Genomic DNA, 72,089 nt, shown 5'->3' on the forward strand with positions numbered 1-72,089 from the left:
AGTGGCCAAATAGGAAAAGAGCATTTGTGTGCATTGTCTTTTATTGGCAAAGTTATTACTTATGTCTATTGCAGAAAAGAACTGGCCAGTAAATAAAAGGGAGTAGAGAGAGTTCAGAAATTGGAGTCTTGATGTGTCAGAAGATGCCAAATAGTTAAAGATATTACATGATATTGAAGAAAAGGCCTAATAAAATTTCTCAGTTGAAGAAAATGATCTGGGGCAAAGATCAAATGAAGAATGTGAGCCAGCCATGGTGGAGCACTCCTATATTCCCAGTTCCTACAGGCATGTTCTCACTCCTTATTAAAATGAGTTTTGGTGGATGGATTTAAACTGTAATTCATTTGGGGTAAATAGGTATCCTAAGCCCAGATTTTTTTGTGAACCAGCTAAATATATAACTGTCATTCCTCTGCCATAGCTCAGACTTTGAGCAGAAGCTAACATCATCTGAGCATCCTCTGCAAGTCAGCCCAGTGCTGACACCATTATAAAATAGCACTAAACAGTTGGGCACATTGGCACACACCTGTAATATCAGTCCTAGCCATGTTTGGTTTCTGTGTGAGATAGTAACTACAGCTTTGCTGATTAGATTGAAGTTCAGATCAAGGTGACAAGAAAGGACAGAGCAAAGAATAATGTAGCTTATCTTTTTCCCATTTTTACTTAAAAATAGGGTGAACACATTAATTTATATGAAAATAAACACACTGTGTTGTAGAATAGATTGCCACATTCAGAAGAATTTTTGAGATGCGATATGGAAATAAAAATAAATGTATCTTTGCAGCATTGACATACGTCAGCTTTGCTGGGCTGAATCACTTGGCAGGAACAAGTTGCATGCCTAAGTTAACTGAGAAACTGGGAGATGAAAAGGAACAGAAGGAGAGAAGTGGTGTAGGAGGCATTTTACAATTTAACAAGATGGCTAATGATATTTTTATATAAAATGTCACTGATCTAGGGACACTAAGTTGAGAAGCAAGACTGTGACCAGGACTTCTGTGGTAGATGCTCCAATTGTGATGGTGGAGTCTTGGCACAGCTATTCTCTATGTCCAATTTTATTACTTTCCTTTCTATTCACCCCTTTATTTCAATACAAATCAACTTAATTCAAAATACTAGAGCTTCCTACAAAGACTTATCTCTAGATAGGTACATGCTGGATGATAGATAGATAGATAGATAGAGATAGATAGATAGATAGATAGATAGATAGATAGATAAATGAAGAAAGACTCAGAGGAAGAAATCAATTCTAGGAGTTAATTAGAATTAACCTCCTCCCTCCTCCCACATCTCACCCTTACTCCTGCCATAATGATGATGCTATGCTACCTGGGGACATTGCATCATGGCTTGCAGGGCATGCTATGTTTTTCCTGCATCTGTTAGGTTGAAAGTTTAGTTTTTCAGGTGACCATCTTTCCCCTCATTTTCATCATAGGATGAGAATATGTAGAAAGGAGCTGTAATGGTTTTAGAATGTAAATATTTTAGAGTAGAATGTCCCCTGAAAGGTCTCATGTATTGCTGCTCAGTTGATCATGAGCACTATGATCTCATCAGGGGATAAGGCCATTGTAATGGATTTAGTGAGTGGTGACCTATGCAGGTGCATTGTGGCTGGAGGAGGTGGGTCACTGAGGGGGTGGTGTTGGGGACTATGCTTTTGCCCTTGAATACCCTTCCTTGCTTGTTCTCTTTTGCTTTTCAGCCTCCATGTTATGAAAGCAGATCTCTTTCTTTCCTTCTTTCTTTCTTTCTTTCTTTCTTTCTTTCTTTCTTTCTTTCTTTCTTTCCTCTCATTCTTTCTATCTCTCCCTCCATGATGTGAAAGCAGCTTAAAATTCTTTCTTTCTCTCTGCTTTCCACATCATGCTCTGACTTCCATAGACTTCACCTCACCTATAATTGACTGAACCTCTGAAATCTTCAGAACTGTGAGAAAATAAATATTCCTTTCTCTAATTTGTGGGGGCCAGGTATTTTCAGGTTACAGAAGTGAGAATGCTGACTGAATTGGAAGCCAGGCATGACTAAGAGTACAAAGAGCACAGAACCAACCCATTTAGGTTCCTGATTCAGATGTGCTATGATGCAGCTGGAGCCCTATGTTTTCTAGTTTTCATTCCTGCTTCAGTTAGTCTGAGCTGGGTTTCTGTCTCCTGTATTTTCTAAAAAAAAAAAAAAAAAATCCTGGGCTGAAGCAGTACTACACGAGAACTACCAACCTAAAAATGGTGGCACATGCTGGGCGTGGTGGCGCACACTTGTAATCCCTGCACTTGGGAGGCAGAGACAGGAAGATCACGCAGATTTGAAGCTAGCCGTGCTGGTTAAGAGACCCTGTTTGCAAATAAAAATGTATGAAAATAGGCCTAGGAGTGTAGTCCGGAGGTAGAAGGGTTTCCAGGAACCCTGGTACCACCAAAAAAAAAAAAAAAAAAAAAAAAAAATGGTGGCACAGAAGGAATGAGGAAACCATAACTTATGAAATTACATTTTTCTTAATTGAGCTGAGAGTGATTTAAAAATAAGATTTTGAGTCTTTCCCTAGGTATGAAAATTTTATTAGGGCTTAAAGAAATCCACAATAAGCAACTTAATGGTATTTAGGAATAACATGGAGACATAATTACATATATACCTACTTTATAACCATGATGGTTGTAGTGTCAAAGAATTTCACAGGGTCTTGTTATTAGAAATAGGTTCTCAAAGGTAAACATTTGGAAATTACAGAAGAGTTCTCGGAGATCTGAGATGGTAGGATGCAATGTTGATTGTGATCTTGAGTTGCACCTGTCCCCTTTTGCTTCAATAATTTAGACAGTAACTAAGGTTAAGAATCAAATCTCAGCTCTTTTGTGTCTTCCAAAACCAGAATTAGCAGCTCTTCACCTATGAATAATTTGCAGATACTACAGGAGACATTCCTACAACCAACTCTATTGACTTAGTGAATACTTTTTTGCCGCTGCCTGATTTTCACTAAAACTCATTACATCTGATTTTTATCATTCTCCCCAATTCTTAACTTTGAAGACTATTGACTATCCACATTAATCCCAGTTGCCCTCTGCTTGCTGTCCTTCCAATTTTGAAGCTCTTTCAATTCCTCTATCTTATTTTGGTTCCTAGAACCCCTAATAGACCACCATCGGTCTGTTGGATGAAGAAGTAAGTTTGAATTTTTCTCTCTACGCCGAATTTTATTTTATTTTATTTTTTGTTTCTTCAGTTCCATCTCTATTTGGTAACCATGTTCAGAATCTCAGAGACCGAAGTTTATAAACTACAATGTGTAGATGTTTTCTCCATTGGTTTCTGGTTGGGATCAGCCAGTGGGAAGCACCTGTAAGAGACAGAGGAAGAGTGGAGACTCGAGTGAGCTGGTGACCTCAGGGCGTCCGTCCTCGACTGGGAGCAAGTCATTTTCTCACTGCACAGGCAGTTCCTTTCAGATAGCTCTTGCACTGAGCTCTCTGCAGCGGTGGCAATCTGTCTCGTGCATTGGCTCCGCAGACTCTTGACACTCTACATAGTCATTATCCCTTGACGGTTTCCCTGGACTCTACTGCTTATACTTTTGTAAACAAAAAATTTTTTTCTTGCTTATTCTTTTTTTTTTCCCCCTGGGGATTAAACCCAGAGGCATTCTAACTCAGAGCTACACCCTCAGCTCAATTTTACTTTTTATTTTGAAACAGGGTCTTGCTAAGTTGCTGAAGGTCTCACTAAGTTCCTGAAGGTGGCCTTGAACCTGCTCTCCTCCTATCTCAGCTTCCCAAGCAATGTGATTAAAGGCAAGCTTTACCATGCCCCGCTACAGTTCCCCTTCTCTACTCTTCTTATTCACTTGCGCCATCTCTCTATCAGAATGCTGATTAAAATACTCCTAGCAAAGGAGACGAGGACACTTTGAGATACACTCCTGGATCTTCTATTTACATAGTAGTTATTAAGCAAACATGTATTGATTACTTTTTATATAAGGGCATTAGGAGGTGGAGACTTGGTGATGAGGTTACCGAGATTTATGTTTTTCTAGAACATATCTCAAAGAGCTCCTTCTCTCTTGTCCTTCTACCATGTGACAATGAGGAGTCAGCTAAGAACCAAGAAGCTGCCCCTCTCCATGATCAAGATAACTGAACCTGCAGACATCTTGATCATGAACTTCCCAGACTCCAAGAACTGTAAAAAAAAAAATACATTTCTCTTGTTGATAAGCCACCCAGCTCACAGATTTTTGTCATAGCAACTCAGACCAGCCAAGACAGAAAACGATGGGGGAACAATACCATAAAGCCAATATACACAGATCAGAGAGATAAACCTGCTGTGAAAACTGCTAGTACAAACATACAGAGATTTGAAAGTATGTAACTAGATGATGGTGGGGCTTTGAATGGCACAGCTGAAAATGTAGACACAGGCTGTGTTACAAAGAGTGCATGTTTATTCATCAACTATTTAGGTTTATCATATGCTGTGAAGTTGTGGCTTTATTCTGTCAGACTCTAAGGCTAAAGGATAGGATGGGAGGCAAGGTTGGCTGTGATTCTGCAAATGGAAAAGTGAGAAAATGATTGCTGTCATGGAGGGATTGAGCGCCGTTTCATTCTTAAAATTAACTGGAAGCAGCACATCCTGTTACATACATCACAGTAATAAGAGAGGAAGATAGGAGCCATTCTAAATGGATGAGAGTTATTTTTTTTTTAAGTCTGGGATAATATTTCTATAGCAGACGGACCAGAATGCTTTTAGAATCCCAAACAAAGGACCAGATATCCTCACACTGTGTCCTCATGAGACCATGCCTCCCCAAGAGACACATTCATAATGCCCTTTAAGAAACTCCTGTGCTCTCCCTCTACCATCTCTCTCTACCCAGGATCACAGAGCTCTAGCCCAGGGGGCCCCAATACATCATTTTCCCTATCCCTGGCAGAACATTTGCCTCTCAGGGTTCTTTTTAGGAACTTCATCATGTCTGACTTTAAGTGTTTTCAATCAGATCCCCCTGGAACACTCTATCTCTATTAGAATCATTTCCTTTATGTGAGGCCATATTTTTTCTTGCCTTCTGTGGGACAGAATAATAATTAAAAAAAGAATAGTCTTCAGAATTCTTGAAATCTCTATTTATTCCTTTTGAGGAATATATGGAATGTTTCATAGTTTCAAGCCTATTCATGATGGATGGGCATGTCATGTGAAATAGTATTGGTTTTGTATATTTTTTCATTTTCATGAATAGTCTTGTTGTACATACAGATAACAAGCTTAGAAAAATTGAGTTGTGAGAAGTCACATGGTAAGTGAGTAGTAAAGCCATTGCAGAGACTCTAAACCTTTCAAATATGCATTAGCCTAAGGTGAGACAGAGGAGTGTAGTGGTGAGCAACTCAAGCATGGGACTGGACCTTAGGAACGTTGCTTAGTGTGTGTGACTTGATTTCCTTACAGGTGAAATGAGATGCAATTGTAGGTGCTTCATAGGGTTGATCTGAAGATTAAACTAAAACCTCATGTAAAGTGCTTGGTGTAAAGCTCCCGTGTTTGTCACAGTTACAGTAGTTCTTCCTTATCTGCAGTTTAGCTTCCTGTCATTTCAGTTACCTTGAAGTCAACTGTGGTCCACAAATTTTAAACGAAAAAATTCCAGAAACAAATTATTCATGTCTTTTTGATTGCATGCCGTTCTGAGCAGTGGGATGGAATCTTGTGCTGTCCCACTCCCTCCCACGCAGGATGTGAATCATCCCTGTGTCCAGCGTGCTCACACTCCATGCTCATCCTCTTTACTTAGAAGCCCTGTTGGTTATCAGCTTAACTGTTGCAGTATTAGACCACTTGTGTTCAAGTAACCCTTATTTTACTTAAAAATGGCTCCAAAGCACAAGAATAGTGACACTGGCAAATCAGATATGACAAAGAAAAGCTGCTGTGTGCTTCTTTTAAGCCAAAAGGCTGTCCACTTCATAAGAAAAGATAAACAAGTGTATGCTGAGCTTGCTAGTCTATGGTAAGAATGACTCTTCTATCTGGGAACTTGCAAAAAAGGAAACAGAGTTTTGCTAGTTTTGTTGTTAATACTACATACTGCAAATGTTATAGCCACTGTGTATGGTAAGTACATGAAGAGGCTTGATAGGTGTTATATATGTAAGATTTGACACTATCTTTAGATCCAGGCATCTACGATTCTCAGATTTGGGCAGAAATATAACCTGACCATATAAGGGATGGAGTACTGCACTGTTTTCGGATTGACATGCCCAGCAAATCTCCCTTCCGCCCTTCCTTCCTCCCTCCCTCCCTCCCTCCCTTCCTTCCATTCTTCTTTGATTATTTTTCTAAGATAATTAATAAAAGGACATGCTGGTACCAGTTATGTTGATATTTTAATATAACAGCAAAAGTATTCTGGATTTTAAGGCCTTCTGTTTGTCGAAGTGTGTGTGTGTGTGTGTGTGTGTGTGTGTGTGTGTGTACATGCGTACATATACAAATATATTCTGTTATTAAATTGGTGCATTCTAAGTATACATCACAGTGAAATTCATAGTGATACATGCACTTGTGCACACAGCAGCACTTGCCAATGACCAATCTTGATCTTATTTTAATTTTTCTTCACAAATTTCTTGAACATATTTTTGTGTATATGTTTCAAATTATTGATGCTCATTTCTTTTTGTGTGTGTGTGTGTGGTACTAGGGGTGGAACCCAGAGGCTTTCTACCTCTGGGCTATACTCCCAGATCATTTTTTTATATTTTATTTGGAAACAGGGTCTCACTAAGTTGCTGAAAGCCTCACTAAGTAGCTGAGGCTGGCTTCAAACCCGTGCGATCCTCCTGTCTCAGCCTCCCAAGCACGTGGATTACAAGCGTGCGCCACCACGCCCGGCTGCTCATTTCTATAGCCCAACTTTACCTTGCCTTCTGCTTTTATCACTCTATTGAGAAGTCCCATAGATACATTTTAATCATTTAATTAAACTTTCAGAGGCATTGGACATGGTCAACCATTTTTTCCTCCTTGAAACATTTTTTTTAATCCATTACTACTTTTGTTTTTTGTGTCTGTGTGTGTGTCTATGTGTGTGTGTGTGTGTGTGTGTGTGTGTGTGTGTGTGTGTGTGTGTTCATGGGGATGGAACCCAGGGGCATTCTACCTCCAAGCTACACCCCAAAGTAAAGCTACCTTTATTTTGAAACGGTCTCACTGAATTGCAAAGGGCCTCACTAAGGAGTAGCTGAGGCTGTCCTCAAACTGTGATCCTCCTGTCTCAGCTTCTCAAATGCTGGGATTACAAGCTGCACCATGCCTGGCTATTCCATTACTACTTTTCTGACCTTTTTATAAGTCTTCTTTAAGAAATGCTCACCATGCATGGGAGCACATATATTTGAAAGGCAGGGACAGGAGGATCACAGGCTCAAGGCCAAGCATGCCTACCTTAGCAAAACCATGTTTTGAAACAAACAAAAAGTACTGGGAGTATATTTCTGTGATCAATGGCTCCAGGGTTTAATTTCCAGTACCATAAAAACAAATAGCAACAACAACACCACCACCACCACCAACAACAACAACAACAAAAATACTCCTGCGTCTTCTCAACATTTAATCTTAGAATAACTCAGACCTCAGTCTTAGGGTATCTACTATTCTCATATAACAGTTTATAAGCAACATTTATTCTGTAGCACCAAATCCCATTTCTGTGTCCATAAATACTTTGACATTCTGTAGCTAGGACTGCCCATGGAAAGGCCTAAAAGAACATAAAGTGTGTAGGCTTTATGACACAGCCTCAGATAATGCAGAATCACAAAGTTGCTGACATAGAGGGGTTCGAGTCCTGGAAATTGCTCTTTAAGTATATACGATGTGGGTTGTTGACTTGCAAAACTGTTGTCTTATGTGGTAGCATACATTTTTTTTCTGATGAGGCCTTTAAAGAAGAGGGAACTTTATTGCTCAGCGCGTCTCAGATATAGCACGCTTCTCATCTCCCATAGGGTTGTTCAGTATCACTGTCTTGAATGATTTTTAGTGAGTAATAGGAGGGAAACTTGCTCAGATATATAATTTGTTGGATATCGCTCTTGGTTAATTAATCAAGTGTCCATAAGTATTATTTCTTTGATCTTTGAGTTCATCCCTGATTTCTTTGACATAGTTCTAAGATAATTTTTTTTTTTTTTGGTGGTACTGGGGTTCCTGGAAACTCTTTTACTACTGGGCTACACTCCCAGACCCATTTTATATTTTTATTTGGAAACAGGGAAACTCTTTTTTTTTAAAGAGTTTTATTGGAAACTCTTAAGCCAGTGAGGGTGGCTTCCAACCTGCACAATCCTCCTGTTTCTGCCTCCCAAGCATGGGGATTACAAGTGTGCGCCACTACACTCGGCAGATAATTTTAGTATATGGTCTCAATGGTAAAAAATAACCTTATACTTATGTGAATGGGAAGGAAATAAGATAGTACAGTACTCTCTTGTGTCAGAGTGGGATAGTTCTAAGCTTGGTGCATGGTGGTAAAAGACACAAAGACTTAATGCATGAGGGGGAAAAGGAGGAATTTATTCTGATATATCTGGTATAAAGTAGGTTGGAAACTAGTTCCTTTTTACTACCCTAGAATAGTTGTAGAGAACCAGTTTAACAGAGAGGGTAATCACTGAAAAACTAAAAGTAGAAATGGAAAGCAAAGCCCATATTGTCCTCAAGTACATCAGTAAATCAAAGGGGCAGTAAAGGGAATTACCAGTCACCCAGATGAGAAAGTCATGGACCCACCATGCTTGAGAAAGATCTAGTTAACAAAATGTGAGATTTCTAAAGAAAGCCTTTCAAGGGCTGTAATACAAACGATGATCAAATGTGACAGAATCTCAAAGGTTTAACCCCCCAAGACTTCTAAAGTCTGGTTGGAATCAACATTCTTATTCTGTCTACCAGTGTATAGTGTGTTTTTCATGCTATCCTTCAATACATCCAGCATTTTCAACCAGAGGATTAGAAAGATCTGTCTTTTTCCAGGATAAATATCTTACTTACAGTGGGGCACCAGTTCAAAGCATTTGTTTGTCCAGTTTTGGTGAATTGGATTTTATTGAATTTGTTGAGAATAAGCTTACTTAATTCAATGACTGAACCAAAGATTCCTTAGAAGAAGAAGAAGAAGAAGAAGAAGAAGAAGAAGAAGAAGAAGAAGAAGAAGAAGAAGAAGAATTCAGTAGATAAACCTAAATACGATGGGTTAATTTCTAGTAATTGTTGTACATACTCCTTGCTCTTGGTCATTGGGTGTGAAAGGAAGAAGTTATGTCAAGAGTATAGGGCCGAGGGACTTCCGGGAAGATGGCAACTGAGAAAAGCAGCAAATACAAGTCCTGCTAACACTCAATCTCTCTTGCCACAAAATCAGTGCTTTTCATAGCCAGAAAACACTATCAACAGAGAAATAAAAAATGTAAACACAAAGGACAGAGAAAAAGAAGACTAGAAGAACAACCAGAGACCAGAAAAGAAACCAGCCCACATTGTGGCTGCAGAGCCACACCTGCGCCATCTTGCCTCACGGCACCAGGCTCCAAGGAGGAAAGGTAAACAAGGAGCTGAAGTGAGCAGCTGCAGATCATTCCAGTAAAATTCAGCTATTCTTTCAGCACAAAGAACATCTAAAACTCCCAGTGGCCAAGCTCATCACGCCTTCCAGGGACTCATAACGGAGCTCAAAACCAGAAAAGAAATATGCCAGCCTCACGGCCAAGGGCGTGACAGCGGTACCATATTGCCAGCAGCAGCGGTGAGTTCATCATGCCTGCGACAGCTCTAGATCAGCATGCACAATAACCGTAAGTAAAATGGTGTCCCCTAAAGGAGAAATCCCAGCACTGAACCCCCAGGGACTTGTGCAGCTTTGATAATCTCCCTGGGTCTGAGATTTTACAGTCCAACCCAGTGAAGGAATAGTGGTGGCAAAAATACCACACCCTAGTTGTAGCTCCCTATGGAAAAACGCCCAGCCCGGCACCCCCTACAGTCTCATACAGCCTTGATTAACTCCCTGGGTCTGAGACATTGTGATATGACCGAGTAAAGGAGTAGTGGCAGCTGAGATTACCACAAACTTGAGATCCAGAGCACCCTAAGTGAAGTCATGGTGACCCGAGAAAAAACCCAGAGAAGGTACAAATTTATGAAATCTTGGGAAAGAGGAAAAATAATAGAGGAATGAACACCCACAACCCCATAATATTAGAACCTGATAACACAGAAATTCAAAGAGCTTCAGAAGATCAAATCAGGAATATAACTGTAGAAATAATACAAGACTTTTGAAAAGAATTTAGAGAGTCTAAAAGAAATAAAGGATGCAATCATCAAAGTCAATTCAAACTATAAACAATCGATTACACCACATGAAGAATAGAGTCTTGCTCCTAGAAGAGGATCACTCCAAAAAAAAAATGCATAAATTATAACTTAGAAAAAAAATCAGACAGCAGGAATCTAACATTGAAGAAATATGGGCCCATTTTAAGAGAGCTAACCTTAGAATAATCGGAATCGAGGAGGGAAAAGAAGGTGAAACCAAAGGGATCAATAATCTCTTCAAAGAAATAATAGCAGAAAACTTTCCAAATATAGAGCAAGAGGTCAATACACAGGTCCAGGAAACTTATAGAACTCCCTTTAGACAGAATCAGAGAAAAGGTTCCCCAAGGCACATAATTGTCAAAATGACCAATGTAGAAGCCAAGCAGAGACTGTTAAAGGCAACAAAAACAAAAGGCCAAGTGACATTCAGAGGCAAACCAATTAGAATCACTCCCGACTTCCCAAACCAAGTCATGAAAGCCAGAAGGCTTGGAGTAACATATTCCAAACTCTGAAAGAAAACAACTTCCAGCCAAAAACTTCCTACCCAGAAAAACTATCTATCAAATTAGATGAGGAAATAAGAAGCTTCCATGACAAACAGAAACTGAAGGAATTTATGTCTCCAAAACCAGCACTAGAAAAAATACTCAAAGAGATTAACTACAAAGAAGAAATAGGTAATACACACCAGAACCAAAGAAACAAGATTTTCCATCCAGCAGAAAACTAAGCAAAATAAATAAATAAATAAACAGTATTTCGAACAGAACTAAAATCTTAACATGTTAGGAATTAAATTACCTCCCACCAAGTGTGGTGGTGCACGCTTGTAATCCCTGCACTTGGGAGGTGGAGACAGGAGGATCACACGGGTTCGAAGCCAGCCGCGCTGGCTAAGAGACCCTGTTTCCAAATAAAAATATAAAAAATAGGTCTGGGAGTGTATCCCAGAGGTAGAAGGGCTCCCAGGAACCCCAGTACCACACACACACAAAAAAAGTTACCTCTTAATAATCACACTGAATGTAAATGGCCTCAATTCCCCAATAAAAAGACATAAAGTGGCAAAATGGATTAAAAACCAGAATACATCCATCTGCTGCTTACAACACACTTTGCAAGTAAAGATAGTAACAAACTCAAGGTAAAGGGCCAGAGCAAGGTAATTCATGTTAAGTAGCCATCCTAACAAATGTGAAGTAGTATTTCACTATAGTTTTTATTTGTATTTCCTTAATGATTAGTTATATTATGAAAATGATGAGTGATATTCATGTCTTTATTGGTCATATAAAAATCTTTGGAGACTCATTATCTATTTTAGTCTTTTACCAATTTCTAAATTGCATTGTTTGCTTTTATTGTTGCTAAATTTTAGGATTTCTATTTGGAATAATAATATACCTTCAGATATAGCATTTGGAAATATTTTATCCCATTCTAACAGTAACTTTTAATTCTGTTTACATTGTCTTTGGATGTACAATATTTTTTTATTTTTTATGAAGTTTGTTTATTTTGTTTCCTGTACCTTTGGAATCATATCCACGAAATCACTGCCAATTTCAATGTTGTGAAGTTTTATGACCCAGGTTTTCTTCTAAAAGTTTATAGTCTTAAGATTTACATTTAGGTCTTTTATTTATTTTGAGTTAATAATTGTATCTGGTGTTAGGTAAGGGTTCAATTTTATTCTTTTTCATGTAATTATTATTTTTCAACAATATTTAGTGGAAAGATTATTTTTCCTTCACCAAATGTTCTTGGAAACCTTGTCAAAAATAACTTGGCCATATATGAAAGAATTTGTTTCTAGGCTTTTTAATTTACTCCACTGGTTTATATATCTGCCTTTATAGCAGTACTGTACTGTTTCGATTATTGTAGCTTTATAAGGTTTGAAATCAGAAAATGTACAACTTCTAGCCGTGTTCTTTTTAGAGACTGTTTTGAGTGTTTAGAGTTCATATTTCATGCCAGGATAGATTTTTTCTGAAAAAAATGTTTAAAAAAATTTAAAAAAGAGTAAAGGGCCAAAGAGTCTGTTATCTCAATAGGTGTGTGGTGATTATACTTCTGAGAAAGGTGATAATATTCTCCAGCCATATGGTTGGTAATATACAGGAATTAATGGGCCAGAAATATGTGAAATGCATGGTTGTTTCAGAATCCCGAACATGCAAATTATTAAAAAGAGCAAAAGGTTTGACACTTTGCAAAATATTCCCAAAGGTTTTGCATACTCAAGCCCATATGCTAAGTAATTTCTTCCCTTTTGGAACTGAATAGTTATTTTGTGGTGTTCAGAGACACAACTTTTGCTTCAGGTATAATTTCCTCATGATATTATCTTGGTAATTCATGGGGTCATAAATGGGTGAAGCCAGAATATTAGTGTATTTTGCACTACTGAATTTTATGAAATGTACTAATGAGAGAATTTTGTAATAAAATATTTTGAAAGAGAAGCAGTAGTATAATGCCCCACCCACCCCCAATGAGATGAATAATCTGAAGAAATACATACACATCTATTTTCTCTCTTACACTCTCAAATGTTGAGACACAAACAGGTATTCACTCCCTGCCTTATATGCAGGTGTTCTTAAGGTTATATAACCTAGAAGAAATATTTTCAAGCTCATTCATTAACTGCCCAACCTGAGTGGTTAACATGGTGATTAATTTGCCATCACTTTACTAAGAGTTTACTAAGTTACAAAATGGATGACTTGTTTCTCCTATCTCCCTCCTATCCTCTTCTTATTTCATGATGAAAGTGACAGTCTATAGCAAACCTGAGTTTCACTGAATGTCAGGTGTAGGTCACTAGAAAAAAACAAAGCAAAGAAACTCTGGCTACTTGTCATTGCTCATTCATGCAAAACCACAAGCACACAATCTATCTTGTGAAGAAATAGTGTGGGTGAGTATATGCATGGGAATGAGAACATATTGTTCACATCAAAATGGGTAAGCTGAAATAGGCATGTTAATATATATGAACAGATGCATCAATGCTACTTTTCAAGAAAGGGTGATGCAAGTACTCCTACCAAAAATTCTTTTTCCTAGTTTATTTTTGTATATCTTTGAAGAGTGGTTATGTTGTAACATAAGAGAGATATAAAAATAGAACACATTTATATAATCCCAACAATGCATCAAATCTTGAAGCCTTATGTTGTAGGCTTGAAGTAGAATAAGCCTAAGGTAGTCTGGTTTGTGATACTAGAGATCTGTTGTCTTCTCCAGTGTGTCTTTAATTATTATCACAGTGTTACCTTAAACATGTTGGATACTCCATCTCAATTTCTGATGAACGATTGAGTTAATGAGTTCTACTATTCATCTGTTTCAGTCAGCATTCTCATTGCTGTAATCTAAAACATCCGACCACCACAACTTAGAGGTAAGAAGGTTTATTTTCTCACAGTTCTTGAGATTTCAGTGGTTCAGTCCATGTTGGGCCAAGTGAAGTCTATGGAGCTCAGGGAATGGCACAGGGAGGAGAGAAAGGGGGGACAAGAGCAAGGGTTCTGTTCTTATATTAAAGAGGCTGGTAGCAAACAAGAAAGAAAAGGAAAACAAGAGGAGAAGGAATCACATATAATTTCCAATGCCACATGACATGGGACCCCTCCTTAGCAACTCAGTTTGTCTCTATGAGGTGTAGGGGGACATTTAAGATCCAAACCATAACATCACCTAAGTCACATTCTTCCCCATGTAGGCTTCAGGCACATAGACTCTGACATCATCCTTCACTGGCACTGGATACCTGTCCAGAACCCTCTTGATGGGCTTTACCAATTATCTGCCTCTTAGAAGCCTCCTTCTCAGGGGGGGTTAAATCCCATCCATAATGTACTGCTTCCTAATAAATAGGTTATTATTGGGTTATCCCACTTGACTTTGACCACTACTCAGATTCTACATCGGTATCTCATTATATGTATAACATGCCTTGCGGGGTTTGAGGGATGTCTGGTGCTGAATATGCACCATCTTATACAGTGACACTGTGAGGGCACTTCTTTTATTAAGGCCACCTATTGAAGCCCCATCTTATGTCTTTGCCAGGCTTCTCAGATATAAACTACAAAAGCAAAACAATGACAATGGGTGAAAATTAGAGAGGAATATATTTTAGGCTTTCAGAAGGAGAACATGTCCAAAAGGCTTACCAAATTACCAAACATACTTAAGTATTGATTTCACGACTGTTAGGGAAATGGGAAAATAAAGTCTTATATTTATAAAAAGATTTATGTATACAATATTCATGCCAAATGGTATCTTTAATCCCCATTTGAAAGGAAATGACAGATTACCCCACTCAAATTTTAAAGAATTTAGCCATATTATGAAGGCCTTTAAACCTCCAAGTAAGACGAATCAATTATTTCATGTTGAGGATTATAAAATAGTTAATTTTTATGTTATAATCCAAGATTCATGTGCTGCACCCTAGAAAAGGTATGGATGATGTTGGAATCAACCGTATCCAGTTAGGAATGTCAGCTCTAAGTCTAACAGGCACTGCAACCTCTGACAACGTGACAAATCGATTTCCTTGAAGGTAAGAATTTTACCTTAAAATAAGAATCAAAAGTTACCTTGCTGTATATTCCATGCACATATTTAATATGTACACATATATGCTGTATATATAGCATGTAAAATCTATTTATAGTACATATATGAGATGTATATATTAACAGTTACTTTTTATGTATCTTAAAATGCAGTTTCCTTTCAACATATAACCTGTAGTACATCCAGCTAGTAATAATGTCTACATTTTATTGTACACATATAACACATCTAGCTACCAGTCTACTGAATACTTCATTAGATCATGTCCTTTAATTGCCACAGTACCTTCTGGGAAGGAACCACATAGATTAGGGAAGCAACTCTTGGAGCATTCAAAGTAATCCTTTAATATGGCTAGTAAGTGATATGTAAACACTGGCATTCAGATGGTTGTGACACAAGATCTCGCTATTGAATTTTAAGTGATGCAGTCAAACTTGTGTTCCTCCTGTGGAATCACACCATCATCTTCTTATCACCTACAGAAATTCTATATTAATCTGTTGATCATGCTGTGAGCAATTCGGTTTATTTACCTTCCCTATTCCATGGATATCTTGTTGCCTCAAAGTATACAATCCAGAGAGCTAAAAATTCAATAGTAAATGACAATTGGGGCAACTCATCCTTGGGGAATACAATACGGGCATGACAGACTCATTTTTTAATGCCAGCAGTTTTTGTGAGTGAGTTGTACAAAGTACAATCAAGGTGTATTTTATCTCTTTTCACCATGTATATATATCAAAGATATATATCTTTTTATTGTGTTTGGACAATGACTCTAGATATAAGATAATTCTCCCAGCCTGGTAAAATAAGATGCTATTTTGAAAGACAGGGCTGGGAGGTTGTGAACAATTTATTTAAAATATCATATTCCTTTGAGATTTTATATACTCACTGGGAGCTACCCAGATATATCCCTGAAACATTTGCTATAAATTCAGCTTCTTGAGAGCAAAATTGATTTAAATGCTAGTCATTTAAGAGATTTTCTGGTGAATTACTTTATGGGAAAAATAGTTATCCAATCAAATTCATTTGGGGAAAATCTTAATTTTTTAAATATCTAATTTGATTTTTATATAGTTGTCTACAAAATTGTATTAAGGCTGTACTAAGTCACCTTCCCAACACCACCATCATATGTAGACAACTCTGAGTTTTCAAATAACCGAGAACCATCAAGCTTGTAAGGTGAAATTCTGAATCCCCCACATCTGTTAGCTAATTTACAACTTCCACTTTGGAATATAATACTGATGACTTGAGCCTTTGCTATCAGAGGACACTGTGGATGAACTTCCATTCAATATAAATGAAATACAGAGGCTGAATAGAAAGCACATTTGATTGGCAGTTTCAATCAGCAGATTGGAGGCCTGCTTTTATCTCAAATGAGTTACTTTTATTAAATTTCATTACATTCTTGGGCTTCAGTATTCTCATTGGGAAACTGGCAGTAAAAAATGCCCCTCATACTTCAGTCTTTACCATGATCAAATGAGCAGTGACTTTCAAAGGCATTTTATGAAGCACAAAGTGGCTTCTCAAATGTAAGTTTTCGTCGTAGCTCTAATTAAAAGCATGGTATCTTTGAAACTTCTTCCAGGCAATGTTGCAGGATGAATCTGACTCTTTGAAACTTTGTCATTTTGTCTCAGAAGCATCCGCAACACAGATGAGTCAGAAAGAGAACTGCTGTTAGTATTATAATACTCATAATAGAAATGGTAGCATCTGCAGTAGACATAATGCATATTCATACTTTGAGGGACATAGAACAAATCAGAACATTGATCCTAATAGAAGCCGCCCCTGGGCTAAGTTTGCTGTCTGCTCCTTCCTCCTAATTCCTTTCTTTTTCTCCTGTATTTCCAGGTGTTCCTGTGGCTCGTGATCTGGGTTGGCATCCTACCCAAGGACAGTGGCTTTGACGTGGTCTACTGCTTCATAATTGTTATTAAACTGCCCTGCCTTCAAAACATCCTGTGCCACATTCTCAAAAGAGACCAAGTACTATCTTAATAATTTGTTAAATGTCAAGCACTTAATGAATAGCTGTTATTAAGCTGAACTGAATCAGATATTAATGGGAGACTTTGACTTTAATGTCATCAGGTCTTGATGACTAGAATCCTATATGGTGAAAAGCTTCAGGACTTTTCCCTAGAGGCAACTTTTGGCTAGCTAACTTTTATATGACTTAAATTCTAGGTTAAAAATTGATTAGTTGTCAACATTTAAAAAGATAAAGACATGAAGTTTCAGCTTTCTGATTTCTCTTAAAATGTCAGGGCATGTAGCAACACTGGTCAGTCTGTAGCATCAGCAGCAGTCAGTGTCTGAGAAGCAGGTGGCTCCTTTAGAAGCATAGTCTGTGTTCACTATATCAAGGCCCTCACCTGCTCTGCCTTATCTAATTATGTTATCTGCCTGGTCCCCGCAGGATCCCAGTTTGTGACCCTTGTTGAACCCACAGAACTAACCTCATTAAATCCTATCTCATAACCAGTTAGTCACAGGAGGAATCGTGGCCAGATGGTTTAAGGAGAACATATGTTGTTGATCTGTTTCCCTTATTTCATTAACTGTTTTGCCAGCATTTTAAACAGTCTCATCATATGTCACAAACCAGAACTGAAGCATCCGTTTATAAAGGAATAATCTAGGGTTTCATTGGACTGCTTATTTTTAAATGCCAAGTGAAAGCTGCTTTGAGGTTTGATCTGCAGTTCAAGGCAGAATATTACCAACTCAGTAAATGTGAATTCTATGCATAATCCAAATTCCATGCCTGTCACATAACTATGATGTCAGGATAGTAGAAAGGGGACTTCTGATATTATGTTGAGTCGAATAAGGTATTATTAGGAGACTATAAACTTAATGGTATCATTTGAGTTTAGGTCCTGCAACATAAATTTATGGAGAGCAAAGGACCCCCCATGAAATGTCACCATGAGTGATATATTTAAAGGTTAAGAAGAGGGAAATCTGGAGACATAATGATGTAGAAAGTTGTAGCCTTCCTGCTTTTCTGAAGGTTTCATACCTCCCTTCCCTCATTCTCTATGCTTAAAGATAGGAAAGTCTATATAAAGAAACTTGTGAGAAAGAAGAATGGAGCCATGTCAATAGGACAGGGGCAATTTATCAGGTGGACAGTAAAACACACTGTTTGACAACACACTCTCTCTTTTCAACTTCTAGAGTTTCCTTTTTCTGAAATCAAAAGGCTAATGTCAGGGGCTTGAGTTGAAGGTGTGGGTCTGCTGGTATACTTTAGTGCAGGCCATGGATCAGCAGCACAGAAGGAGTCTTTATGATTTCATTTGGTCTAAAATAGAAATTCCTCAGCCACGTTTGGGCTAAGGCATTTCGAGGACTGTGAGAACATGGAGACATTTCAAGCCTGTCCACTGCTATAGTGGGTGACTGGTCACATAATGAGGTTCAAAGATAGGTAGTATCTTGACTTTTACCACAGAAGCTCTTCCTCTATGTCTGACTTTGAGCAAGGGTAGGTTGCCCTGATCATCACCAACCAACCTCATCATCTCCAATCAACTGTTCAATTATCCATAGTGGATAGGGCTATAGGGAGAGGTGGCAGAGAACATTCCAGAAGAACGTTTTATGTGACACACAGACAAATACCTCCTGCCCAAGTAGTGATTCAGACTCTCAGGATGCATGCCATCTGGTGAGCTACTGGGTCAATCATATATCATGCAAAAATGTCCTGTCAGGTGGGCGTGGTGATGGAGATTTTCAACCTGTGATTTAGTGTTTCCTATTTGTCTAGAGTCAGCAAATTCATTGTAATTAGGAAGACAAAGATGAGCAAAAATAAGAGTAATGCTAATCATGGTAAAATAACAAATGTGTAGCATAAAGGGGAAATTACTTTTTCTTCTTTGCAAACTCGCAGACGAAATACATGGTAATATGACACTCCGTGTCGTTCCATCTGCCTGAGCTCAGCATTTCCACGCAGTCCTCATGACCGTAGGGGTCGCTGGGTTCCCCCTCCTTCCAGTTGCTGTAATTCTGTAGTGGAGTGTTGTCTGTGAACACATACTGACCCTCCCTCTCCAGGTCGTTCACCCCAATGAACACCCTGAAGAAGCCACTCTTGGCAACATAGTCAGCAATCAGGGTGTTGACAGCTTCGTCCTTGGGCATAGCTAGCATTCCTCCCCGGATCTTGCAGTGGGTCAGAGATTCTCTGTAGTTCTTCTCTTCCTGCACGATGTAATAGAATTTCTCTTCAGTTTCCCTGATGCCTGCTATGACTATACAGGGAGAAAAAGAAGAGTATCGTTATACATCTCAAAAAGACAAGAATCAAGCACATAATAAAATATAGCCAGATTTAATTTGTTCAGCTTCATAATTCAAGAATTGTTTTACAAGGTCCTTTTATAAGGTAGTCATTGGTTTAATTTTTCCTTGACCTTTCTCGCTATCAAGTGGAGAACTCAGATCTACCAATTGTTCTCCCTTCCTTTCCTCTCAACGTCCCAAACAGCTGTCTAGCTGGGAGCACTGTCAACTGTTTCCTGAAATGCATACCAGATCATCACATACTATTTTCTCCAAACTATTTTATGTTTTATCTAAACTTGTCCTAGAAGCATGTTACTTCTGTGACTTTCATGCTTGGAAAGTCTTCATTCTGCTTTTCTATGTAGCAAATTCCAACTCATCTTTTCAATCTCAGTTGGGTATTCCTTCTATTAGAGGTCTTTCCAATGCCTTTCCTCAGACGTGGAGTTCTCATGTGTCCTGCTCTGGGTTTCTATCAGCCCTTGCATGTCCTCCTTTCTGGCACTCAGCACACTCTGCCTCTCACTTCTACTCAGCTGTGATCATCTTGAGGACAATGTCATGCCTTTGACACTGTGAAACCTCCTTGCTTGGAACATTACAGAGAATGATGGATAAGTGCTTATTGAGATTATCCAAGAATAATACAGAAGTTTGTGTGCCTTGGGCCAAATTCCTGGGCTCTGAACACGGACAGTGATGGAGACTTTCCATACTTTATTCCAGGCTCAAAAGGGTGGCTCAGCTTCTGTCTGAGCTTCAGATAGATCCAGGGATTCAGAATCATCCTAAGCTCATAATATGGTATGTAGGCTTTGGGTTTCAGGGACATCTACATATACATTTTAGGTTCCATAATTTTAATTTAAAAAATCTGTGACCACTAAAATAACAAGAAATAATGCTCTATGTTGTAACTTTGACATCTGGCTTATTAATGGCAGTCTCAGTTATATCAGGCACAGAATCTTCCATATGGGTTACAATCAGAGATATAATTAAGATGATTAGTAAAAATAAAGTATTTCTTCTGCCTCTAGTATTCTCAAATAAATATGAATGCAAGAGGGCATGTGAGATATATATATATATATATATATATATATATATATATATATTACAATTTCAAAAGCACCACAAAATGAAACCAATTGTAATAGTAACTACAATAGTCAATAACATTGTCTGAGAAAAAAATACATACACCTTTCCTGCTTTAAGAGTTTTACTGTTATTATAGGAAACTGGACAAGGGATAACAATGAAGTTGCAAAACTTAAAGAAACACATAAGATCTGTTGGGTTTTTTTTTTTGAGATACTAGGAATTGAATCCAGGTGTGTCTACCTCTAAGCTACATCCCCATCCCCCAGCCTTATTTTATTTTTTATTTTGAAACAGGGTTTTTCTAAGTTGCTGAGGGCCTCATTAACTTGTGGCCAGCCTCCAACCTGTAATCCTCCTGTTTCATCCTCCAAAATACTGGGATCGTAGGTGTAAGCCACCATGCCCAGGCCAGGTTTGTACTGATTTATACCATGGTTAAAGAAGTCAGGAAAACCTGTATTCCAATCATCACTACACTTCTTTTTAGGTCTGAATCTATGGGAAAGATTCTTTTTCTAAGCTTCAGTTTAATCATAACAGTTATTATAAAGTTTCAGTGAGATAATGCTAGTAGTTATGTACTATCCCAACTATTCCAGGTAGTAACTATTGTTATTTTTACTTCCACTTTTTTTTTTTAGATACAAGATAGCTGTCCTTTTTTTTAATTCTTAAAGCAAAGCTTGCCAACTCTTCTCTTTCTTCTATTCCCCTCTCTTAGGGAAGTTTCTTTTTCTACCAAGAGGCAAGGCACATATACAGGAATCTAGATAGTCGATTTGAAATGTTCTGGGTTCTGAGTGGATAATTAGCATTTGGAAAGGCCTTTGAATTGGTGACGCTCTCCCAGTAGGTCTTTGCCCAACCTGAGGTATCTCCTGCTAAAAAATATAGTGCTGAAAGAGACTGAATTGATAGATATATAGCACAGAGCAAAAAGAGCACGTTCACCGTTCTTGACAAACTTCATAGATGTTTTGAGCCGAGCGACGCTAATATCCAGCTGTCCAACAACTTTCCGGTATCTTCCACAATCACAAACAGTCCCTTGCAAATGACAGAAAGTGTGAATTTATGGTGAAGAACATACAGGACAGAGAAAAACATACAGGAAAAGAATACTGTCTTTTCCTAGCCCTGTTTTCTCTCTTTGAGTGGTTATCTATTTAACATTTTATTGAAAACAAGATTTCCAGTTTATATTATCCTGAGGAATTCAGATTTTTTTTAAATGTTAATGAGTTTTAAAAAATCTAAACTAGTTTTTTTTTTTTTTAAAAAAAAAGAAGAATCAATCAATTGCACACACATTATAGACCATTTGGCATTTCTGTAAAACACAGAACATGTCTTCTCAGTCTCAGAATAAAATTTTATAGCTTTCTTAAAACATATTTGCACCGGGTGAGGTGGTGCACGCTTGTAATCCCCACGCTTGGGAGGAGGAGACAGGAGGATCCCGCAGGTTCGAAGCCAGCCACGCTGGCTTAAGAGAACTTGTTTCCAAATAAAAAAGTATAAAATAGGTCTGGGAGTGTAGCCTGGAAGTAGAAAGGTTTCCAGGAACCCCAGTACCACCAATATATATATAGATAGATAGATAGATATAGATATAGATATAGATATATAGATACATATTTGCAACTAGGCATCTTTTCTGTTATTCATCGCATTATTCACTAGATCACACAGCTCTCCAAGATGGGGGGGTTATGATTAAATCAAATGCTAATGCTGATTATCCATTTGAAGTATAGCTTGCATGTTTCATAAACTAAGTTTAAATCCTATAAATAAGTTCAACTTACAATTTTAAGACCCAGCTATCTAGTTTGTGAGTTAACTATGATTTTTTTTTTTTGTTTGGTAGTACTAAGGCTTGAACTCAGGATCTTACCACCACTGAGCTACACCGCCCCCCCACCTGTTTCAATTTTTATTTTTGTTTTATTTTATTTTGAAACAGGGGCTTGCTAATTTGCCAAGTCTGGCCTCCAACTTGCAATCCTCCTGTCTCAACCTACCATGTATTGGGGGTACAGATATGTCTCACCACGCTCCGCTTTAACTATGATTTTAATTTGCCATTCATTTCCCTTCCCTTGCCGGTATTTCCAGCTACATACTGAAATTGTAGAGAGAGAAGCAATTTTAAGAAAAGCGATGTAAAATTCAAATGATTTCCTGTTTCTACTTAATGGCAGTTTCATGTAAACATTTCCATTGGCTTTTCTCCATGGCAGTGGGAAAAGTAAAAACAATTTTATTAGCCACAGGAACAACAACAGCGACAAAAATGTGTGGCTTAATTTATCCAAATGCACAGTTAAATATAAAGAATATAAAACATTTGCTTGAATTAGCTATTACTTTACTCTTGGGTTAGGGACAACTGAAATCCCCTGAGAATAATCTACCTACTTTCTCTTCATAAAATGAAAGAAATGAAACTCAATCATGGAGGAAGCTTCCTGGCCATGGAATGCACTTTCTTGTGTGTGTGTGTGTGTGTGTGTGCGGGGATGAAACCCAGGGGCATTCTACCTCTGAGCTATAACTCCAGCTCAATCTTATTCTTTATTTTGAAACAACTTCTCACTGAGTTGAAGAGGGCCTCACTAAGTAGCTGAGGCTGTCCACAAACCTTCTATCCTCCTGTCTCAGCCTCCCAAGTTCTGGGATTACAAGCCTGCGGCATAGCACTTTCAATAACCAACGGCCCTTTCTGGGTCTAGCCAGCCATGGACTAGTTCTTGGTTAAGATGGTAATGGAATGTAAGGCTAACAGGGGTTCTGTTGTAGATTTTCCTCTTGGTCCCTGAGAATGAGTGCGCCTTTCCCATGTGCTGGGTTTGATTCTCATAACAAGTACATCAGGGTTGGAACATAACCTCATCTCCCTCCCCAGGGTTTGAAAGTCACAGGTGGATAAAAAGAAAACATCCCTTTTCCCCTTCCTCTAGCCTGAGTAAAATAAGGTTAAGCACACTGAAAGTAGTCTTGCTTTTCTTTAAAAAAAACATTTACTTTTGGCCGGGCGTGGTGGCGCACGCTTGTAATCCCCACGCTTGGGAGGCGGAGACAGGAGGATCACGCAGGTTCGAAGCCAGCCGCGCTGGTTTAAGAGATCCTGTTTCCAAATAAAAATATAAAATAGGTCTGGGAGTGTAGCCCGAAGGTAGAAGGGCTTCCAGGAACCCCAGTACCACCAAAATAAAAATTATTTTTGAGATGAAGACGTTCAGACTTTGATATGTTTAAGTATCTGCTTAAGCACATACTTAAACATATCAAAGTCAATCACTAAGCCAAGCATGGGAAGGAGGGATGGGGAGGGAATGGGGTGGGGACTGGGTAAGGGCTAATTGGGTGATGTATGCATGTATGTCCACAAAATTTTATCCCATTAAAATGTATGACTACAATGCACCAATAAAATTTTTTTAAAAAGAATTAAAAAAAAAAAAGACATTCAGACATTAGAAATCAAAGGAAAAAACAAGCGTTCCATACCTGCCTTGCCTTTTCCTCCTGGGATCCCAAGCAAACCCTTTTCCCCTTTGTCACCTGAATAGAAGCAAAAGAAATGACAATAATAATAAAAAGCACAATGAAGAAAAAAGGTAAATTATTTCGAGCAGACAATATTTGATACCTCTGAAATCAGAAAAAAACTGTTTTTCACATTTCATTTGCAATATGTCCAACTAATATCCTTTGGTTTTATATAAATGATTTGCTTTTGGAATGGCTGCACAGGCACAAATAACCACATAGTCATAATTTATTTAGATTGAATGTAGAGTTCCAGTGGGATGTGTAAGGAACATTTGAATTTGTGGCACCTGTCCTGCCAGCATGTTTGTTATACTGTACCTTCTGAACAAAGCTAATACAATTCTCAGCGTGCTTTTAATTTTAAAATACCATTGCTTTGCAAATCCAGATAAGGTGGCTGGCACCTTGCAGTTTCTATATATTTATTATACCCCAAGTTATTCTATGTAGCTTCACCCTTGGATTTTTCAAAAATACGTATTGTGCTTTTTTATTTAATTCAATAAATTTACTATTGTCTTTATGCAAGGCAAAAGCTTAAGTACTAGGAGAAGATATATAGAGAGACAAGATTAAACCTCCAACTTGAGAAGAAATTTACCATTTTTATGAGAAGTGTGATGTATGCAAATATCTATGTTGTAAAGTTATGTCAAATATATTATAGTGAACTGTCAATCCTGATAATTTTTACTTTCTGCTTGCCATCATCTGTGACCATTTTCTTACTCAATCGGGGGCATCCAAAAACAATTCTTAAAGAATCAGAATTTTTAAAGCAGAGAGAAAGCAAAAAACGTTGATTTTTAAAATTTTATTGGTGCGATGTAATCATATATCATGATGAAGTTCAGAGCAATAGAGGCGCACATGCGCACGGCACTTGGTGAGCCTGCTGCGGTTCCCACTCCCTCCCTCCCTCCCCATGTACTACAGTATGACTGGCACTGATCACTTTATGTGTGCACATCATGTCCATTGAGTTGTTTCCCTCTTTGAGTCTTTGTTCCCCTCCTACCTCCCTCAGTTAGGTCCCCTCCCTCACTATGCTAAGGTTTCTCTTCTTCTGTCTTGAGTTCCTCCTGTGTCCCTAGCTTCCACATATGAGGGGAAATATTCAATATTTCACTTTTTAAAACACATGTATATCACCCAGCATCATATTCTCCTGGTCCATCCATTTCCCATAAACGGCGTAATTTTGCTCTTCTTTATGACTGAGTAGAATTTCATTGTGTGTGTATTCCATCATTTTGTAAGTCTTTCATCTGTTGAGGGATGTTGATTTTTTTTTTAAAAAATCTACAAAATAAGCTCATGAAGCTGACATTAGATACAGTACTTGAAAAGCTTTTGATTTACAAGAGAAAATGTTTGGGGGAAGTTCTTGAGGACTGAAAGAGAAGACTCTAAGAGCTCAATGGTGATCTGCAAGAAGAATAAGAAGAACTTATGTGGGATAAATATAGGCTGAAAGCTACCCAGGCTAGAAAGAGTTTAGGGTGTACCCACATAGGAGCTTAGTGGAGCTAGGCTACAAATAGGCTTACAACCCAGGACAGCAGTGTAAAGGGGATGGGTGAGCATAGATGTTAAGCCTGACTTCATTCTTAACCAGCCACAGAGAAGATGTGGAAGCCACTCAAACCTGTTGTGTGATGAGTATCACTAAGAGGATGTTGCTAAGAGGATGTCCCTCAGCTGTGCTTCTCAATTGCTGCCTGACAAGTGCTCTTCACTATGAGTCCTTTGCAGATGGAAGATAGTGTGCCGGTATTGGAAAACTGCTTTTGTATTAATTTCAATATGTAAAAAGTAGTCGGGCCTGGGTGCTGCACAGGCACTCAGACAGAGAGGGGAGGCAGCTGTTATAATACAGAGTTCCCCTCACCAAAAGTGATTACCAAGTATACAAAAGAGTTGCAGCACAGGGACTTCATATTTTATTGACAAATTTACATAATAAATAACTTCTAGCAGATAGGCTAAAACTCCCCAAGCATACAGGAGGATGGTACAAGCCTTTGTCAAAGAGGGCATATACCATGTGACTCCTGACCTTGTTAACCAAGGTCGTAACAAAGGCTTGCACTGGAGATAATGGACAGGCCTATACTTGCATCAGGTCAGGAGCAGAAAAAAAGACTTGGTCAAGCAGGATGGGAGATAGTAAATCTTATAATCATAACAAAGGCTTGCACTGAAGGTAAAAGGCGGGCCTACACCTGCATCAATTCAAGGGCAGGTAGAAAGACTATTGGTTAAGCAGGATGGGAGATAATGAATCCTTATAAAAACTGTTTTATGTTAGAAAACTTCAGTATTTTATTTTCAAGGCACCCCACTGTGTCCCTCTGATGCAGTGCTTTATTAAATATTCTGTCACTTCTTTCTATCATTGTAATAATAAAATTTGCTTAAGTTTATAGCAATATAGTTCTGGCTATTTTTTCTAAACTAGCTAAGAACAAGAACCCATGTCAACATCTCAAACTTGTTACAGTTGTGGCACTCCATAATAGATAGCATGCCTGTGGGGGTCCCAACAGTCCCCTGAAACTTTCTAAACTAATCCATATGGGCATCTTTTTTTATAGTGATGCCTGAAATCCAAGTGTTACCAAAACAGAAGGGGGGGATCCTTAAAATCCAGAATACAGTTTAAGTATGGAAGGTGAAGCCTCAGAACATGTATCTGGGTGAAATGACACCATGGTAATATCAGTGACGGCAGAATCTGATAAATTCTTTGAGAGAAACATTGAACAAAGATAATGTACTCTGAGAGGGTGCTGCTTCTGCTGGAAGGATGACAGAATGCTTAGCACTGAAACTTGGCTATAAAAAGTTTCCTTAGCAGAAAATAGGAGTGAGGACATGAACAGCATATCGTAGGGGTACGACTGGTTAAAGTGTGGAAAAATGTTGAATACCTCACTGATCTGTTCACATCTTAGCTGTTCCCTGAAAATTCCTTTATTTCCTTATATGTAAAATGGAAAAAATAGAAACCAATTTGGAGAAAGTATTAATGGAAGAAAGGGAATCTGTATTTACTAAGTAACAATCAGCTGCCAAATGGTACTGGATATTTTACACATTTTATCATATTAAATACTATGAGTGGGTACTATTATTATCTTTATTCAACAACTGAAGGAACAGGGTCAGAGAGGCAAATAGTTTTCTCGAGGAAATCCAGCAATTAAATTGAAGTGCTGCCTGGTATAGTGGCACATGCTTGTAATCATAGTACTTGGTAGGCTTGAGACAGGAAGATTGTAGGTGTGTGGCCAGCCTCAGCTACTTAGAGATGCCCTGTGCAATTATGTAAGACCCTGTTTCAAATAAAGAATAAAATAGGGCTGCGAATATAGTTTGAAGATAGAATGCCCCCAGCTTTTATCCCTAGTGACACACACAAACACACAAAAATTGAAGTGCTGGTGTTCACACTCAACCATTTCTGATCCTTCCCCAATTCATGACAGTCCCAAATGAATTGCCAGTGACATAATGAAAGAAATCAGAATATTCTAAAAATGGTACCAAATAGGCTTGGTGTCCATCAACAGATGAATAAATTATGAAATTATGGTATATAAACATGCTGAAATTATGCTCGACCATAAATAAGAACAAAATTATGTCATTTTCAGTAAATAGAGGATATTATGCTAAGTGACATTAGCCAGTCATGGAAAGTGGAAGGTCATATGTTTTCACTCATGTGTGGAAGCTAGAGAGGATTGGGAAGCAAAGAAGACTTCAGGTAAATAAAGGGAGATTCTAGTAGAACAGTGGAAAAGGATTTGAGGAGAGAAGTGGGGAGGTAAAAGGGAGATCTTATGATGAAACAGTTCAGATAATCTTATGTTCACATTTGAATTTATCACTAACCATGTTAATATTCCTTATGGGGCATGAGAAGGGGCAGGGTGGTATCTGGAGGGAAACACATGACAAGTGCTATGTGCATATATGTTTCTACCACTCTGAACCACACAATAATGTATAATTTTAATGCACCAATAAAAAAGCAAAAAAAATTATTAGAGTAAAACAAGCCAAGTACAGGTATAGAAAGATCCGCATGATCTCACCCACCCATATGTGAAATACAAAGGTCAACCTCATAGAAGTAGAGAGTAGAATAATGGTTAGTAGAGGCTGGAGAAAGTAGGAGTGAGAAGTTGGTCAATGGGTAGAAAGTTACAGTTACATTGGAGGAGTAAGTTCTGGTATTCTATTGCATGGTAATTAGAGTCAACAATAATGTCTTGTGTACTTCAAAATAGCTAGGAAAGAAGATTTTGAATGTTTTACCACAAAGAAACAATAAATCTTCAAGGTGATGGATATGCTAATTACCCTCATTTGATAACACAATGTATACACCTATCCAAACATCTCATTGTACCCCATAAGTTTTTGAAATTATTGTTTATCAATTCAAAATGAAATAAAACAATTTTTAAAGAAATGGATATTCTTATTAACAAACCCAATATAAATTTATTTTGGGGGGGCTTTTATATCTTTAAACTTATTTTATTTTTTATTTATTTATATTTTTTGGTGGTACTGGGGTTCTTAGAAGCCCTTCTACTTCTGGGCTACACTCCCAGCCCTATTTTATACTTTTTATTTGGAAGCAGGGTCTCTTAAGCCAGTGCAGCTGACTTCAAACCTGCACAATCCTCCTGTCTCCATCTCCCAAGCACGGGAATTACAAGTGTGCATCACCACGGCCAGTGTAAATTTATTTTTTAAATATATTTTTATTGGTGCATTGTAGTCAAAGATCTCAATGGAATACAATATTTGTGAGGCTATACAAGCACACATCACCCAATTAGCCTTTATCCAATCCCCATCCCATTCCCTCCCCTTCCTTAGATCCCATGCTTGATTTAGTGATTGACTTTGATATATTTGTTTAAGTATATTATGTGCTTTAAAGAGATTCCATCTTCCCCCTTCCCATCCCCTCTGATAGGTAACCTTAATTGCTCCTCCATAGGGCCCTTTCTTCAACTAGATTTCCTCCTATTACCCATTTCTTCCTAGTTTTTGCATATTGGGGAAGCATCTGATTTTTTATTTTCTGTGATATTTCCCTGTGGATGTCACATTGCAGGCTCTGATCCCACTCTCGAAGGCCGCAGCACCGGCCTTGCCTCACAGCAAATTCCATTCCCAGCCTTGCTGTCCCCAGCACTGGCCTCGCCACCTGGCAGGCTCCAAACCCATTCCTCAGAGGCCCCAGCACTGGCCTTACTTCACGGCAGGCTCCAATCCTGCTCACCACACAGCAGGCACTGATTCTGGCCTCAGAGGTCCTAGCACCAGCCTTGCCTGATGTCAGGCTCTTATCCTGGCCTTCCTGGCCCCACCACTGGTCTTGCCTCACAGCAGCCTCTGATTCAGGCCTCACTGGCTCCAGAACTGGTCTTGCTGCATGGCAGGCTCTGTTCCCAGCCTTGCTGGCCCCAGCACTGGCCTTGCCTTACGTCAGGCTCCTATCCTGGCCTTTCTGACCCCAGCACCAGCCTCATCGCATGGCAGATTCCAGTCCTGGCCTTGTCACATGGCAGGCTTTGATCCTGGTCTCACTGGCCCATCACCAGCTTTGCCACATGGCAGGCTTCGATCGCAGACTTGGAGGCCCCAACACCGGCCTTTCCTCACAGCAGGCTCCAATCCCACCCTCATTGGCCCCAGCACCGCCCTTACCGCATGGCAGGCTCTGACCCTGGCCTTGTTGGCCCCAGCACCAGCCTTGCTGCATGGCAGGATTCGATCCTGGCCTAGCTGGCCCCAGCACTGGCCATGCCTTATGGCAGGCTTCTATACCAGTCTTGCTGGCCCTGGCACTGGCCTCACCGCATGGCAGGCTCTGATCCCTTGCCTCATGGCAGGCTCCGATCCATGCCTCACTGGCCCCAGTGCCGGCCTTGTCGCATGGCAGGTTCCGATCCCAGCCTCACTGGCCCCAGCACCGGCCTTGCCGCATGGCTTACTCTAATCCCGTCCTCACTGGCTCCAGCACCAGCCTCAACCCATGGAAGGCTCCGATCCCAGCCTTGCTCACCCCAGCCTCAGCCTCACCACATGGCAGTATCCTATCCCGGCCTTAGAGGCCCCAGCACCGGCCTTGCGTTATGCCCGGCTCCTATCCTGGCCTCGCTGGCCCCAGCACCGGCCTTGCTGCACAGCAGGCTCTGATCTTGGTCTTGCTAGCCCTGGCACTAGTCTCGTCGCATGGCAGGCTCCGATCCCTGCCTCGCAGGCCTTGACCCCGGCCTCGCCGCCCAGCAGGCTCCATTCCTGGCCTCCTTGGCCCTGGCACTGGCCTTGCCACATGGCAGTCTCCTATCTGGCCTCTCTGGCCCCGGCACTGACCTTGCCTCCCAGCAGGCTTCTATCCTGGCCTCAAAGGCCCCAGCACCAGCTTTGCTGTGCTGCTGGCTCTGGGCTCTGTCACTGTGAGCAGGTCGTCTACAGATGTTCCCTTTTTTATTCCTTTTTAAATATATTATAAAGCAGTACATGTCTTTTGCAAAAGCTGGTAGCCTGAATACCTGGTGGCAATGAATTTTGTCTCCCCTCTGAAGGCAGTGGTCCACAGCTTCACTACAGAGAGCAGGCTCTGCTGCTCCTCATGCACCCTGGTGCATGGAGGACCACAGTGGCCCTGAGGGTTGATGTCTCCCAGAACATGCAGCATGGTGGCTCAACCTGGCTATGCAGAGCTCCTTTTGATATTCCCCAAACGCTTACCACTTAGCATGTTGTCCAGAATTCCCGAGCTTGTGGGGCAGGAACAGTCTACTTTTGGGGAGATTTCCTCAAACATTCAAGGTGGATTGGACTGGATCCTTCTGTCTCTCCAAACACTGGTCACCACCACCACCACCACCACCTATACTGCCATATTGGTTCTCTCCTGAACACCTTACCTACACAGCATGTTTTCCAGAATTCCCAAGCATGTGCAGGAGTAGCAGTCTACCTTTGGGGAGCTTTCTTCAAAAGTTTAAGGTGGATTGGATTGGAGATCTGCCTCTCCCAAATGCTGGCCACTGCTACTGCTGCCACTGCCATCTCGGTTCTCTTCCAAGCACCTTTTTCACACAGCATGTTGTCCCAAATTCCTGAGCATGTTCAGTGGTAGCATTCTACCTCTGGGGAGATTTCTTCAAAAGATCCAGGTGGATTGGATCAGATCTCTGTCTCTCCCAAATACTGGCCAGTGCTGCCACCGCCACCACTGCTACTACCATCTCAGTTCTCTTCCAAATACTTTTCCCACACAGCATGTTGTCCAGAATTCCTGCACATGCATATTGGTAGCAGTTTACTTTTGGGGAGATTTCTTCAAAAGATCAAGGTGGATTGGATCAAATCTCTGCCTCTCCCAATTACTGGCCACCACCACTGTTGCCGCTGCTGCTGCTGCCGCTGCTACCCCAACTCAGTTCTCTCCCACACACTTTTCTCACACAGCATGTTGTCCAGAATTCCTAAGCATGTGCGGTGGTAGCAGTCTAGCTTTGGAGAGATTTCTTGAAAAGATCAAGGTGGATAGGATCAGCTCTCTGCCTCTCCTAATTATTGGTGGCTGCCACTGCTATCACCATCTTGGTTCTCTCCCAAACACTTTTCCCATCAGCATGTTGTCCAGAACTCCTGAGCATGTGTAGAGGTAGCAGCCTACCTTTGTGGAGATTTCTTCCAAAATTCAAGGTGGATTGGATCAGATCTCTGCCTCTCCCAACTACTAGCTGCCGCCGCCATCTCAGTTCTCCCAAACAACTTTCCCACACAGCATATTGTCCAGAATTCCGGAGCATGCGCAGTGGTAGCAGTCTATCTTTGGGCACAATTTCTTAAAAAGTTCAAGGTGGTTTGGATCGGATCTCTGCCTCTCCCAAATACTGGCTGCTGCTGCAGCCCCTGCCACCATAGCCATCCTCCTGGTTCTCACCTGAACACCTTCCTTACATGGTATGATGTCCAGAATTCCTAAGCATGTGTGGCAGGAGCAGCCCCCCTTTGCAGAGATTTTTTTTCCAAAAGTTCAAGGTGGATTGAATAGGATTTTTCTGCATTTCCTGAACATTGGCTGCTGCTGCTGCCATCTTAGCCCCTCTCCAATATTTTTAATAAAAGAAGGCAGTATGTGTGTTTTGAAGATGTTGTGAGATCGAGCACTCAGCAGAAATGGATTTTATCTCCTCTCCAAGAGTGGAGGCCACAGCCTCACCACATAGAGCATGATCTGCTGTTCCAAGCACATCACAACCCTCAGCGCAAAATGAAGAGTGTGGCCGCCAGGCGCACTGAGTTCCCTGGGATGCGTGGCTGGGTTTCCCACCTGGCACAGCTGGGCTCCCTTCACCATGTCCGGATCATTTTTTTTTACAAGGTATGTTGTTAAGAGTTCCCCAGCATGCACGGCTGAATTGGTCTTTTCTCTAATCTCTTCTGGGATGTGCTTCCAAAAATCACTTCTCTTGCATGGCAGGCACGTTGTTGTCATCTTGCTTCTAATTCCACTATTATCTACTCTCTCTCCTGTATTCTAGATAGGAAGTCATGGCTGGAAATGCCTCTTTAACTTGTCCCAATAAAATATTAAATCAAAATCTGGTGTCCAGGGCTTCTCTGAGGAATGCATGTTCTATTCAGTGGCCACAGCCACTGCTATCTTGCCCCTCTCCATCCCAATATGGATTTATAAGTACATAAATATGTGTCAAATATTTTATTTTTTAATTTATATTTTATTTGCATGTGAATCTCTTTTAGATTCAACATGGATGGATTGAAGACTGATTCCAGTTCTGTTGCCATCCTACTTTTTGGAGAAAGTCCAATAATAGGCATATTTAAAAATATAAACAGAGAACAGTAGACTCTTTTTATCTGCAGTTTTGCTTTCCATGGTTACCTGTGGTCAACTGTGGTTCAAAAGTATTTTAAATGAAAAATTCCAGAAATGAACAATTCTAAAATTGTAATTATATACCATTCTGAACAGTGTGATGGAATCTTATGTTATTCTGCACCATCCTGCTTGGAATGTGAATTGTTCCTTTGTCCAGTGTACCCGTATCATATGTACGACCCAATCTTTAGTCACACAGTAGCCATTTCAGTTATCAGATGGTGTTTATGATATTGTAGTGCTCATTTTTAAGTAGCAACTTATACAGCAGTTTAATGCTATATCACAATGCCCCTGTCATTCCTCTCCTTTCATCCCATCAAGGAGGCGTCATATTCTCTCAAATCATCACAAAGAGAAGAAAGGTTAATACAGTAGAGTAAGATATTTTGAGAGGAAGAAAGGAGAAAGATAAGACACATTCACCTATCTTTTATTAGGTTATATTGCTCTAATTTCTCTATTTTGAGTTATTGCTGTTAATTTCCTATTTTCCCTAATTTGTAAATTAGACTTTATGCATTTATAAAGAGAAAAAAAATCATGGAAACAGTAAATATAGAGTTTGGTACTATCTGCAGTATTGGATATCCAATGGAGTTCTTAGGATGTTCTCCTGGGGTGAAGGGAAGACCGCTATGTTCTCTTTGAAAGATGAAGGGCTTTTAAGGAAATAAAAGCACAGATACAAAGAGAGAGATCCACATTTTTCTGTTCTAATGAGTAAAAAGCCTGGGAGATGGTCAGAAGAGGAGAAGATGCCCCTGGGTCACAGCAGAGGCTACCTTGTAGCAGACGCCTCAAGCAGGGTCCTAAAAGTGCTGGAAACAACTTCTCAGATGGATAGCAATGTTTTTTTCTGAGAAGCTGTAAACATTGTGACTACTTCCTAGTATTTTGACACAGATTTCTTCCCTTTGGTGACAGATGGGAACACCAGAGTGGTAGAGTGATACCATGGATCCCTCAAATATAGAGTTTGAATCCTGGCTCTGTTACCTAATAGATAAAGGTGGGCAAGGTACTTAATTTCTTCGAATCTCTATTTCTTCATTTTAAAATTTCTTGTTGTTTCTTTCTTTTGGTACAGAGGATTGAACCCAGGGGCACTCTACCTCTGAGCTACATTCCCAGCTCTCTTTTAAAATCTTTTTTTTTTTAATTTTGAAACAGGGTTTCACTAAATTGCTGAGGGTCTCAGTAAGTTGCTGAGCCTTAAACCTATAGCCTCCTGTTTCAGCCTCTCAAATCTTGGGATTACCGATTTGTGCCAATGCACTCAACTAGGTAATGCTATTTTATAACACTGTTAGCACTGGGCTGACTCACAGAGGATGTTCAGGTGATGTTAAGATGAACATGTGCAATAAGATAAGTCACCCTTCTGCTCCAGATGTTAGTGTCTGCTGAGTTATGGCAGGGAAATGCTTGCCATATACTTAGACAGGTCGCAGAAAATCTAGGCTTAGGATACCTATTTTTATCCAAACTAAGTATGGTTTAAAGCCATCCACAAAACCCCACTCCGACCATGAGTGGGGACCTGCCTGTAATAACTGTCTTAAGTTTGAAGAATTAGAGGTCACATTTGAACTAACAAAAAACCCATAATGCTTTCAGCGTTAAAGGATTATTGACCTTAAGTGAAAACATTTATTTTGCTATGAGATTGAATTTACCTATACTAAATCATTCTTATTTGTAATTTGTAAAAATGAAATATTGACACGCAATAAGCTATGGTACCCATGCAAGTAACAACAGGAAGGTCAGCCTAGAAAGTTGAGATTTATCCAAGTCAGTGAAAAACTTGAAAGGACCATCATCAAAATGAGGACGATGAATTTCAAAGTAAAGATTAAATGGGAAATGACTCCAGGCGGGCCAGAACACTGTACTTCCATTTTTGTTCAAATTCCAAGACATGTTCATAAATTTTGATAGCATATCTATGGAGAAGAAGGAAATCTTTGTTGCTAATGGTGGGCATTGATATTAAGAGAAAATGGTATTTAGAGGAATAAGGAGTATAAAATGAGGCCTCATCCTGGAAAAAAATCTATGTCTTACCATTTTTTAATTCTTCATTTTTATGTGTATGTGCATTCTACCTCTGAGATACACCCTCAGCCCTATTTCATTTTTTATTTTGAAACAGGGTCTTACTAAGTTGCAGAAGGCCTCACGAAGTAGCTGAGGCTGCTTGTGAATCTGTGATCCTCCTATCTCAGCCTTCCAAATACTGGGATTACAAGTGTGCGCCACCATGCCTGGACCGTTTTTTAATTTGACTTTTTGAATTATTTCACTTAAGTGATATTTACAATGATATCAGGGAAACCAACCAGGTAATGTTAATCAATTTTACTTTTTGAATTATTTCTATGTAGAAACAACTTTGATTTTTCTGCTAGGCTGTCCTAAACACTTAATACAAAAAGTTTATCTATAGATTATTTTGTATTTTTTTGGGTGTGCGATAAGTTTCCTGCAAATGGTGACCCTTTAATCCATTTGTTTCCAACTATTGTAATGATTCTTATTTTTTTTCCTTGTATTTTTGCTCTAGCTAACATCTCTTGTAAGATGTTAATTAGAATTGGAGATATAACAAGATACTAATATCTCATTCCTACTCTCAGGAAATAAGTGTTCATTATTTTATTACTGGATATTATTTTAAGTATATTTTTGTTGTTAATACTCTTTCAGATTAAGTATGCTTTCTGCTATTTTTGTTTTGTTACTTATTTAAGAAAAAACATGAATGGGGCATGCTTAATTAAATACTTTCCAAATTTTCTGGAGTTCTAACCAAACTATGGAGTCTTTTCCTGGGCCACTCATGTTTGGCAGGCCTCAAATATCAATTCAGAAGCCAGGCATGGTGGTTTATGCTTATAATCCCAGTACTTGGGATGCTGAGACAGGAAGATGACAGGTTCATGGCCACCCTCAGCAACTTGTGAGGCCCTCCACAACTTAGTGAGAGCCTGTTTCAAAATAAAGACTAAGATCCCCAAGAAAGAGTTCAATATAGAGAAATTTATGCTTAATTCTGTTTCTGCTCAAAGAGTTTACCCCTCCCCTCTGAAATATATTCTTTTGTAAGAGCCCAGGTAGTAGAAAGACATAGAGAACTAATCTTTTAAACAAAAGAAAAGGGATTGTTTTCATGATGAAAAATCTTAAAAATGTATTAAAAGTATGCTCAGTTTCCACTAAATTGCTACCAGAAAATTGTAAGATGCAGCTTACCCTTCTTGCCAATGGGCCCAGACTTGCCAATATTGCCCTGGGCTCCTACGTCACCCAGTTCTCCTTTAATTCCTGAAAAACAAAGTATGTCATCTTTATATCATAAGGTTTTATATTCCCTTTAAATATAATGCTACCACATAATAGTTTCTCAAAAGAAATAACAAGTATATTCTTCTGCCTGTGATATTTAATTTTTATTCCATACAATATTATCAATTTTTGTATGTATAGTGCATATATTAAAATTAAAATGTGGGCTATTCTGACAGTTCTGGGGATGATGATACGAAAATACTTACTGATGCAATATTTCTAGTATGACCACAGTAGAGGATGTTTTACTTAAAAGTTAGACAGGAGCTGAGCAGGAGAACTCTTGGACTCTTCTGGATCTGTTCATCTCTGAATTTGTTTTGGCTTTGTTTTGGGATTCTATTTTCTATCTTTTTAAAAAACAAATCTTAACAACCTTGGCTACTATAAACAGGAGAGAAATGTGTAATCATAAAACCTGGTCATCAAAGAGACATTAGAAATTGTCTTGCTGAGTTTTTATCTCTAAAATTTACTATCAGGTATTACTGAGTTCTTCTAAAATTATGATTTATTTTGCTTTCTGAAAACATAAAAATATTTACCAGCTATGAATATTTTTTCAACTGACATATTTTTATGCTTTATTTTATTTTTAGGGCACTGAGGATTGAGCCCAGAGGCACTTTACCACTGAACTACATCTCCAACCCCCCCTTTTTTTTTAAATTGTGGGGGATGACATATGTCTTTCTAAAATAAGATTAGCATGTCTCAAATAGAGTCAAGAGTCTATTTATGACTTTTCCATTTTTAAACTTTTATCCTTTTATTGATGCATTATAGTCTAGCATCATTAATATAGTTTACACTAATAATGACAGACATGAGAATCTTCTTAATTACTCAGTATTTTTCAGTTGGGCATAGTGACGCACCCTTGTAATTCCAGTACTTGGGAGGCTGAGACAGGAGGATGACAGGTTCCAGGCCACCCTCAGCAACTTAGAGAGGCTTCAGCAATTTAGCAAGATCCTGTTTCAAAATAAAAAATAAACAGGGCTAGGGGTGTGTCTTCAGAGGTAAGATGTTTCTAGGTTCAGTCCTCAGCACTGGAGAGAAATAAATAAATAAATAAATAAATAAATAAATAAATAAATAAATAAATACTCAAGATTTTAAAATAAGGGCACTCATTTTGTAGTAGTTGGCTGGAAATCATTCAAGCACAGAAGATAGGTGCTTATAATACATCACGATCCAGAAGTTGGGTTCATTGAGGCTTACTCTGGGTTTTATTAATGAAAACATTCTCTAGTAGCTTTGGTGCTATTTTCATCTCCATTGCTCCTACCCCTCCCCACCCCTCCAGTTGCCTCATTGTGTAATTCATCTTTGTAAGGAAAGAGGGGCTAACAAAATAGAAACCTTGGGGGAAAGGTGAATGTTTCATTGGATCAGAAACTCTTTCTGCTCCTTTTTTTTTTTTTTTTTTTTTAATCTTTGTCCTTAAGCTCTAGATTGGCCAAAGGAAGTTGCTTAGCTGTGACTTCTGAAGGGAGACGTCTATGAACACAGCTGTGTTACTTAGAACTCATCCCTTTTTCCATAGTTTGGATAATGCTACTCCTTTGGGGCTCTAGGAGTGCCCCATTCTGGCCAACCTTAGGATTCAGCTCGAGAAAGATGCACCAGTCTTGTTGACAGACAAGTTCATAGGAAGCCACAGATAGTAAGCTAATTCATGTCTGAGACATATTTCCTGTGTCTTTGCAGAAGAGGGCATTATGAAACTGCTAATTTTTGTAGGGTAAGGAGAGAGGGGGGGGAGGGGAGGGGAGGGGAGGGGAGGGGAGGGGAGGAGAGAGAGGAGAGAGAGGAGAGAGAGGAGAGAGAGAAGAGAGAGAGAAGAGATTCCCCACATTATAGTGTCAGTTTCCTTTCCTCACCTACCTTTTGGGCCCCTGCGTCCCACTTTGCCATCTTTTCCTTTTTCTCCTGTTTCTCCTTTTTCACCATCATCCCCTTTTAAAACAGAAAACAAGAGTGAACAAAGCAGCTCAAATAGAAACCAAAGCACATTCTCCCCAGGGGCAGGAAGGCGTGGGTACAGCGCACCACAGCTCAGAGCTGGCCTCTAATTCAGGTGAGAGAAAGAACATATCTGGGCCAAATAGACTGGAAACTGGAGTGAAAAGAAGAAAAGCTCTGTGCATTTTCCCTTTACTTTACTCCATATCCATTTCAAACTCAATGTTTGAAGGGCCCCTCAACTGTAAATATGGCCCAGGAATCTAGGGACAGGAGATGGGGGCTGAGGGACAGCTGTGGAGCTGTCCCATGGGAGCAGCGATGGTCTTTATGTTAGGTCTTCATGTTAGGATTTTAATGTTGTGTTAGTCATAATGGGTTGAGAAAATTTGTGATGAGCCAGTGAATGAGCTTATTGACTTCTGGAGTCAGGCAGGTCTAGACTTGAATCTTAGCTTCCCTGCTCACACTATCTGAAAGAACTTGAACATATGATCTCTTTCTTTGAGTCTCACTTTCCTCTCCTGCAAATTGAATTAATAACACCTACTAGAGTGGGATCTAAGACATACCAGTTAGATAACAGACACAGAAGACCTGGGAGGCAAGCAGTGCTTAGCAATGGTGGCCTTTGTCATTCCTTCCTCTAGTGCTGCAGTATCCTCATCCTTCACGTGGGGATAATATCTGCCCTTTCTGCCTTGCCCAGTTGTTTTAAGATCAACAAAGGAAGCATGTGATTGCTGCTTTGAAAATAAAGAGCAAACACACTCATGTTATAACCAGCTACCCACATTATCACCACAGTAATCTCAGGGAATGTGGAGGACTGTCCATCACCTGAAGAAAGATGGAGAAACAAAAACTCTCAAGTGCAAAAGTAAAATCCTAGAATTAGATCATTGAGGGGAAAGTTGAGCTGTATATTGATTCATCCAGAAAAAAAAGAGAGTATTCAGTGATTCTTCTCCTTTTTCATTCCCCTGAAAGCTGAATGTTAAAATTTTAAATGAAAGCCTGAGTAAAGTATGGGAGAGATGGATTTCCAGATTGTGAGATAGGTCAGGAACTGGGGTACTTCCCAAGAGAACCTATAAGCTGCTTCTGGAGAGGACTTTCAAAAATGAGGTAGACGGTTTATGTGCTTAGGTGAGAGAGGCAAAGGCTAGACCAACCGCTATTTTTCTAGCTAAAGTTAACAGTGAATATCTGTCAAGTGATTGTAAAATTTATTCAGCCTTGTTGACATGGAATCATCATAGCAATTCTAGGAAACAGAAATGAGTATTGCTTTGCTTAACAATAGAAAAATAATGAGACTATGTGGTTAAGTTGCTTGCTTGTTATCATGGAGCTTGTTGGCTGTTGAATGAGGATTCAACAACATACATCCTTCTGTCCCTCCTGAACCCTAAAGATACATGGTTGCCGCTTTCAGTCTAGGCGTCTGCGACTATAAACAGATGGTAGATTTTGGAGAACTAGGCACTTTGCAAAAATTTTCAGGACAAAAGGAGAGATCAAGAAAAATTTTGTTATATTTTAAACAAGAGAGATAGCAAGGAATAAAAGAAAAAAACCACAGCTAATTATTTTAATGACTTAAACCCCAGGAATGTTTCCTTGAGGTAAGTTAGTAAAATTGAGACCTGCCTTTGGAATTGAGATCTGCCTTTGGCATTCACTGGCTGAGGGACCTTGGGAAGTCCTTTAACTTTTCTGAGCCTTGTTTCACTTATTTGTATAATAGAAAAAAAAATCAACAGTTTTGTTTTCCAAAAGAGATCTTTTTTTCTTTCAGCAAGGGTCAAGTTGGAAAGGCATTTTCTGGCAGGAAGTTCTCTCTACCACTCCCAGGATGGACTACATCCTTCCTCTAATTACCTTTGTGGTTTCAAACAACACTGCACACTCGGTGTGTCAGTTTATCTCTTCTCATAAGTTATATCCCTCTGCGACCTGAGAAATGGCTGGGATTAGAAGTGGCTTATTTTAGCAGGCCCAGAATTTAGCATTGGCCTGAATCTGGTGGTTAAAACATACAGTAGAATTGGATAGACTATATGTGAACCATAAAACAGTTTACAAACATAATAAGAGTATTCTTGAGTACTATGTGCCAACCGCAATCTCAGGATTGATGTGTGTCCTATAATTTGATCTCTGTGACAACCTTTAAGATAGATAGTATTCTGAGCTCCGCTTTGCAGATGAAGAAATGGTGGGCCACAGAGAAGTGATGTAGCTTCTATAGGGTTACACAGTTTATAAATGGTAAGGTCAGAATTGAAACCAGACCATTCATCCTCAGAACCCAAGTTCTGAACAAGCTGTGTGATTCGGAGCAATGGTGCAAATTCTGATGTTACCTTTTTCTGGGCAAAGGACTGCTATTCAGTGCAATGGGACTAAGGAGGGATGTCCTGCTCACTGAAAGGCTACCTCATAAAATTACATGGAGAGGAATGCTGGCGTCATTTCTATTCCCTCTTCCTCTTCCTGTGAGCTTTCCCCATCAGTTCCTAGCACACTTCTTACTGGAGGCAGCCAGGTAGGTGACATAGTCGTCTGCTGCTCCCTGGTGGCTGTTGATGGAGGTCGGGAAGGTGAAAATGCGATTCTTGTTCTTAGGATCTATGTGGCTGCGTCCAGCCTGGGGGAGCAGGAGGCAGAAATGAAGTAAACAGCTGTGTCCTTGCCTTCAGCTCAGGTCCTGGCTCATTTGATCTTTGGGACTTGCTTTAATGAGAACAGAAGGGAGACATGAAAGCAAGCTTTGGAAAGGATCCCCCACATGGCTCGCAGTTGTCCTCTTTTATCCTCTTGGCCACATTTCATTTGGATTAATAGGGCTATTTTGATTTCCTCCCCTTCATTTGAAAATCACCCCTTACATTTGAAAATTAGATGAAAAGCTATAAACTGAAATAAATGAATTTCAGTTTTATAAAAATGATTTTTTAAGGCCCCTCCAGGCCATTTACTTGCTGTGATAATCTCTCCAGCAGAATTCCAACAGAGCAGACAGTTGGCCACATTTTTTTTTAAGGTAGTTTTTTTTTTTTTTACAAGCAGAAAAATAGTCTTTCAAAATTTAATTCTACCTTGAAACTAAAGAGCTGAACCTAGGGCTGGTACCTTGTATTCAAAGGAAGTAAATTTTTTTAAATTAGTGCATGTAGTTTGGAAATGGTAAAGAAATTCAATGAAAACTATATCTTTCCCATAGTCAAAATAACCTTAGAGACTAGAAAAAAGTTGTTAGCAATCTTTCTCTCAATCAGCCTTAGCATTGAGTTGGACAGAGGTGACACCATGTCCTTCATTCATGAGGTAGGAACTCTTGCTCAATATGTAACATCCCTATGCCACTTACATCTTCCTTTCATATATGCCAATGTTACTCTCTTGTTTGGAAATTTTAATAGTCATTAATTGTTTCCCAGACCTCTCATATATACCAGATATACTAATGAAGCCATACAATGGACCAGCACATTTCCTTCTACAGTCACTCTACTGGAATATTCAGGCCTCCTCGGGGCCTGCTGGCCTCATCTTCTCCTGTTCACTCAGTTCCTCATACCTTGGCTGCCTTCACAGACCTCCTTCCCTGTCCTGAGTTCTTTCAGCACAACCTTTGAGAGGAAAGGGAGTACTCTGTGTTAAGTCCCTGATGCATGACCTTCAGTTCTGAGTCTCAGTTTTTCATCCATAAAATGGAGAAAATAATCCATACCTCATAGTATTGTGGCGAATGAAAGGCGATAATGGATAAATGGTGCTCAACATAGCTCATCTGGTAGTTTTTATTTTATTGCTTTAGTGAGAATAGAAGGGAAGAAAGGAAGTATAAAAGTGATTATCCTGTTGTATTCACTACCTCAACTCCATCTCATAATCAGAGCTTACATTTTACTTGACTGTGATTATTTTTACTATGAAAATCTTTGCATGATTTTCATGATGAAAAGACATTTGCACCTATTGCTGAGTTTAATCAATCATGTTGTCATTGCTTCATCTCTTTATTTTTTCTAGTTTTTAAAAATCAATCATAGACATGACTTATCTTTCTTAAATATTTTGGCAAGTGTCACTAAAGGGTAAGATCAACCTCCTATGGAAAGACATTACCACTGTGTCAGCCTTACTTTTTAATGGGCTTCACGTATTTGCTAATATCATCCTCATAGAACTCTGTGACCTTGCTTATCTTAAGCCCCCACTGCTGTGCTATATAGAAAGCTTCTAGTAAAAAGAAGAAATGAACACTTGAAAAGAAAAGCAGAAATTCAAAGGAGTTAGCTCAAGTTCTTTGAAAAAAATCATGACAAATAATTCCACTTTCTCTTTCTGAAAGGACTACAAATAGAGAAACTGCAATGAACAGGGTGGTTGAGAGAAGACAAATGATGGTTGGTCACTTATAGATAGAGGCTGATTCTGATGAAGTCCAGGGGCTGAAGCGTATATATCTCCAGTTCAAGCCCTTATTTCATTGCTTAGCAGCTCCTATAGTTTAAATGCTGTCCTCCATCTCCCCTTGTTTTAAAGGCTTGGTTCTCAATGCGGTGCTATTAGGAGATGGTGGAACCTTTAAGAAATGAGGTCTAATGGGAGTTTTATAGGTCATTGAGAGCATGACTTTGAAAGGAATTCTGGGATCCCAGATCCTCCTTCTTTCTCTTTTGTTTCTGGGCAGGTGATAGTTTTCTCTGTCACACAGTCTCTGTCATTGTCATTCCCATGTCCATCAGAGGCCTAAAAGCAATGGATTTTCCCAGTCAGGGAACCTCAAAATTCATAGGCCACATTAACCTTTTTTTTTTTTTTTCGGTGCTGGGGATGGAATTCAGGGGCATTGTACCTTTGAGCTACACCCCCAGCCCTATTTTTTAGTCTTTTTATTTTTTATATTGTATTTTATTTATATGTGGAACATATTGAAAATGGTATACATTTAGATTGTGCTTGGTGCCCTCCCCCTCAACCCCCAGTTCCCGTTCCCCATTCCAACAATCAGTGTCCAGGTTAACCATGATATATGCATACTGTTATACATATTTGGATGTAGCTTCTCCATTAATCAACCTTAGCCTTCTTCCTCTCCTATCCTTCCCTTCTAGCTTGGCTGAGATTTCCTCTCCATTATCTGGAGTCCCTCTGGTATTCCCACTACTCCCTAGTTTGGGCATATTAGAGAAAACATATGTCCTTTCTCTTTCTGTGCTTGACTAATTTCACTTAACATAATGTTCTCCAGATCTTTCCATCTTCTTGTGAGTGCTATGATTATGTTCTTCTTTATAGCTGACTAGAATTCCATTGTGTGTATTACCCATAATTTTGCAATACATTCATCTGTTGATGGAGACCTAGGTTGGTTCCATATTTTGGCTATTACAAATTGTGCTGCTATGAACATAGGTATGCATATGTTACTGTAGTTCTCTGATTTCAACCCTTTTGTAAAGATACCCAGGAGTGGTATAGCTGGATCATATGATGGATCCATTCCCAGTTTTCTAAGAAATCTCCACACTGATCTCTGTAGCAGCTCATAGCAGCTGAACTAGTTTGCACTCCCACCAACAGTGTAAAAGAGTTCTTTTCCCACATCCTCGCCAGTATTTGTTGATATTTGATTTTAGTCTTTTTATTTTTGAAACAGGATCTCACTGAGTTGCGAAGGGCCTCGCTAAGTAGCTAAGACTGTCCATGAACTGTGATTCTCCAGTCTCTGCCTCCCGAATGTTAGGATTACAAGTATGCACCACCACACCCAGCCAACCTTTTTTTTTAATAAGTTAATTTCCTTAGGTATTTTGGTACAGCAATAGAAAGCTGACTAGCCTTTTGAACTTAGGTATGATATCAACATCTCTATTTCTTTCTCTCTCTTTCTCTTCTCGCTCTCCTTTTCTTTCTTTCTTCTTTCTCTGGCACTGTGACGTGAACCAGAGCAGGTGTTCTTCCTCCAGGCTATACCCCTAGGATCTCACTAAGTTGCAGAGGTCCTAACTACATTGCTGAGGCTGCCCTTGAACCTGTGAATCTCCTGTTTCAGCCTCTCAAGTACTGGGATTAGAGGCATGTACCACCATGCCCAGCTTTCCAAAGTCTTTATTTTCTTACAAATAGCTGAAAGTAAATTATTACTTACTTCCTGTCCTAGGGTCTCTAGTACTGAGGATGGTTTCCTCACTCTGAGATACATACTTCTTAGATTAATTGATTTGGGGTAGAAACTGTAGGTAGAAGAAGAAACCATTCAACTAGTTCCCTTGTTCCCTGTGAAATGTAGTGCCTAGTGATGTCAGAATTACCTGTATTGCTACTTCTGATTACCTGACAGTGAAATTGCTTAACTATCTAAATGTTTCTGTGACCTAGCACCAATCTCTTTGTTAATGAGAATTGACAGGAGGAGGCTATGTGTAACTGGAGTGATCCCTCTGTAAGCAGGGCTTGCTGGCCTCCTGAGGTGGCAACAGGCATACTCCATAGAGAGAATCTGGAGCCATGGTGTTACTTTAATACAGCTCTTTTTCCTAGGTTGAGACACTGGGGGAAGTTTTATTCAAGCTTATCTTAAGAAAGCATAAACAGAAAGCAGCAAGATTTCTAAATAAAGAACAACTTGCAGACAATACAGCTTAGCTGTCTCCATTGCAGACAGTATAGCTTAGCTGTAAAGGGAGACCTAGATCTTGTTGAACTTAAAACAAATCATGACAAATCATTCCATTTTCTCCTCCATTTCTACTAATAGGTCAAGAGACTGCCTTTAATAGAGTTGTTGGAAGAAGACAAATGATCGCTTGTGATTCACAAACAGCAGTTGTTCCTGGGAAGGTGGATGATATACTATGAAGTTCTTGGGCAAAACTTACACACTCCCAGCTTCAGTTTTTATATTGCTCACCAGCTCCTACAATCTGGACATTGAACGTCCCCTAATAGCCCTTACCCTGAATGCTTGGTCCTCAGTGGTGCTGGCTTAAAAACAATAAATGATATTATCCTTCTCAGGGGTAGAAAATATATATTTACCTGGCAGCAGGGCAGGAGTCTTTTAGGAGATTTTTCTAAAATTCTCCCCTAACATTTTGTTACAGAATTATGATGAATGTGCATGGAATAAGATCATTCATGTTGGACACTTAACACTTTTCCTAACATATTTAGTGTGCTTCAAAAATATTGCTTATTCTGGTCCTACTGTAGGGATAGAACTATAAGGGTTCCAGCCGCATCTTAATCCATAGGAAAGTGTGTCTTTAAGTAGGAAAGTTTGTCTTAGAATCTTATAAGAAAGATAGCAGCTCTTTTTAAAGATATAATTGGCTAATTGGTTCCACTTTTGGGAACCACATACCTATTAGCCCATAGGACACTCATTCAGAGTTGCTCTGAAAGGTTAGTACAAGTGGCATAGAAATTATTCACACACATATTTAAGTGTGTACATAAAATTGAATGTGTGTGATTCCTAAATAATCTTAATGGTGTTTATAGTTTCTGTTCAATAAATAATCATTGCAATACTATTTTTTGGATATGAACTTTACTTTTCCAAACTCTTACAAATTAATCTTTATAAAATATTTTAACTATGTTGACCTCCACATACATATATACATTAAACTTTATGTACACAAATAAATATATGTATATATGTATATATACATATATAACATGCACATCTGTATATATGCTTTTATTTATCTATGTGCATATATATATATGTTTCTATACAGACTTAGATTCATATCCTGAATACATATAATACATCCAATAGATCCATATAATAGAATACATATAATAGATCCATATAATAGATCTTTAATAGTATTCTAAATACTTAATAATTTATTAGCATTCTACATAATGTATATATACCCTTTAGTCAATAATTAAGCTTAGTAAATGTTGAATTTTAATAAATAATTTTATTTAATAAATTATTTAAACATCAATTAAATTTTATACTTCAATTTCCTGTTTAGGAAAATGGGGATAATAACCCTTTCCATTGGATTTACTTGAATATTAAATAAGAGTATGAATGGTAAGATTCAAAAAGAATTCCTTGCTCTCACTATTCATGAATATTGTGTGTACAGTGGGCACATATTGCTTTCACTTTCTTCCTATGCATTTCCTTGGTTTCTGGTAACAGCTCACAGTTTACTGTAGGAAACAATTCTCATTCATTTTCAATCCATAAAGTTTGGATATTCATGGTAACTAATTCAGCAAATTGACATATGACCCAATAAGTATTCACAGGTGTCAATTTAGGGATTTTCATTAGAACTTTCAAGAAATAGACAGTTGATCTGTCTGCAAGGATCAGAGAGAGGAGAAACTCTCACTAAAGCATTTGAATCTGTCTTGATACCATGAAGAGACAACCTACTTTATAGGGGAAAGAAAAAACCAAAGCAAGAACACAAAGTCTAGAATATGTCACTCAAGCACCTGCATCTAATGCTTCTCAAATCTTTTTCTGGTACATGAGTCTATAAATTATCCTTATTTCCTGTTTTTTTGTTTTGTTTTAGGGGGTTGTTTACATTTTTGTTTATTGTATTTTTTTTTTTTTTAGAAACCAATGCAAGTCTGGTTGGTATTGGATTCTAGTAGTAGCAAAGAAAAGTTTCCTTACTAATACAACTACTAGATAATGGTCAGGAGAATAAGATTCTTCCTCATGGGAATGTCAAAACTTCAGGGTATGAAAACAGATAATTACTGTGATAGACGCTGAAAGAGTCACTGTTATGGAACCTCCTATGAGGGAATGCCTGAGTCCACCTGCACACATTCCCAACTTACCTTTCTTTTGTCAGATAAACTAGATGGAATCTCTTAGATGGGGCTCCACCAAATTAAATTTATATCTCAAGGTATGTGCAAAGAAAATAAACAGACATATATATCTGTCACTTTATAAAGTTAGGTTGGTGATGGAACAACCCCATCTAAAAGCTCATAAGGGTTTTTATCTTCTCTTGAACACGTATCTTACAGGTACAGGTCATGAGTTAACTTGTCTACCATGGAATCCTCTAGGTACTGATGCTCTTGCCCTCATTTCCCTCTTTAGTAGTCAGAATTAATCTCACTCTCTGAAAGGTACTTTCCTTGCATTTCATAGTACACTACCACACTGTGTTATAGATCTGGGTGATACATTTTCCTTCGCAATCTTAGCACTGGCCACAAAGTCTGAGATGAAGGAAGTACTTGCACAGTCAGAGTTCTCAACATAAAAGGAGTAACATCCCTAAAGACAAAATGGATAAATGTGAGAATAATGACCATACAGTCAAATGGATTTGTACTGGATTGAAATGTCCTTCTCAACAGTGTCTGGTTAATGAATTGACTTCAGTCTGCTGGTAGGTCTGTGGTGATGGCTTATAATCTCATAAGGCTGCTCAGGCAAATATACAAACCACAGCCTCTGTACTACCCTGTACCCCATTCCTTTGTTTCCTCTTCTAATTTGCCTTTATTTCCCTATTACTTCTGCCAGCTCTAACTTGTCAGGCTCAATACCCAAGTCAGCTTTGACCATTCTTCTTTCCTCTCATCTATCTATCACCATCTTTTATTCTTCTCATATTCATCTTTTCTTTTATCCTATTCTCACTACCATAATTTTGCCTTTTCCTATCCTTATGCCCTGATCCTTGTCCCATATAGTTGGTTTCCTAAATGTTCTTAATAGTGTTTAATTAATTAATTGATGCATCCAAAGCACCTAGAATAATTTCTTTTCAATAAATAGTTTTTGCAATGCTAGTTTTTTCTTGAATTTAAACTTCACTTTTTCTAACCATCTTGCAAATAGATCTTTATAAAATAGCATTTTAATCATGCTGCTTCTCTATTCAAAACATTTCAACAGTTCTTCTATGTGTAGATCCTGACTATTATTCTAGTATGTAGACTCTCAGTCTGTCATCAAGGGGACTTTCCTATGATATTTTCTGGCATCAACCTGTATAACCTTCTCTTTCTGTTCAACTTGTTTGTTTATTTTTCATCAAAATGTCCTACAGTTCCTCCCTCTACTGAGTGGCACAAGTTCTGTCTTTTTATTTGAGATTTGTCTACTCAGAGAAAAATCCAAAAGTTATAAAAGACAGAAAGAGATGAACATATGAGAAACTTAAAGTTTTTATATTGTAAAAGAGACCACATAAATATACATACAAAGTTTATCAACAAATAAATGATAGACAAGGAAAATATTGAACACTAGGACATATAAGTGGATAACAGTCTCAATAGGTGAATAAATTTTGCAAATGGATTTGCAAAAATGACAATAAGTAAAATAAAAAGATGGCTATGGCCAAAACATTTAAACAATAAACAAGAGATGAAAAATGTCCAGACTCATTATTAGTTAGGGAAACATATCTATGTAAATTTTGACATCATATGTCACCATCAGTTTCAAAGGTATTATAGATGTAGAGAGTTTAATGTTCTCCTTCATTGCTTTTGACAGGGTAAATTGCTGCACTTACAGAAAATAATCTGTCAATAATGATTAAAATACAAAGCAATCATGCCTTAATTTACATTTAAGGAACTTATTTTATGGTAATAACTGTAAGAATGAGTGAATATACAAGAATGTTTATAGTTGTAAAAAATAAACAATTTGAAAATGTATCATCATGAGATTGGTTAAAAATATAATAATTAATATTACATGCCAACGATTAAAGCTGCATTAAAACAACAGAATTGTATGCTGATCATAAAAATAATGAGTTAGAGAAAGCTCTCTGGATATGGAGTGAGTTCCACATTTCATTGTGTACAAGATGTTTATTGGTGAGGAATATGTTTAGTATAATACAATTTAGAATAAGAAAAAAGTAAATAAGATACATACAGAGAAGAGTATGAATGTCAAGGGAGAGATGGATCTAGAATCCAAAGGGCAACACTGAAAAAAAGAAAAACATTCGCTTTTCTTAAACTATCTCAGCTTCATAAATCTTTATACATGTCATATGCTACCATACACATAAAATTTTCTTGCAATTTGAAAAACACATTATAAATAATGCTGAAAAAGTATAGTATCCCTCTGTCTTTATAAATCATATGCACAATTTCTGTCTCAAGTAATTTCTAATTTCTCTGAATTTATCGGTAGAATTACGTCCTTGGTAATTTACCATATGGTTTCTTGTTACTACTTTCTAATTTTTGCCTTGAAGTATTATTCAAATAATGCATTCTTCTTTAATAGTTTGTATTGATGTCAACTTACTTAATTACAGTATAAGTTATTTGTGTGTGTGATAAGAGTGGAACACTTTGCTCTTGAGTGATGTTCAAAGCTCCACAGTTTACTCACCCAGTCACTCATTGAAAAATATTGATTGCATTTCTACTAGCTACCAAGCTCTGCTGGGACCTAGGGAATTCAGCTTCATCTTGGACAAGACATGATCTATGCCTAAGAGTTTGGTGAGGAAGGACGTACGGGCATTATGAATATGTTACTAAAATGAAATTGCAGTGTGTTTGTTGGCATCTCACAAGGTAAGACTTTGGAAAGATCAATGACATAGGAGATAGGAGACTTGGCTTGTACTCACCTATGTTGCTCTCCCATCCAAAGAAAACCCCTCATTCCCCACTTATGCAGCTATATTCCTAAAAGGAAGATGAGAAAATATACAATAGAGCAACAAGGGGTAGAATCTGTTTGGGCAGGATCAGTTGCCATTAATAAACACTTGTCAGCACCAGAGCAGAGCTCCCTGTGGCCTCAGTGGACGCTGGACATTTTACATTGCACACATTCATCTGTTCAAAATTAAAATGTTAGAGAATCAGGAAGAAGGATCAGCAGAAACTTCATGTTAGTGTGATTGCGCCTCATTAAAATAATCCCAACATGGGATGGTCTTTCCTGATCAGGGAGAGATAAGAAAGCCCTTCACTATGCAGATTAATCAAATTTTGAGCTCATTTGATTTTGAAAAATATAATGTCTTCTTAAGGATACTACAACCAGGAAAGTAGGTCACAGCCCCTGCCTTTTTACATTATGTGAGCTTTATTTCATTTGGGTATATTTGATGTATGAATTTGGTCTTATACTGGCTCACCCCACAGTGACTGGTGCACTGTCCTGGCTTGCTCTTCCAGAGGTAAGCACAGTGCTGGATGACTGGTAAATAGCTCCAGAGATCTCTTTGTGGCATATCAGCCTCCCAGTTTTCTATGGGTATTTACACAATAGTCTGGAGCATCTTGTCACCCTGTCCAATCCATTCCAACATCCCATTGGACACATGGGCCTCGTCTCTGGTTGTCCTATCATTTAGCTCCTTAGAATGCATTATGCTGAAAGAGTCATGACCTTGTGGCAGCTTTTGGCTCTGAGTGGAAAAACTATTTTCTAGACCAGAAAGAACAACACTATTTAAAATATCTTGACAGTACCCAGTCCTCTAATAATGTCTTACACATGTCTACTGAGTATGAGCATCAGATAAAGGGCCCTCACATTTTAAACATTCTTGAGTACAGGAAGTATTGTGTTACCTCTTCAAATAATTCGTTATCACCAGTCCATCTAACCTGTCCAAGACATGGCAGATTTTCCTGAGATAATACTATTCAGCTAATAGATCTCAGCTCCAGCCATGAGCCAAGTGGGTTAGGGATCCTTTGTCCATACTTAAGGAGGTAGAATGGACACAGGATTCCTCTTCAGGATACTTGCTCACAGCTGTGCATCAAACCACAAGCAACGGAAGCATGCTTTCATTCCCTTCTTTTTAAAACAAGAACAGCAATCCCTCTTTATGTCAGCAAACCTGAAATTAAATAATTGATATACCCTTTGCAATTTCTAAAAACTTATATGCATATAATTCAACAGATACAATTGTAGTCAAGTGGCCACAAGAGACCTAAAATGGTGTTCCCAGAGTTTCCAAATCAAGCACAATCAGAACAAATAATGGGAACAATATTAAATTATTTAAACCCTGCTTCACTCCAGTCTCTGCATGTCAGATTTTTACAGTACATATTTACAATCCTTTTCTAAAAGAGGAGAGAAAGCTATAAAATATAATCCAAAGAATTTTATGAAATTATAAGGTATTACAGGCCAAATATGTGATGCAGAAAACAGGCAGACTGGATAGGGATAGAGTATCATGAGGACACAGATGGGGGGAGGGCTAATGAAACCATTCTAATGGAGTCAAAGATGTAAGTTGTGCTTGATTCACACACATCCCCCATGACCCAAGGCCTGCAGAATATCTTGCCTAGGGCACAGACAGTAATGAAAGAAAAAATATTTCTTAGAAAAGAAAAAGTACAGAAAAAAATCAGAAAACACAGCATCATTTTTTTTTTTTTTTGCATTTTGCCAGTCTACATCTGGGTCCTATTTGCAGAGCCCTCAGCACTGTGTCAAGTTCTATGACTAGTGCTCAGTATGCCTTAACGTACATTTCCTCTTCAAAGGGGTATCGTTTTCATCATCCCCATGTTATTAATGAGAGAGCTGAGGCTTGGGTTCGGTGTGTCCTTTAGTCTTTGACTCAACACCAGGGGTGTTTGCACTGTTACTCTTCCTGTTTTACTTATCAGGAGCACAAGGCTCAGTAGAGCACTGCTGAAAGGAGGTGTTATTTGTGAACAGAAAGGGTGTCTCAGGATTATGAGCGTTGAAGAAGGAAAGCTGACTTTGCAGTCAGGAATAGACAGGGCATTGCAGGAAAGACTGCCTCTCTACTTGGAGAGCCAACTTTATAATCTGTGAGCCTTTCTTTAGGAAAGTGGAGAGAGAGAGAGAAAACTTATGGTGACAGTAACCACAAAGGAAGGGAATGGAAGGAACAATGGCAGCTAAGCTACACGTTAAACATACTTTAGTTTTCAAAATGAGCATTTGTAATGGACAATATATTTATCCTCTTTTTTAAGTTTTTGGAATTGAAGATTGAACCCAGTCATTCTGTCCCTAAGCCTATAGCCCCAGCCCTTTTTATTTATATTTTTTTATTTTGAAACAAAGTGAAACAAGGTCTCACTACATCACTGAGGATGACCTCAAAACCACAATACTCCTATCTCAGCCTCCCAAGTACTAAGATTATAGGTGTGTACCACCACACCTGGCTCCTCATCTCCATTTCAAAGATGAGGACAGAGAGGCGGAAGGTTACATAGTTGGGTAAGTGACAGCCCAAAGTCAAAACACACGATTCTTACCAATGTGCAAGTAGCTATTACTATTGACACTGCTAATGAATGTCAAATGGACAAATTATTATGTGAAGGAGTTGAAAGATAAATGGCAGAGGTAAAGAATATGCCCTTGTTAAAATGAAACAATATTTTTATCATTACCATCCACTGCCTTCTGGCTCATCTTTATCTACATTTTGATGGACTGAAGTTTTATTTTTCTCCTCCTGACCTGACCTTGAATTTTCCTGGCATCCACTCAAAGGGAGAAGAAGAGGGAAAAAAGTGGTTTCCGACATCTACTCGCTGGAATATAAAAGTTAAAACAGCAATCTGCCTAAAATATTGGTGTGTCCTTATGCATAAACTACATAGTAAAATGCATAAGAAAAGAATCTAATGAATGAATTTAATAACAAAGGTTTGGGGGAAAAGTATACTTTAACCTTGTTGATAAAGTTACGAGAAAGGAGAAGGCGGCTTAACTTATATCAAGGTGACCGAGTTAAAGTAATTCTGTGCATGTTTGTACATTGAGCTTGCAGAACACTTTTTCTATTGTTGATTTATAAGCTGAAGGATCACTTCATGCTTAATGAACATGACAAAGGTGAGCACAGGTAGGGAGCAAGGTAGAACGGAGCAATTCCAGGAATCTGGAATCTGCGTTCTAGTTGTTCTTCTGATACCTATTAGTCACTGTAATCTAAAACAAGTTATTTTTATCTCTCTGGGCCTCAGTTTTCAGAAAAGTAAAAATAACTGGAGTATGCCAAATTATCTATGAGAGTTGCCTTGTAGGTAGTCAGACTTTAATCTAAATTTGAGAAAGCAAGATATTCCTGGGCAAATCTGGCCTTCTGTTTGGGAAAGTCACGAGAAAGCCTCTGTGTTAGAGCATGAGAAGTATTTGGCGAAGTTATGCCAATTGTTGGGATAAAGAGCCATATCTAGTAAAATAGTAGCTGGCCAAACAGAAATTCATTTTCTCTTGGCTATGGGATTCACTGAAAAAAATCCCATAAAATAGGGGTGAGCACAACAAGGTTTCCTTATAGGCATAGACCCTCTTTCCAAAGCCAGGCAGTTTCACACACCTAGTATTTTGTGGCCCTCAGATATATGCCATGAGTTCCATGGGGACAGACAAAAGCTTGAAGTAAAAATTGAAATATTTTATTTGGCTTCATAAAAATGGTCAACACTGGCCAAGAGCCCCTCAGGCTGCTTTAGTGTATAAGCAGGATGATTGGGACCCAGAGTTTAACTATAATTGAATTGAATTTCTTCTTGCCCCTTCTGACCTTGCCCCTTCTGGCTTTGGTCTACTGATTTAATAATCAAAATCTCAGTTTCTTCATCTGTCCAAAGGGAATTACTTTTTCCCCCCTCAAATTCTGTTGAGATAATTGAATTTAAATATGATTGTGAAATCTTTGCACAGTTGGAAATGGCAGGTTTGTAATATGTGTTAGAATTATTGCTTTTGCTAACCTGGTCCACATTGCCAGGAGAGTCATGCTGCAGGGGAGAGAGCCTTTCTCTGGTGATTTCATTACAGCCCATAGATGTGGAAGAGAAGTGATGGTTGCTCATAGGAGTTATAGTGTTCTCAGAAGGAACCCAAAGCTCTCCCTATTGAATAAGTTGGCAGCAAGTCAGTGTCTTGGTAAGAATTCTCAGCGCTATAATCCCAAACAACTGACCGCACAACTTATGGAAAGGAGGATTTATTTGCTTACAGTTTTATAGAGATCCTAGAATTTCAGTCACATCAGGCTGGTTTATATCAGCAGAGTTCAAAGCATGGCTGCAAGAAGCAAAGAGAAGGAGCAAGCAAGGCTCTGCTCTCACATCAGGAAGGCCAGAAGCAGAGAGAGTGAGAAGAAGGGATACAAAGAAAAAAGCACAGTCCCTATGGCCACACCCCAGGGACCCACCTTCTCCAGCCTCAGCTGCCTAGGTTACCACCCAGTAAATCCCTCACAATGGATTTACACACTGATGAGATTATAACTCTCAGGACTTAATTATATCAATTCTAAATCTTAATACATGAGCTCTTCAGGGGACATTCTATATATAACCATAACAGTCACTGACCAGTGAGACAGAAGCACAGAAGAGTAGTGTTATTGTACTTAGCAAAGAAGCAATGGCCACTGACAGGGAGGTTCCTTGGCCATTGGAGAAGCAACACAATGACCATGACCCCCTCAAGAGTAACCCTTTTTTGAGAACAAGTGCAATGCCTTTTACGGATATAGAGGGCATTCTGAAGTTATATTAATAGCCAAATTGTTGCTAAAATGTTGGAGAATATTAGAAAATTTGAGTTCATCTCTTTAATCAAAACTATTTACTGAGTGCCCACTATGTTTCAGGAAATCTTCTAAGTAGTAGGAAAACATACTTGGAAAGATGGATGGGGACCCTGTTTTCATGAAGCTTGCTTTCTAAGCCCAACTCTCTCTATATAAACTAAACAAGAGCTTTTTATTTAGTAATAAGTCTGTGGAAATAATAAGATGTTTGGGGAAATATAAAAGACAGTGCCACTGGGCACAGTGGTGCACAATTGTAATCCCAGTACTTCGGAGGCTGAGACAAAAGGATCACAAGATCAAGAACAGCCTTAGCAATTCAGCAAGGCCCTCGGTAGCTTAGTGAGATCCTGTTTAAAAAAAAAAAAAGTAAGGGATTGTGGCTCGGAAGAACAATTTGTTTGGGTTCAATTCTCAGTACCAAAAATAACAACCACAACCAAGGCAGTGAAGGTACAGGCAGACAGGTTTTTGCCATGCTCTTGGTATTTGGGCTGCTACTTCCATGAGGAGAAATAACGATCTTTGGGAAGCTCTGAGATCAAGGTAGACGAGGCAGAGGAAGCATCAAGTGAAGTATCAGGGCCCTTAGCCAGAAACGAAAGGCAAGACCAGAGAAGAGTACAAGTAGAAAAGCAGTTTGAAGTGATGTGGGAGAAGTTGAGAAGACACCAATAGAAAAGGACCTTATAAGCCATAAACATAAAAATGTTATTGAAAGAAAAATGCTCTTAATAAACTAAAAAGCTAGGAGAAGTCAAGATAACCAATAGGCTAAAGTAGAGTTAATTTCTTTCTTTTTTTTTTTTTTTTGGTGGTACTGGGGGTGGAAGCCAGGGGCTTTTTTCTACCTCCGGGCTATACTCCCAGACCCATTTTATATTTTACTTGGAAACAGGGTCTCACTAAGCTGCTGAGAGCCTCACTTAAGTAGCTGAGGCTGGCTTCGAACCTGTGTGATCCTCCTGTCTCAGCCTCCCAAGCGCTGGGATTACAAGCGTGCGCCACCACGCCCGGCTAAAATAGAGTTAATTTCTAAACAGACTGATGAGGAAGAATCAATCAATGTATATTATCAAAAAGGACACATGTTATTCTTTTCTGCACATTTCAGTGTCCACTACAACTGCTGAGCTGTGAGGTGTGAGTTCTAGGTGTGAACTCCAGGTAGAAACTCCAGGTGTGAACTCCAAGTTCTTAGGCATTGTCCTGTACACTTCTTATCACCAAAATTAACCATTCACTATGTTTTAAAACTCTCTATATAACTAGAATAAACTAGTGCATGTCATGGAACGATGCTGGACAACATGTCGTGTTGCATGACTACCCCTATTAAAAGACCTTGACCACTCCACCTGGCCTCACTGAAACTGTTTTCTTATTTTTAAATTTAAGAAATTTATGCAACATAGTAAAGCTAAAAATTAAATGAAACAATGCATTTTAACTTTTTGTGAACATTTTAAATCACCTTCCAAATATTTCTTAATGATTTAAAAATCTTTTTAAAAAGAATGTCCTTGTTGTCATTTTCAGGTCAAACCACTAGAGGTCAGAATTTCACATAAATTGCTAAGAAAAACCACCAAAGTAGAAAAAAACAAAAAGGAAAACTTTTCCTACTAGGCAGCATCAGATAATAAGACATAGAAAAATAATGGTGACTTGAGTCAAAGAAATTAGAGCCATGATTATTCTTCAAATTTTTACTCAATAGATATACGTAAGGGAGAATAGGGAGAATTGTTAAATATGTATTTATGATGTGTACTTAACTTCAACTTAACATGGATTCTATTATTTTTAAGATGAATCTATGATGAAGGCCTAATTTTCACATAAATAAGCAAAGGCATAAGTGTCTATAATAGCATGCTGAGTGAGATCAGTCAGTCACAAAAAGTAAAAATTCAGATGCTCTCCCTAATATGCAGAAGCTAGGGAGAAAAAGGGTCACAGAAGAACTTTAGACAAAGAAGGAGAAACCACAGGTGAGCAAATAAGGCGACCTAACTCGTGGGGATGAGAGGGGCGAAGAGAGAAATCCCATAATATACAGGATATACATTCACAAACATATCAAAGGCAATCACTAAGTCAAACATGAGGAGGAGGGAGGGGGAGGAAGTGGGGTAGGAATTGGGGAAGGGCTCGATGAGCAATGCATGCATGTATGCCTCTACCATCTTGCATTAAGGTGTATGGCTACAAGGCACTAATTCTCTCTTTATATATGCATATATTATATATACATATGATATTTATAATATATATAAACACATATGTAATATAAACACATATGTAATATATACACATATAATATATACATATATTCATATGTATACATACATATGTATATATATTTTTTTTAATTAAAAATACCATGCTGAAGATCAAGACTGAAACCATCAGCACACGGTGGCACACGTCTATCATCCCAGTACTTGGGGAACTGAGTCAGGAGGATTGCAGTTTTGAGGCCAGCCTCAGCAATTTAGTGAGCCCCCGGGGCTCAATGCCCAGGACCAAAAGAAAGAGAAAGCGAAAAAGAAAAGACTGAAACTGATTCCTTCTTTCCCACTAAGTCACACTTGGGAAATATCTGCAAAAATGGTATCTGCATATTGAGTTGCTGTAACTGAATAGTATTATTGGTTTCGCATTTGCAACTCTAAATAATTTTACGAGGTTCCCACCCTCCCAAACGAATTTTAGAAAAATTCCTTTTATTGTCAGCTTCCCAGAAGTTTCTGAACTCAGTGCTGCCATAAATATGGTAATCAGATAATTAGGCATAAAGAAAAATACAGACTGCCTTGATCTTTGGACAAAATATATTGAACAAAAGCAATAGCCCGGTCCTTTCAAATGTTTACTTAGCTATCCAGCATTTTGATTTTCCATTCTGTAGAATGAAATAGACAAGTCTTCTTTGTCTGGGGTCGGGGAGGGGCTGTTACAGGATTATGAAGGAATGAAGAGGAGGAGATGGTAGACGTTGCTGTGTGTTGCTTTTTGTTGGTGTCTACATAAAAAGACACATAAAAGGCGGCAGTACGTGTAACCACACTGCACCCTCTGCAATAGGCAATTTGCAAAGAAAAACACAAGTTTCCAATCCCCAAAAGTTTGCGATCTAATCTCAAACCTGCCATGTAGCTAGCAGTTCCAGGATAGGTTCTTTATCTTAGCTTCAAACTCTCAACTTGCCATGTAGGTAGAAGTTCCAGGGTGGGTTCCTTATCTTAGCTTCAAGCCCTCAGCATCTGTCATGATGCCTAGTTCTTCTGAGGTGTCCAGTACGTTCTACAATCATAGAATCTCTTCACTAAGAAAGGAGCTTAGAATGAATGTAATGCAAAGTTTCAGGGCCCGCCCCAGAAAAGGAGCAAAGATTAATGGGCTTCTTTTCCAAGCACATTCTGCATGTTTTTTTTTCTTGTTTCTGCCAAGGTTTACCCCATCTCTGGAATGCACTCCTTCCCTGGTGCCCAAAGAAAACCATCCCTAAGACCCAGCTCAGCAACTGCCTGCTCAGAGAATCGGCTCTGACCTCTGTTTCCTATCTGTAATGACTCCTTTCTCTACTCTGTAGGACACTCAAAGTATTACTCATTGTACCACTTGTGCCTATGACGGCCCCTGACCTTTAGTAGGTATTTAAAGTATGACCGCCAAATTAGAATGAATTTGAATTGTTGGACTGGAATGCATTGCATTCTGGACATTTTTAACAACATTTTATTCTTCCTCTAGTTGGAAAATTGGAGGTTCTCTGCCAGGAGAATTGTTTACCAATTTCATCCTCAAATGGCTCTTCCCATTTTCACAAAGAAAACTTTAATTTCAGCACTGACTATGACATCACCATGGGAAAAATAGGAAGTTTCCTACAACTCTATGGCCCATCCAGTAATGGTTTTAAGTAAATACTTTATTGCTAACCAAAACTTTCTTTTTGGCTGGGTGTGGTCATGTATGCCTGTAATCCCAGGCATACATGAGGTTGAGACAGGAGGATCACAGGTTTGAGGCCAGCCTCAGAAACTTAGTGACACCCTGTTTCAAAATAAGAAAGAAGAAAGAAAGAAAGAAAGAAAGGAAGGAAGGAAGGAAGGAAGGAAGGAAGGAAGAAAGCAAGCAAGCAAGCTTGCTTGGGAGGTAGCTCAGAGGTAACCAGCTTCTGGGTTCAATATTCAGCACCCCCCCACACACACACACACAAAAGAAAAACAAAAAAAATAAACTTTCTTTTCTGAACATTTACCCTCACATTTTTCATCTATTCACCCAAGAAATTATTTGGAAGCCCCAAGGTCTCATTGTTCCTCCTGCATTTATTTAATGGTATCAAAGGTTAAAACTTGGATTGCAATCTTAGGAGGAAATTAATTCACTGATTAAGAAAAAATGCACTTTAAGCAAAACACATTTAAACAACTGACAAAACATCAGCACATTTATTTATTTATTTTTATTTATTTATTTAGCAAAAACCCCTTTTTCTACTTAAAATTTTAAGCAGCTGCAATTCTTCTACCGTATAGCCTGGAGAAACCTAACATGAATTACTAATAAGAGAGCTCCAATCTGCAGTGCAGTGACCACTTTCAGAACAAAAGGGTAAGAGTCGAAGCCAGGAAAACAGATATTTTATCAACCATTTGCTTGAAGCACCTTTGGACCTTGGCTCCTCATGCAAAAAAATTTTTGCAAGGCAATATTCTATCATTTTTCACCTGAAGACACTTGACCTCTAAGACTCTACTTTCAAATAAAGAAACGTTCATTTATTTACTACCTCCAATCCCTGACCAAAAAAAAAAAAATTCATCTTATATATTAGAACCCAGGAACTCATTAAATATGTTTAAGGTTAAGTTTTACTTTACTGACCTTTTGCCTAATCAGTGTGAGAAAAGAGAGGAAGAAAAACAGCCCAGGCATAGAGATAGAGATAGATGGTCTTAGAGAAAGTGTTTCTGAAAACAAATACCTCCATTTTGCATCTTCCTCTGGGACAGAATGGGAAAGATTTCCCTCTGCCCTAGGAGTTCTATTTGATTCCTGCTCCAGGGCTCCCAACCTCTTTCCAATCTCACCTAAGAGCAAGGGAAAGCTTTAAGTGAGAGGCTACTGATTTTCAAAAGAGAAGGAGGAGGGTTCTGGAGAGAGGAGAGGACAAAGTCCTTGAAAAGCTACAGTGGGGTTGAGAGACTAGGAAAGAGATGATATGTATTATATGAAAATTGGGGCTTCCTTTCCTCACCTTTGGGTCCTGGTGAGATGGTGTGTGTGGCACAGACTTCCGTGGTCGGGCGACTATCGATATCCAGACCCAGACTCTGAATCTGCAAGAGAAAAAGCAGCAGCAGGATGAATTGGTTGCTTCGAAGCAGGGCTCCGAAGACTTTCATTGCTGTGCTTTCTCAAAACAGGGTCTTCCAGAAATGCCAAATAAACAGCTTTATTTTAAATAAAAGTTTCTGCTGGGGGGAAAGCAGGGAAGGATCCGAGCACACATTCCAGAAAGGGCTATGAAGATGAAAAAGACACATCCCCTGGATTGTTTATTTTCTCAGTATCCCAAATGAACCATACATTGTCCAGACTGTTTATTTCCAAGTGACAACTGTTTATTGAAAATGATCTCTGAAGCAAACATTTAAGTAGGCAGGTCAGTAGAAACGTTCCTGGGAGCAGAGATGCCTTCTGCTTAGGCTTGAGCTGGGAATTGGGTTGCATTGTGTATTTTTCAATGCTAGGTTCCAGAGGGCTGTGAATCAGAGATTTCTGCAGATGTCATGCAAACACCACGCGTGGCTTTGGGTTTCTCGTAAGGTTTCGTTCATCATTCGATGTGACGGTGGACCACGGACACTTCCTGTGTTACCCGTGACATATTTTCTTCTCTTGCTTCAAGAATTATCTTGAAATAAAACACAAATGGAAAAAAAAATAACCAACAGGACAATTTGGCAATAAGTATTAAAAATATTAAAAATTCTTATAGCTCTTGACCTAGTAATCACCCTTCTGGCACGTTATCTCAAGGAAATATTCTGAAATGTAAAGAGGCATTATTTACATTTGTTAAAAGATGTAACAAAAAAGGGAAAGGTCTCTTTGAGTTTTACGATTTTTTAAAAATCGGTGCTCTTTACATTGTTTAGATGACTCTAAATCGATTTCACTTTTGATTTTGTTTCTTCAAGAATGCCCTAGAACACAAGAAAAGTAGAATTATTGCACATTTAGACATAGAAATCCACTGGCAATAATTTAAAGCAAATAACAGTCCTTAGTATTTTTCCTTGGTATATCTTATTTTGTTGCTTTCCAACTTTTATTTTTTACTCAACAATCCATATAAACCTCTTTCTACATGTGTGAGTAGAGTATCATATCAAGCTTCAAATTGCTGCAGAGTATCATATATACTATATATATTATATATTATATATATATATAAAGTAGTATATAATCAATCAGTACCATACTTAGGGGACAAACTTAAATGTTGTTCATATTATTAATATAAATAACACTGGGCTGATCATCTCTGTGGCTTAGTTTGGGTGCAGTTTCTCTTTATCCTTGAAGAAAACAAATACATGTGTCTTGATAATTCATTGAAAATCAGAGCAACAGATAAAGGAAAAATTAAAAATAACTCACTTATTATAGTTATAGTCTACTTACATAGCTCATGCCAATGACCTCTAGGGTTTATAGTTTGGCTTAAAAACTATAGTTCCATTTCTTTCTCGCTGACAAATATGGGAAGGTTTTAAATAGGTGAATATGCAGAAAAGAGGACTTTTCATGGACCAGAGAGGGTCGTTCTACTTTTAGCCAAGATTTACCAAGAAATGTGATCTTCAAAATTACTCTGAAGCTTCAACCTAGAAGACTTGAAAAATGTTATTTCCATTAAGTAAAGCTGGTAAGTAATTAGTTTTGAAGCAAAAATAATGCGGCTGGCTGAGTTTAAGGGTGAGGGAAATCACAGGGTGGAGAGTGTAAGCATTAAGTTCGGAATGTAGGTCTCAAGTCTGTTGTGTGTGGAGAAAGCCCGCATTCAGAGATCAGAATGAGAAAAGGAAGGGTTAGAAAAGGAATCAGAGGCAGAAAAATGCAACAGAAGCCAATTGATAAAAAAAAATTGACATATCACTGGTACCTACAAATGCATAGAAACAGAAGATGAATGTTGGCCCAAGCTGTGGGATTTAGGAGTCAGTTAATTGCAAATAGAGCTGTATAGATGAAATACACTACCCAGTGTAATGATTTTGAGCAGATAAAAGGAATGGCAAAGGAATCTCCTGACCACTGGCAAAGTCATTATTGAATAGACATGGTAACAATAAAAATAATTATACCTACTTGTATTGAATGTTTGACATGTGCCAGGCTCTGTGCTAATGAGTTAATGTTGTATAATTTAATGCTTACAGAAAATTCTAAAGGAAACAAGCATGTAAAAGAAATGCTGAGGTTACAAAACATGTTTAGGTATACACATTAATAAAAGAAGGTATCTTTGAATCAGACTCAGATCTCATTCATTTCAACGCATGAGGTGATGTACTCTAGACTAATTTTCTAACACATTTGTCAGCATAGAAAAAATGATATTAAGAAATATTCGAAGGATTCCAACTGTGAATCAGTTGCAAGGGTAGTATAGAGGCCTGAAAATATTGAGCTTGTTGCCAACATGATTTAAAAATTTTGTACAGAGCGCCGGGTGTTGTGGCGCACGCTTGTAATCCCCGTGCTTGGGAGGCAGAGACAGGAGGATCGCGCAGGTTCTAAGCCAGCCGCGCTGGCTTAAGAGACCCTGTTTCCAAATAAAAAAAATATAAAAATAGGTCTGGGAGTGTAGCCCGGAGGTAAAAGGGCTTCCGGGAACCCCAGTACTACCAAAATAAAAAAAATAAAAAAATAAAAAAAGTTTGTACTGGTTCCTTGATATCCCAATAAATATGAGATAACATAAACTTAATGATTGGAGATTTAAGTAAACAAATGAAAGTAAGTTGTCAAATGATGTCAAATGTATCTTGCTTAGTGTCCTAAAAATACCTAATGCTGCCCAGAGAGATTTCTTGGCACTTAACCGAGTTTACATTCAGTTATACAAAAAAAATGAAGCCATTGAGAACTTTAAGTCAACACTGTACTTTGCTTTAAAACATAGGTTTGAAATAAACAACAAGACAAACAAATTTACAGCTGGAATAAAATTGGAAGGGGACTAAATGTAAATCTAAAAAAAAGAGAAGAATCCATGTCTGGTTGACGGAGGCAGCGCCATTCCTGTTGTATGACAGGGTCGCAGCTGGGAAGAGAATTCCACAGGGCTGGAAGACTCTGGCAAAACTGAAGCCATTATCCCTCTTGGTTTTAGTTATAATAATGATAATGTTAATGAAATTTGAACATTGCTTTGATTGAGTATTGATGTTTTGTAATAATCTGAAAATTGATGTGAATATGACTGGAAAATGGGCTAAGATTTGTGCTGGGAACAGAATTAAGAAGAATATGACTATGGGAGAAATTTTAAGAAGCTACATAGAAAAGAGAGCTCTTTGCTCCTCTGCTTACAACACCTGACTCATTTAAGGTTTTAGTTATGAAAGGAAAAAGTTAACTTTAGGCAAATTATACCTACTGTGCAAGGTCCTCCATATGACTGCTTATAAGTTAGGGGATAGACTGTAGTATCCCCCTCAGGAAACTAGTGCTAATCAGAATATTTTTCTACCTCCAACCATCCTCCACTTTCCTGTACAGGAGTGTATGATTATTAGAAAGCACAGAGTTAATATTACTGGAAAATGGCTTGATGTCAGGACTCTGCCATTCCTACAGAGGGTTAGGCAGACAGGGACCTCCTTGATGCCTGCTCACTAAATCACAAAAGAGTTCTCTTGGTAAACAATTTAATAGGTATTATAGAAAACTAGATGTAGGCATTGTATGTTAGAGAAATAGAATAAGTTTAGTATAAATTTGGTGGTTGGGTCAAAATAAGTTAATAGAATATCTAGTGGTCAAAATAACAGATAAAATAAGCAGCTAATTTTAGTAGAAACAGTAAGTTTAGCATTTAGTAGTTAAGGATAAGTTTAGTTAAAGTTTATTATGTGTGAAGGAGAAATCGGCTAGGCAGAGCCTCCCCCTTTTGTGTTTCTGACCAAAGTTCATAAGAATTTAAGAAAATAAATTGTATACTTAGTATTTAAAAATATAAAATGTAAAAGTAAAATGTTTTGTGCCCCTTAAGGATCTTTTAAAATCTTTGTGTTCCTTCTAATGGAAAAGCCCCTTATTTTCTGTACTTTCGGTTTAGCTTTAGGTTTGAATGTGCTTTGCAGAGCTCCATTATTAGTTAGGTTAATAATTAGAATAAAATTGATGTTTGTGGCTAGGAAACCAGAATGATTTGTATGACGTTAATTTGGATAATTTCGGGTACTGGGATATGAGCTCATCGAGGCAGGTTGAATTGTTCCAGATAAAGCTCAAAATGTACCTAGGTGTACTGAAGACATGTTTTGCTAAAAGTTGTTTATATCCAGGTGTATTGAGGATGTTTTTTGTCAAAAGCTGTTAATATCAAATATTTCCATGTAAAAGCATATAAAAATAAAGCATTGACTCTGTACGGCAGAGTCATGCCTCCAAAAAAGGCTGTCTCTCATTCCCTCAAGTCGCCGACTCCTCACCACTATTGAGAAACCCTGAATTGGCCGGAGCTGGTCTTTGGCATCTGGTTTGCAAACTAGTCCCCATACTTCCACATTTTCCTGAATGCTTGCGTTACATCTTCCATTTCCCAGGGAGCTGAAATCCGAGGCTTTGCTTTCTGCTTGCACAAATACAGCATGCCACTGAAGTTAGTAACAACCAGTATTCTCTCCCTGTTATTCTTCTACCCAGTTTTAGGGGGTTGAATGGTTCCCCACCCCCCGCCCCGAGACATGTCCACATCCTAACCCCTAACCTGTGAATGCAACTTTATTTGGCCAATGAGCTTTTGCAGATGTAATTAAGAGAAAGATCTTAAGATGAGGTCAACGTGGATTATCGAGTGGACCCTAAACCAATGGCAAGTGTGTCCTCATAAGGGAGACCCAGAGGTGTGCAACATAAAAAAGGGAGAAAGTCATGTGAAGACAAGCAGAGATTGGGGTTTAGCAACTGCAAGCATTAAAAGCAAAACAAACAAAAGAAAAGAAAACACAAAACATAAAAAAAAAAAAACAAAAAAAAAACCTTGCAGCCATCAGAAGATGGGAAAGGCTTCGAAAGATTCCCCCAGAGCCTTCAGAGGGAGCCCAGCCCCGTTGATACCTTCATTTGCAGCTTTTGGCCTTCAGAGCTGTGAGAGAAGAAACTCCTGTTGTTTTCAGCCACTAAGCTTGTGATAATTTGTTATGGCAGCCCTAGGAAAGGAATACTCCAGTCTTGTGACACTCACGCACAGTTTCTGGAAGAAATGACACATCAAAACATTTGCTCAGTGCCTGACAGGGACCTAGAAACATCTGTTCTTGTGCATTTTAATTATGCATCCAGCTTAGATGATGTCTGGAGGGAAACAAACTCCTAGATACGATAATATCCGAAGGCAGAGTGTTTTACCAGTTAACAACAATGCAACACAATGACAACCTCATCTCCAGAAGGGATTTCCTGACAAATTGATATAGCTCAACTTTGGACTTGATTTTGGCTTTGTCCGTCCACATAAGTAATTTGCTGGATTAAAGTTCTCGCCTGTGAGTTAATTTGATGCAGTTTTTAAGAAATGAAAATTAGTAGAATGAACTTTTAAATGGTATATATTTAGAAGACAGCATGCAAATACACGCACATACTTATTTTACCTTTGTACACTTTAGTTTTATTACTTAATAAAAGCATAGTTAAAAAACAAGTGTTTTTTTTTTACAGGCTTACAAAATAAAAGTAGAAGCCTTTGTTTTTCCTTCCTATTCCTGTTCCTTGCTCCTGTAAGAAAACTATTTTAATAATTTTAGCGTTTCTTTTTTTAAATCAAATATGCATTTTAAATAACAAACATACACATTATTATTAGATTTTTAATTTAGATATTCTATGACTTCTTTACATTGAAGAGATATTTCTCTTTCTTCTATCTTCATATTCTCCTCTACATTCCTCTCCTTTCTGTGTAACTTAATAATTGTGTAATTTTAATACTATACTCAATGTTTATATTATTATGGCTCTGTAACAATTACTCACAGTGGAGACACACAGTGCATTATAATTACATTTTGTTTCTTGTACTAATTTTGTTTTCTGTGGGTTTAATAACTGTGTTGTTTTCTTTTGCACAGCTTTCTATGTACCAATCCCACAATAACTACAAATTCTTTGAGGTTTGTCAGTTCTGTGGGAATGTAAAGTGTTCAATTCGTTTCTGCTGTTCTTCTCAAATACATCATTTCTGGACCCCTCAAGCTTATTGCTCTGAAGACTGGGAAGTTTGTGGGAGAGCTATTATGTTGGGGCTCATTTTTTAAAAATTATTATTTAGGAACCTTTCTTTTTCTTTTGGATACGGTTTCATGCCTGATACTGGTGTAGTATGTCCTCTAGTAGTTTTCTTGTGAATGAACTGTAGGTTAAATTTTGAGACATGTTATACTCCATCACTGAAATATAACAATTGTATCTTCACTTTGGTGTCATATTGGCTGGGTATAGAATCCCAGGATGAAAGTAAATTTTCACCTTGAGGTATAAAGATATTGCTCAGTTTTCTTCTAAGTTTTGATATTGCCATGGAGAAATTTGATGTCATTCTTTACCATCTATAGATATTTTCCTCTTTATGAAAGCTTCTAAGACTTTCTTTTTATACCAAATATTCTGAAATTTTAGTGATATGGTTTTTATGTGGGCCTTTTTATAGACACGGAATCAGATTATTTGTAGGCCCTTTAAGTCTGGAAATAACAGGCTAGATAGTAACAATCTTCTTACTTCAACCTGTCTCCAACTCTGTTTCTATTTCTTTTTCTTGGGTTCTTCTATAGTGAATACATTAAATCAGTTGGACAGATGTCTTTTCTGAAATACATGTCCACCCATATCTTTTGATTCTTCTGTTGATTATGACTTTTGCATTTGCATTGTGCCATTATGAAGTACTTATATATACACACAGCCTTTATGATTACAAAGACTCAATTCATTCAAAAACTATATTGAGCACTTTTAACGAATCTTGCTAGATTTTCCTTCTTTATATCATTTGTCTTTTTGATGATTTATCAACCTAGCTTTCTATAGATTATAGTTTTCAAAGAAAATTCTTTTTCTTATATTGTCTTAGTCTAGATTATATTTATTTCTATTTGTTTGACTTAATTTATATATTATTAATATCCTTATTAAAATATATTGATATTTTATACTAAGTTACTCATAGTTAGGAACCACTAACATGTTATTTGGCAACTCTGTACATATCACTTGGAGTTAGTTGACAAAGGACTTTAACTACTTTTTGGTGGGGTAAAAAGGTAACAATTTGCCTAGCTTTTGGAGAGTCACTCATTCTCATTATTTGTATGATTTTTTTTCTTTATCTAGAGAATTCACTCAACATATTCGAGTCTCTTCCTAAGATGACGCATACAGCTCACTACCGATATTCAAATTCAGAAAGGGATTTAAGTGTAGCTGTGTTGGTTTTTCTTTTCTCTTACGCATCTGTATCTCACCAGCACTTCAACTATGGCTGCTGGCCCAAGTGTAGAATCTTTCTCATTTTATCTCCCTGCGGGGAAAAACCCAGTCTCCTACCCGTACATACCAGGTGTTGTTTTCTAGGTGCACAAAATGGGTGTGGAAATCTGGGACAGAAATTGTTTATTTAAAAAACTTCCCCCATTTTCCTTACTTTGTCACCGTTCAAGCTAAAAGGCATCTGGTTCCTAAAAATTCTGAATGTCTAGTGAATTGTCAACTTACATTTCTTTGTCTATTATTTCCAGAGATAAGTTTTACATTCTTCTGGTCCGTTAAGACAGTAACTACTAATCTATTCTTTTACTAGCTTCTAAAATAATAAGAGTGCCACTTTTTGGCTGCTTCTTCTCTTTTGTTTATTTCATCTGGATTTGTTTATTCTATTACCTCTATTTTGGTGACATTCTATTGGGAGCAGAGAATAAATATGCAGATTCAATCTGCCATATGCACCCAGATGTTCCCCAAATTACTTTATAATATAATTTCAAGTAACTCCTGTGGGGAAGCGTGATGAGGTTTACAGCATATTTCCTTTAAAAAACAGTCATGGTGGGGGGGAGTTCCAGAGGTGGTAAGAAATGAAGAAGTCAGAGCTTTGTTTGTACAAATATGCATAAACCTAAACAACATTATCAATATAAGTATTTCAGAGCTTTGTGCATTGACTTTGTACATTCAGAGCTTTGTACATTTGAGCAGACAAGTTTATATGCATCTATTCTTGAAAGATATCACACTTTTCTTTGAGAAAAGTGTATGTATCATTTCTTGGCCTTTCAGCTAAAATCAAGTATGAAGAACAATGTATAAAAATTGAAAGCTTTTATTCATGGAGTCAATTCCATGATTGGTCACTTCCATGGACTCAATTCCAAGATCATCTCAATTGGTGAGGATAGCTGATTTTCAGCACAGGGATAGTCAGAAAATCCAGCAACTATAGCCATATATGAGGACCTGAACTTAGAACCACACCTTACCTGTGAAAAAATATACTCAAAATATATCAAAGACTTAAATATAAGACATAAAACTTACAGAAGAAAACCTAATACAAGACCTCTCTAACTTTGACTTAGGCAAAAATTCTTCGATATTACATCAAAAACACAATTTATTAAAAAAATTACAAATTATACTATATCAAATTAAAAAATATTTATGCCACCATAAAGCATTAAATAAACATAAACAGACAATACTGCTCAGCTAAATGAATAAAATATTTGCAAATCATATATATAAGAAAGGGCTTGTATCTAACTAAACAATAATACAAATGACCAACAAAAAAGAGCAAAATATTTGAATAAATATTTCAACAATGTATATAACATATACTTGAAGCATATGAGCTTGAAAAGATGTTCTCTATCCTCACCTATTAAATTCTGAAAAGATTCCATTACACATGAACAAGACTAGCCATAATGATACTGCCATACCAATACCGTTTGTCCACTGGGATGTGGCAAAGTAAAACAATAAAAAATTGTTGGGATGTAACATGATACAGTTTGAGGAAGTTTGATGATTTCCTAGAAGAGTTAAATATTAACTTAAAACACATAAAGCCCCACAATTCAACTCCTTTTTATCTACTCAAGAGAAAGCAAAATATGCATCCTCACAAACTGTACATAAATGTTCATAACATTGTTCATGATAGCCAAAAATCGGACAAAGAACAAACATCCACCAAACAGTGAATGGATTAAAATGCAATATTTCCATATCATAGGATATTATTTAACAATTAGATAAACCAATTACTGATCAATGCAACAACATTGATGACATCTCTCCAAATTATACTAAGTAAAAAAAAAGACACAAATGACTACATATGATTCCTTTTATATGAAATGTCTGGAAGAGGCAAGTGTTAAATCTAGAAAACAGATGTGTGGTTTTCTGGGACTGAGGGTAGAAACAGGGAGTGATTGCAAATATACACAAGGCTATGTTACAAAACTGGGTTGCAGTCATAATTACACAAGTATATAAATGAACTAAATCCAACTCTTCACATATAGTCAGTTATAAAATATATAATTTCTACCTCCATAAAACTGTAAGAAAATGCCATCATAAAAATTGCAATTCCCAAACTCTTAGAATGATTATAATACTTTTATAACTTTCAGAAGTGTTTATAACCCTAGAGATAGCCAATTAGATAAAAATCAGTTTTGCCTTTATTTGGGGGAGAAGTCCTAGTAGATTCAATAAATTTTCAATCTTACTATTGTTTCCAGTTTTGTATGCCCCGGTTTAGTGCACCTAAAAAGTATCATTAAGTGATGCATTTGTTCAAAGTAATTGATATATAATAAGATGAAAGAAAAACATTAATGCAGACACATCACTAAATTTTATTATTTAAATATGCCTAATTATAAAGTTAATTGCAAAATTAATTACAGCAAAGAGCACAGTCATCCCCAACCTGTCTTACTTGCTAAAGGATCAATACCTTCTGCTGGTCCTAATGGAGTTGAAGGCAAGTTATTGATTTTCATTATTATTTTCTGGTGATTAACTATATAGCAGTGTCTTGAATAATACTGGATGACTTTGAATGGATAATTATAGGGACACATAATGATAGCAGTTTGAACTTGAATTATAGGTATGTATAATGATAACACATTCATTTACTCACTCATTCAATAATGATATAATATTATTTATGAGATATCATAATAAGCTATAGAGTTATAACAGTTGAGTATGAGAGTCCTTTCCCTAAGAGATTTATTTTCATCTTGTTGAGGGGACAGAGACGTATAAAAGTAGTTGTCATGGGCATGAGGAATACTGTAAATAAATACCAGGGTGTGTTGTCATTATGGAGACGCAGAGGAGAGGCATGCCATCTAGGTTTGGTGGATCAGAAGAAGTTTTCTAAGCAGGATTTTGAAAAAAAAAATAATTATTGGAGTTAGACAGGTAGAATGGGTAGAAACACAAGAAAGATATCCCACATATGCAATGTGTATAGGAAGCTGAAAGAAGTTCATTTAAGACTGGAGTTTGGAACTTGATGGGCTGGATAAAGCTCAGCTACAGGTAAAGACTACAAACTGAAGGGTACAGGTTGCTGGGGCTGGGGGATAAAATTTTCTAAAGATAATGGGCATTTAGGCCAGATTTTAAGAACATAGATGTCACTGTTAGACATGAAAAGTCTGTATATGCCTATCATTCTGAACTTCATTATGACATCATACTACAATACACCAAAAAGCATATTTTTTAAAAAGAAAGTGAAAAGTAAAATATAAGAAATGCATCATAAGAAAAAATTCATCGTCTTCGTGCAGTGGCAGCCCAGCCATGATAACCACATGGATTAAAGAAAATAGAAGTGTCTTGTTTGTGTTTTGTTTTGTTTTGTTTTGTTTTATAGTACTGGGGATGGAACCCAGGAACATTCTACCTCTGAGGTATACCCTCAGCCCTATTTTTATTCTTTTATTTCTGAAACAGTCTCGCTGAGTTGCTTATTTAGTCTCACTAAGTAGCTGAGGCTGTCTGCGAACCGCCATCCTCCTGTCTCAGCCTCCCAAATGCTGGGATTACAAGTGTATAGAACCACTTCCAGCTTGTGTGTTTGATTTTGCTGTTGTTATTTTGTTTTGTTTGTTTTTGCAGATAAGAAATATGGAGGCAGAGAATTCTGATATAGTACCACCATGCTATCATGGGGACTAAGATTTCTTTCTGATTTTACTACATTTCCCAGTTGATTTTATTTCATCACACAAAAGGGTTGCTAAATTTCTGACATTATATCTATACTCTAAGCAGTATGATGGGAAAGATTATGGAAAAAAGGATAAAAAAGGAAAACAATGAAGTTAATCAACTTTGTAAATTTTTGGGGGTGAAATCCACTTACATTTTATGGACCAGGATATGCCTTATGGTAACTCAAGAAAGACTAAGATATTAAGTGTTTTACCTTCTTATATTACATAACTCAGGGCTCCAGAAGCAAGAAGGACATCAAATAAAAAGCCTATAATGCCTGATTCTTTTAGTATCTTGAACATTATCAGTGACAGTGGAGACACAGAGAAACAAATAAATTTAAGAGTTAGTAACAAAAGTAGAACTGAAAAGATGCAGATATTTTTGGACATGGAGGGTCAAGGTGATTCCCATGTTCTTGCTTTGAAAAACTGTAGGTGGTGCCACCTACTAGCACAGTGAATATTATTTATGAGAAAAAAAGATGAACTAAATTTTGAATATGTTGAATTCAACATTCTTCTGGAATATTCAAGTGGAGATATCTGGTACCTCAAAAGAAATAGCAGACAAAGGGACAGGTTAGAAAGTAATCCATGTAGATTATAATCAATGCCCTTGAAGTGCAGGAGATCTCA

At 38.1% G+C, this 72,089-nt stretch overlaps 1 protein-coding gene across 1 annotated transcript; it reads right to left on the reverse strand.

Annotated features, from left to right (window-relative positions):
- Positions 1–18,936: 18,936 nt before the first annotated feature.
- COLEC10 (collectin subfamily member 10) lies at positions 18,937–60,359 on the reverse strand (the record flags this gene model as incomplete). Its single annotated transcript, XM_080695330.1, has 6 exons — positions 60,161–60,359; positions 38,228–38,299; positions 36,239–36,310; positions 23,983–24,036; positions 21,421–21,516; positions 18,937–19,328 (listed from the first exon to the last, which is right to left on the reverse strand). The coding sequence occupies exons 1-6, from the start codon at positions 60,306–60,308 to the stop codon at positions 18,937–18,939; spliced, it is 834 nt and encodes a 277-aa protein (XP_080551456.1). The 5' UTR covers positions 60,309–60,359.
- Between the last annotated feature and the right edge of the window lie 11,730 nt (positions 60,360–72,089).

This window comes from Muscardinus avellanarius (genome assembly GCF_963383645.1).
Source record: "Muscardinus avellanarius genome assembly, chromosome: 4".
NCBI lineage: Eukaryota > Metazoa > Chordata > Mammalia > Rodentia > Gliridae > Muscardinus > Muscardinus avellanarius.